Source organism: Mesoplodon bidens (assembly GCF_964165515.1).
Source record: "Mesoplodon bidens genome assembly, chromosome: X".
Classification (NCBI taxonomy): domain Eukaryota; kingdom Metazoa; phylum Chordata; class Mammalia; order Artiodactyla; family Ziphiidae; genus Mesoplodon; species Mesoplodon bidens.
The window spans coordinates 84,269,173-84,341,261 of record NC_138163.1 but is presented as its reverse complement, the minus strand read 5'-3'; the positions used below and the strand labels follow the sequence as shown (position 1 = coordinate 84,341,261).

At 41.0% G+C, this 72,089-nt stretch overlaps 1 protein-coding gene across 1 annotated transcript; it reads left to right on the top strand.

Moving 5' to 3' along the window:
• Positions 1-15,799: 15,799 nt before the first annotated feature.
• Positions 15,800-42,920, top strand: YIPF6 (Yip1 domain family member 6). Its single transcript, XM_081222449.1, has 7 exons — positions 15,800-16,124; positions 28,578-28,706; positions 29,758-29,836; positions 32,587-32,629; positions 35,096-35,221; positions 35,866-36,023; positions 37,772-42,920. Exons 1-7 carry the CDS (start codon positions 16,068-16,070, stop codon positions 37,888-37,890), a joined length of 711 nt encoding a protein of 236 aa, XP_081078575.1. The 5' UTR covers positions 15,800-16,067; the 3' UTR covers positions 37,891-42,920.
• Positions 42,921-72,089: the final 29,169 nt, after the last annotated feature.

Genomic DNA, 72,089 nt, shown 5'->3' with positions numbered 1-72,089 from the left:
TGCATTTAATATTGTCCTAGAGGTCTCTCAGACTGTGCTCAATTCTTTTCATTCCTTTTTCTTTATTCTGCTCTGCAGTAGTTATTTCCACTATTTTATCTTCCAGGTCACTTATCCATTCTTTTGCCTCAGTATTCTGCTATTGATCCCTTCTAGAGAATTTATAATTTCATTTATTGCGTTGTTCATAATTGTTTGTTTGCTCTTTAGTTCTTCTAGGTCCTTGTTAAACGTTTCTTGTATTTTCTCCATTCTATTTCCAAGATTTTGGATCATCTTTACTATCATTATTCTGAATTCTTTTTCAGGTAGACTGCCTATTTCCTCTTCATTTTTTTGGTCTTCTAGGTTTTTTCCTTGCTCCTTCATCTTCTGTGTACTTTTTTATTTCTCATTTTGCTTAAATTACTGTGTTTGGTGGTCTCCTTTTCGCAGGCTGCAGGTTCGTAGTTCCTGCTATTTTTGGTGTGTACCCGAATTGGCTTTGGTTGGTTCAGTGAGTTCCGTAGGCTTCCTGGTGGAGGGGACTTGTGCCTGTGTTCTGATGGATGCGGCTGAATCTTTTTCTGTTGGGCATGTCCACGTCTCATAATGTGTTTTTGGCGTCTGTTGCCTTATTATGATTTTAGGCAGCCTCTGTGCTAATGGGTGGCGTTGCATTCCTGTCTTGCTCATTGTTTGGCATAGGGTGTGCATCAGTGTACATTGGTGGTTGTTGAGTGGACCTGGGTCTTGGGGTTGAGATGGAGATCTCTGGGAGATTTTTGCTGTTTGATATTATGTAGAGCTGGGAGATCTCTGGTGGACCAATGTCCTGAACTTGGCTTTCCCACCACAGAGGCACAGCCCTGACCCCTGGGTGGAGCATGAAGAGCCTGTTATCCACACGGCTCCGAATAAAAGGGAGAAAAAATAAAGAACGAAAGAAAAAGATAAAAAAATAAAATTTAATAAAATTAAATAAGGTTATTAAAGTAAAAATAATTATTTAAAAAATTAAAAAGTAATAAAAAAGAAAGAAGAGAGCAACCAAATCAAAAAAGAAATCCACCAATGATAACAAGCACTAAAAACTGTACTACAAAAAAAAAAAAAAGGAAAGACAGAAACCTAGGACAAATGGTAAAAGCAAAGCTATATAGACAAAATCACACACAGAAGCATACACATACACACTCACAAAAAGGGAAAAAGGGAAAAAAAATATATATATATATCATTGCTCCCAAAGTCCACCTCCCCAATTTGTGATGATTTATTGTCTATTCAGGTATTCCAGAGATGCAGGGTACATCAAGTTGATTGTGGAGATTTCATCTGCTGCTCCTGAGGCTCCTGGGAGAGATTTCCCTTTCTCTACCTTGTTTGCCCAGCTCCTGTGGTTCAGCTTTGGATTTGGCCCCACCTCTGCATGTAGGTCACCTGAGGGTGTCTGTTCTTCGCTCAGGCAGGACAGGGTTAAAGGAGCAGCTCATTCAAGGGCTCTGGCTCACTCAAGCCGGGGGGAGGGAGGGGTACAGAGTGCTGGGAGAGCCTGCAGAGGCAGAGGCCAGCGTGTCATTTCACTAGCCTGAGGAGCGCCATGTTTTCTCCTTGGGAAGTTGTCCCTGGATCATGGGACCCTGGCAGCAGCGGGCCACACAGGCTCCTGGGAGGGGAGGTGTGGATAGTGACCTGTGCTTGCTCACCGGCTTCTTGGTGGCTGCAGCAGCAGCCTTAGTGTCTCACGTCCGTCTCTGGGGTCCTCGCTGATAGCCGTGACTCACACCCATCTCTGAAGCTCCTTTAAGTGGCGCTGTTAATCCCCTCTCCTTGAGTACCATGAAATGAGTAGGCAAGAAAAAGTCTCTTGCCTCTTTGACAGGTCCAGACATTTTCCTGGACTCCCTCCTGGTTACCTGTGGTGCACTAGGCCCCTTCAGGCTGTGTTCACTCAGACAACCCCAGTCCTTTCCCTGGGATCTGACCTCTGAAGCCTGAGCCTCAGCTCCCAGCTGCCACCCGTCCTGGTGGGTGAGCAGACAAGCCTCTCAGGCTGGTGAGTGCTGGTCAGCTCTGATCCTCTGTGCGGGAATCTCTCTGCTTTGCCCTCTGCACCCCTGCTGCTGCACTCTGCTCCGTGGCTATGAAGCTTCCCCTCTCTGCCACTCACAGTCTCTTCCTGCAAAGGACATCCTAGTGTGTGAAAACTTTTCCTCCTTCACAGCTCCCTCCCAGAGGTGCAGGTCCTGTCCCTATTCTTTTGTCTCTGTTTTTTCTTTTTTCTTTTGCCCTACCGAGGTACATGGGGAGTTTCTTGTCTTTTGTGAGGTCTGAAGTCTTCTGCCAGCATTCAGTAGGTGTTCTGTAGGGGTTGTTCCACATGTAGATGTATTTCTGATGTATTTGTGGGGAGGAAGGTGATGTCCACGTCTTACTCTTCCAACATCTTGAAGCTTCCCACTCTGCTGGAAAATTTTTAATCACAGTTTCAATTTCATTACTTGTGATGGGCCTGTTCATATTTTCTATTTCTTCCCGGTTCAGCCTTGGAAGGTTATAACTTTCTAGGAATTTGTGCATATCTTCCTGGTTGTCCAATTTATTGGCATAGAGTTGCCTCTAGTAGTCTCTTAGGATGCTTTGTATTTCTGCAGTGTCTGTTGTAACTTCTCCTTTTTCATTTCTAATTTTATTGATTTGAGTCCTCTCCTTCGTTTTCTTGATGAGTCTGGCTAATGGTCTATCAACTTTGTTTATCTTCTCTAAGAACCAGATTTTAGTTTTACTGATCTTTGCTATCGTTTCCTTCATTTCTTTTTCATTTATTTCTGATCTGATCTTTATGATTTCTTTCCTTCTGCTAACTTTGGGGTTTTTTTGTTCTTTCTCTAATTGCTTTAGGTGTAAGGTTAGGTTCTTTATTTGAGATGTTTCTTGTTTCTTAAGGTAGGATTGTGTTGCTCTAAACTTCCCTCTTAGAACTGGCTTTGCTGCATCCCATAGGTTTTGGGTCATTGTGTTTTCATTGTCATTTATTTCTAGGCAGTTTTTTATTTCCTCTTTGAGTTCTTCAGTGATCTCTTGGTTATTTAGTAATGTATTGTTGAGCCTCCATGTGTTTGTGTTTTTTATGTTTTTTCCCTCTAATTGATTTCTAATCTCATACCATTGTGGTCAGATAAGATGCTTGATATGATTTCAATTTTCTTAAATTTACTGTGGCTTGATTTGTGACCCAAGATATCATCTATCCTGGAGAATGTTCCATGTGCACTTGAGAAGAAAATGTAATCTGCTGTTTTTGGATGGAATGTCCTATAAATATCAATTAAATCTATCTGGTCCATTGTGTCATTTAAAGCTTGTGTTTCCTTATTAACTTTCTATATGGATGATCTGTCCATTGGTGTAAGTGAGGTGTTACAGTCCCCTGCTTATATTGTGTTACTGTTGGTTTTCTCTTTTATAGCTGTTAGCAGTTGCCTTATAGATTGAGGCGCTCGTATGTTAGGTGCTTATATATTTCTAATTGTTGTATCTTCTTCTTGGATTGATCCCTTGATATTTATGTAGTTCCGTCCTTGTCTCTTATAACATTCTTTATTTTAAAGTCTATGTTATCTGATATGAGAATTTGCTACTCCAGCTTTCTTTTGATTTCTGTTTGCATGGAATATCTTTTTCCATCCCCTCACTTTCAGTCTGTATTTGTCCATAGGTCTGAAGTCAGTCTCTTGTAGACAGCATATATGTGGGTCTTGTTTTTGTATCCATTCAGTGAGCCTGAGTCTTTCATTGTAGCATTTAATCCATTCACGTTTAAGGTAGTTATCAATATGTATGTTCCTATTACCATTTTCTTAATTGTTATGTGTTTGTTTTTGTAGGCCCTTTTCTCCTCTTGTGTTTTCCACTTAGAGAAGTTCCTTTAGCATTTGTTGTAGAGCTCATTTGGTGTTGTTGAATTCTCTTAGCTTTTGCTTGTCTGTAAAGCTTTTGATTTCTCCCTCGAATCCGAATGATATCCTTGACAGGTACAGTAATCTTGGCTGTAGGTTCTTCCCTTGCATCACTTTAAATATATCATGCCACTCCCTTCTGGCCTGTAGAATTTCTGCTGAGAAATCTGCTGTTAGCCTTATAGGAGTTCCCTTGTATGTTATTTGTTGTTTTTCCCTTGTTGCTTTTAATAATTTTTCTTTGTCTTCAATTTTTGTCAGTTTGATTACTATGTGTCTCAGTGTGTTTCTCCTTGGTTTTATCTTGCCTGGGACTCTCTGTGCTTCCTGGACTTGGGTGGTTAGTTCCTTTCCCATGTTAGGGATTTTTTCAACTATAATCTCTTCAAATATTTTCTCGGTTGCTTTCTCTCTCTCTTCTCCTTCTGGGACCTCATAATGCAAATATTGTTGCATTTGATGTTGTCCCAGAGGTCTCTTAGGCTGTCTTCATTTCTTTTCATTCTTTTTTCTTTATTCTGTTCCATGGCAGTGAATTCCACCAGTCTGTCTTCCAGGTCACTTATCTGTCCTTCTTCCTCCGTTATACTGATATTGATTCCATCTAGTGTGTTTTTAATTTCAGTAATTTTATTGTTCATCTGTGTTTGTTTGTTCTTTAATTCTTCTAGGTGTTTGTTCTTTAATTCTTCTAGGTCTTTGTTAAACATTTCTTACATCTTCCGGATCTTTGCCTACATTCTTTTTCTGAGGTCCTGGATCATCTTCACTATCATTATTCTGAATTCTTTTTTTGGAGGGTTTCCTATCTCCACTTCATTTAGTTGTTTTTCTGGGGTTTTATCTTGTTCCTTCATCTAGTACATAGCCCTCTGCCTTTTCATGTTGTCTATCTTTCTGTGAATGTGGTTTTTGTTCCACAGGCTGCAGGATTGTAGTTCTTCTTGTTTCTCAAATTGTTGAAGTTTTAAGGAGAAAGAAAGTATGATCTAGGCGAGTGGGTTGGTGAATGGACATAAGAAATATTTGTGATCACCAGGTAGCATTAAGGGTCCCTGAAGCTTTGTAGCCATTTAAAGTGAGACCAGGCCACATAGTTACGCTTGTGTCAGTCACATTTAGCTGACTGTGCAGGCGTTGGGTTTAACCAGGATTGGACTTTTGCCAAGTAAGTGTCATAAAGCAGAAGTGAGGCAAAGGACTTGAGAGTGTTGCGAAGGAGTGACTGTAGCAATTATCAATGGAGCTTAAACTGAATAAGGAGGGAAGAGAGGACATCAGTTGGATGAAGGACAGTAAAATATTGGTATATCAATGATTTGTAGTTCCCAACACGGTCAAAGGATAGGAGAAATGAGCTGGTCTTGTTTCTCCCTTAGCTTTAATTTCTTGCTCATTTCATATACATTGGGGAAGTGACCTTTTATAATAATTCACACACAAACAGAGGTAGGAAATAATTTGGAGGGCAGAAGTGAAGAATTAACTATATTTTAAATTTACATACAATAGGTCAGATATTAGTGAATCATGTATTCATCTTAAGGGACAACAAAGTCTAGGAAAAACAGTGGCCACTGTCCCCCTTTGTTATGTGCACTCACACCACTCTCTTTTCCCAACCTTGTTATAGAGGAAACCTACTTTAAAATGATTCCTATATGGTGTTTTTCATATTGTAGTTTACTTAAAGTAAGAGAAGAGGTTCTGCTTCATACTCCTCAGTGTATCCTTTTCTTTTCTTCCTCCTTCTTTCCTTATTCACAATCTTCCTTTCTGAGAAAGAGATGTTGGGGAAAGGTGGGAAGAAATGCATAGTCCTACATGCATATTTCTTTTTGTTCTGTTGTAATTTAATGGGCAATCTAATTGCTTAGGTTTTGTTTTCTTTTCAAAAGTGGATTTTTCAGATGAACTTATTCAGAGCAAACATTGACTAGACATCCTACTTTTTTTAGTTCTTTTTGTCAACTGAGCCAAAAATTCTTCCACAGTAGCCCTACGTTCTCTATTGTCCTAGTTACAAAAGAGGAGGTATTGCTGCTAAGAAGCAAGATAGTGAAGCACCAGAAAAAGAGGCAGAAGTAATAACAGAAGGAGGTAAGGTAAGGAACATCTCCCCTTGGGTAGCTAGATACTAACATTCACCACTTGATTTGTCTGAGTTCCATTTCACTCCTCAGCTTCCCTTAACCTCTTGACCTTACTTTGCTGACAGAATAGCTTTATGTCCCCTTCCAACTGTGTGAGCCCAAAGCTTCCCATCTCAATATCCCTTTCATGGGTCTTTCTCTCCAACCCCTCACTGGCAGTGTGGGTTTATTTTCTTTTATTTGAAAACAAAAGCATTCTAACAGATAAAGGACAGAACTTTGTATTCTATATATCTATATATTCTGATTCTTTATAACAAAACTGTATTTCTATTATAAATATTAGTAGCTAACATTTAACTTGTTTAGTCCTCACAACTCTATAAGGTAACTAGCGTTATTGTGTCCACTTTACAGATGATGAAACAGAGGCACAGAGAAGTTTTGTAACTTGATAAAAGTCAAGTGAAAAGTAAATGTTGGAGTTGAATTTCATACCCAGGTATGCTGTTTCCAGAGTTTGTGTGCCTATTTACTTCACAAAGTTGCCTCTCTTTGTATAAATGAAAATATTAAAACTAAAGAAAAATGAAAGCAAAATTTCTTCCTTGGCACTGTTACTGCCACCACTATTTTCCAGATATCTATCATCTTGTGTGTGAACTGGGCATCAAACACCTTTCATGCCCCACCTCACATCCTCTCAACCCTAACATTCTTCAAGCAGGTTGAACCTGGCATCACTTGTCTACACTGTGATATATCTCACTTTCTGTCATAGGCTTGTAGGAATCTGTTCTGCCATTTTGAAGCATGCATAAATTTGGAAGTGCAAGGGGTTGAGCACTCCATGTAGTGACCCTTGACCAATGGGATATGGGAGTGGTAGAGAAACTTTCCACTCTCATGTCCCTCCAAAGGACGATTCTGCATGTACATTCTATGTGGCTCCTCGGTGGGATCTACCCCCAGTTTTGCAGCTTGAAAACATACCCTTCTAATAACTTTCCTTCCATTTCTGCTTCATTCTTCCCAGTATCCTACTCCTGTTGCCTGGGATCACTTCCCAACATCAACATGTATATGAAAGTCCTTGTCTCAGGCTCTGCTTTCTCAGGATAAGACAGACTACTAATCCAATAAGATGTATTTAACTTTATTTTTCACACTTTGCTACTTTCTCACACACTTCCTCATTTAAGCCTCCAAAATTTGCTTTGAATTAAGTAAGTGCTGATATTGTATCCCCATTTTAAAGAAGATATTCTTGTTCATATATTACAATAAAACATGTGAATGATTGCTTTAAAAATATTACAAAGAATATGAGAAGACCATCCTTAGTTCATGGGCTTTTGTCCTCATCTTTCTCTTCTCATGGTTGCAAGATGTTTGTTGCACCTCCACATATGATGTCTACATTCAAGGCAAGAAGATTGGTGGGAAGGGGCAAGCCATGCAAGCTGAATTTGTCTCTTTTATCTAATCAAGCAAACACTTTCCAAGAAGCATCCCTGGATGACTTCGTTTTTGTTCTCATTAGCCATATGGCCATCCCTGTAAGGAAAGAAGCTGGAAAATTAGAAAATAAGATTGCCGTGATTGACTTGAATCAGTTATAATGCAATACTTGGGCCTGGGCACATTGCCACACTGAACAAAATTGGGGTCCTGATAAGAAGGAATAAGGTGTAAATGTATATTGTTTAGGCAATTAAATTCTTATGTCTACATAATACTTACATTTAACATAAATGGTGTTTTTTATAATCTGCTTTTTTTCATTTACTGTAACATGGACATCTTTATATGTCAGTACAGAAATATCTATCTTATCCTTTCAAAACTGCAAGCTGAAATGTTTAGGCCTGACGTATACTAATATCTGAGACTTACTTTGAAACATATAAAAAACAAAACAAATGATGCATGAATGGACATATGGATAGAGATGTGATAAAGCAGAAACAGCAAAATGTGAATTGTAGAATCCAGGTTGTGTGTATATGGTTGCTCACTGCCCTATTTTCTCACACTTTAGTCTACTATGCTTTGAACATTTTTATATATTTGAACATATTCATAGTAAAATGCTGGCGAAAGTATTAGTCAAATTGAATAATATGTACAAATGTGCAAGTATGAAAAAATAAATTGAAAATAACATCTTTTGCTATAAAATTACAATTAGGACACATACTAAGTGTCTGAATATAATTTTATGGATTAAAGAAGCAAATATCAACTGCTCTACTGAAAATATCATGGTTTCAAACAGAATAATTAATGTAGGTACACATGTTTATAAATGTTGCTGGATATACTTCTAACTGAAGAAAGATATCATGGCAATTACTATTCTGTAAGTTTGCTCATGTCTTCACATTTTTTATCTTAAGAGTAAGTTTGGAGTTTTTAAGGATCACCTATCCCCAAATACAAAGCACTCTAGTTTGTCTTATACCAATCTTCTACCCTGTTTGTTAAACAGGGAACAGGTGTGTGTAGCCTGAAAGGGCCTCCAGGTAAGCTGAATACTGACTGAATCTACAATTGCATTATAACCTGACCTCTCCCTAGCCCATTGTCAGAAGCTCTGAGAAAGACCAGAGATAAAGTACATGGTGGAGGAGTTAGAGAGATAACTTATTTTGGAGACTGGTGTAGTGATAAAAGTTATAAAAACCTCAGGGAAGTGGGAGAGGATTAGAGAATGGAATAAGGGAAGGGCTGGGCCAGGACAACAACAGGTAAAGAGGTAGAGGTAAATAGAGAGGTTAAGGAGGGGTTTATCACTAATTCTTTACAACATGAGAAGAGAGAAACTATGTTTACATCAGGAAGGATGGAATGTTTATACAGAGAAGTGCTATACTTTGGGAGAGGCAAGTGCCAAGAAAGGGAAATATTGAAAGTGGGAAACATGCCTGAATTTTATACAGCTGGAAGGTTGCTTGTATATTAGAGAGAGAGGGTTAAGATGGGGTTAATGGGTGAGGATATCCAGGGGGACCAATGGCCTCAGAGAGAATGAGCAAGGCTGGCCTTAGCCCCAAAGGGAGGAAATGCTTAACTGCATTGTCTAGCACTTCCAAAAGAATGTCAAATAATGGTGATAATAAGCATTCTTCTCCTGTTCTTGGGTTTAATGGGAATGCCAGGTATAGCGTGAGGTTGGCTTCTGGTTTGATACAGATTTCTTTATCATGTTAAGTAAGTACACTTATATTCACACTTTATTAATATACTTATTTTGTAAACAAAAAAATATTGCCCACCATTCGAGTTCTACAAGGATTGAGTCATTAGCTGTTGCAGTGGCTGACCTACAGCACACACTGAAAGGAATTAAGGATGAAGCATTCCTTGTTTTGAATGGGCCCCTAGACAGTTAAATGCATATCTAAGGAAGAATTTCAATGACCCCAGATTCTTGCATCTTCCCATAGTTAGAGAAGCACTAAAATCATTAACTGAGATGTCTGATGCTCCTGACTAGCAGTAACACTTTACCAAGATGTATGCTTGACTACATGTATTTCTCAGTGCCCCCCCCCATCATATACATATTGGTTCCTCCCCTACCTCTTTGGAGCAGTTCCTTACAGCTATCTGGAAGGCTGTCTCCCAAGCTATAGTCCTCAGTAAGTCCCAAAATAAAACTGAAACTTACAGTTCTCACATTGTTCAGGGGGTTTTTGTTGTTGACAGTTTTGGCAAACATGAAGGGACCCAGAGCAGATTTCTCTCCTTCACCTGAACTCTATGAGGACTTGGAGCCTTGGTCCTGTGTCCATCTTCCTCATTAGCAAGTCCAGATGAATTTGAGTAAGTGTCTCTTGGTCTCAGATCTTCCAATTATTGGTTGACAATCCTGAGTTTTATTTGGCTGTGGATAAAAAGGTACCTGACTCCTCAGTTGAGAGACACTGAGGAGGATTTTCCCAGTTGAGAGACACTGGGAAGATTTGCTCAGTTGAAAGACACTGAGTGGTTTGGACTGTGTGATTAGGTAGGAGACTGGCCTGATGTCTTTTCTCAATTTGGCTACCTTAACAGAATTTGTCAGAATAACAGTGAAGATACCATATGAGAGTTCTCTGCTCCAAAGAAAAAGGACACAACTTCTCCTGGCCAGTTATGGCTTTCTCAGACAACTGAGAAATTTATGGGAGTGGTGAAGGCAAGTCCTCATACCATGCAGTGGTCCAATAGGGACATCCACTCATTAATTAAAAACTTGCTCGCCCAGGGACACACAATACAAGTGTTGGCCAAGCAGTACTCTGAGCACCCATGTGAGTTTAGATTGACAGAGGGAGAAGCTGAGACACATAAAAGAGCTGAAATGACTCTAGGGTGACACCTAGAGGACTTAAACTCACAAACAGCACATGGGTCCACCACATAATTTCACTAGCAATTTCATTCCAACAAACCAACTTTAAACTGGGGAAGAGTTTCCCAAACAGAGAAATGAGGGGAGTCAGAAAACTTCTGACTTAGCACCCCAGCTGAGTTTATGTATATTTGGAACTTATACTTGCAAGTCTTTTTAAATTGTGAATTAAAGGAACTCTTGCCCTGAAATGGCCAAGATGGGCCTCTTTTGACACTCCAAAAGTGGTTTCTGTGCATGCAGTTGGAGAAACTTCTCAGAAGGTAAGAATTCTTACCATGTCAGTCAGTTTCCTTGATCTCTGCCTGCAGGGTCTGCTGGAAATTAGAGTGGTAAGAGTTTTTCTCTTTTCTAAAATTAGATTAGTGGGAATAAATTTCTGTAGGGCTAGCTCCTTGGACTCAGTGACTTTTGGTTTGAAATTTGGAAGAGTATTCTAGATTTGTTAATCCTTTTCCACCCAGAAATGGTCACTGATTTTTGTTGTTGTTGTTTCTGTTTTTTGTGTCTTTGGTCATAAGGAGGAAAACCAGTCCTCCTTGGTCTGGTTAGGTTTTCCTTTAGTCTTGTTAGGTATCCTGAGAACTTGACTTGTTGATCAATGGGAATATTCTTTCTGGTCTCCACCATACAGAAGGTGCATATACTGGTGTACATTTGGCAGTCAGTCAGATAAACTGAGTGTTCTTTGTCTGAGAGTGTCAGCTCTCAGGGGAGTTTGTCATAAGGGATATCAGTCCATAAGGGGCCTTGGTCATCTCAACCTTTGTTGTTTCCATGTGTACAATGAAGGTCTCTACTTCTTTAGAATGTCCTTGGGAGTGAAATTTCTGCATCTTGTGAGGGCTGCACCCTTTGCATTCTCTTGAAGGATGCCTCTTACATACTTGGTTTAACCATAAAAAGGTTTATTGGTTTGAGTCCTACTCATCAATAGACAAATGATGAGCCCTCTGAATTGGAAAGACTTCAAAATTGTTAAAATTTTAGAAAGCGTTCATCTTAAACACTTGTACCTATTTTAATTGGTATGCAAAACAACCAAAGGCTTCTAATTTCCAAAATAGCTTAATTGACGGATTTGTTGTAGAAGGCTAATGAAAGATTAAAGATATAAAAGGTACCTAAAACAAAAGACTACAAGATTGACATAGATCCTACTGCTCCCCTCTATCCTGCTTTATTTGAGTACTCATTCTTGTAATCCTTTGTATGAATTGCTTTTCCACTCTGAAGAGACTATTAAACAGTTACCTTTAGAAATGGGACCACTTGAGGCTGTAGGCAATCCTCTTCAGGTCAAAGGCTGAACTGAGGGCCATAGTTAAAGAATTTCTTGAACCCAGAGAGGATCCTCAAAAGTTTTTGTAAATGGATTACCAAGATGGGAGGCCATTGGTCTGACTAAACAAGTGACCATAACTGATATTCAGAACCTGGTAGGAATTTTTTTGGCTTTCTCCCCCAATCTAAATATACCCAGAGGGAAGAAAAACATTCCAACATAGGTGGATCAGTATGTCCATCCTTTGATATCATTTATGTGGCTACCCAATTCCTTGAGGAATTAAAAACAGCAGTCTACTCTTTCCAGGACCAGAGATGTAGCTCCAGAAACAATTCAAAGCCCATCAATCTTTTTTTCCACTCCCCGAAACCTCCCCCTATTTATCTTAAGAGGCTTGTAAGTATTGAAAAAAAATTCTGGCCTTATGGGAACAAAAGTCCTCCTAGGAGGCAGTTGCATTTCTCTCCCTGAGCCTTTGACATGTAAATGTTCTACCTAGTCTTCTTGAGGAACTCTTATCTAGGCCATCTTTTTAAAATGCAAATTTCAGGAAGAAGAAGGCTTTTAAGAGTTGGCTTTGAAGGCTTTTAAGAGTTGAGAACTAATTAAAATATGTAATTAAAACCACTAAAAATTAATAAGGAAAACATCTTTGTATGCAAGGAGAAAGAAGGTATAAGGAATGGAAATGCACACTTAGTTCAGGGAAGAGAAAGTAATTTTTTCCTAAAGATAGCTTTAAAAGAGAGAGAGAATGATGGCTTCTGCAACACATATACTAAAATTGGAACGACACAGAGAAGATTAGCATGACTCCTGTGCAAGAATGACACACAAATTTGTGAAGTGTTCTATATTTTTATTAGCAGATGCAAACTATTATATATAGAATGGATAAACAACAAGGTCCTACTATCTAGTGCAGGGAACTATATGCAATATCCTCTGATAAACCATAATGGAAAAGAATATGAAAAAGACTATACATAAAGCTGAATCACTCTGCTGTTTAGCAGAAATTAACACAACACTGTAAATCAACTATACTTGAATACAATAAATTTTTTAAAATAAAAAAATTAAAGTAAAATGAAATCTTATAAAAAAGAGAGAGAGAAAAAAAGAAAACATAGGACAAAAATCTAAAGGTTAAAAAAAAGTAAGTTATAGAAGTTTTGTGGAAGAGAAACCTTGAGAATAGAGTTTTGTATGTGATCAAGACTGGCTAAGATTAGAATAAATTGTAAGATGGTGCAAAACCTGAATTTGGTTTTCTCTCTGTTAAGAGCATGAAGTTTTAATGGGATATTGATATGCTCTTGATAACAGATAGTAAAGATTTTTTACCTTTTAAGTAAACTGTTGTAACTTTCTGTATTTTGCCTTTGAAATCTTTTGTCACTTTGCTTGGGTGGATAACTAAGTACTCTTACATATAGTGACCTATGATCCTATTTGACCAAGTGTTTCAAACCCTTTTTAATATATTTGACAGACTTCCCCAAAATCAAATTCTAAATGAAATTCTTTTGACCTGTAGATAACATTGAGGTTTTCCAGAATGCCTCCGGAGCACCTCAAGATTTGTTTTCTCTCCTTATCAAAGAAAGACATTAAACTAATTAGGCTTATTTGGTATGTTAAATTACATGGGAAGCATTGTTAAATGAGTGGTGATAAACCTTCTTAGGTTGTATAGTATAGATAAATGTCATTAATAGAAATGTTCTAGAAATTACGTGAAATTTCTAAAATTTAAATGTGTCCTCGTGTAATATCATCAGTCATAATTCTAATTATTGTTTTAATATTGTATGCCACTAAAACAACAAATTTCTTTGACAATCGCTTTGTAAACAGGTCTTTAACCTTGCTTTTTAAGTCTTTTGTCTTTTATAGACAGTTATTTTTGTACTCTGGTGCTTCTGTAAAAATGCTTCATCTTCCAGAAGATTCATAGAAAGGACCTTTTGACACATACAGGTTTCTGATAACTTTCAGCTCATACCAGTGAACTGGTTAAGAAATTAAAGAATTCTCCAGCATTTATTGTTTGTAGATTTTTTGATGATGGCCATTCTGACTGGTGTGAGGTGATACCTCATTGTAGTTTTGATTTGCACTTCTCTAATAATTAGTGATGTTGAGCATCTTTTACATAGATGGTAGCATACGATATAAACTGCTCTGCACCTTGCTTTTTATATATTGTTTTCTTCCAAAATTTTGTCCTAACGAAATACCCTGCTTCTTTTTGAGTTAATTTTGACCATTTCTCCAGGAAACTGCCTGTTTCCTCAATATTTTCCAGTTGTTTTCAGAGTTGTACGTTATATTGTCTTGTAATTGAGAACAACTAACAAAGTTCTTCATACCTATTGGTCTAAATGTTAATCCCTCTTCTAACACTTACAAACTTTCTAAGCAATTTTGGGCAAGTCCCGTGAGTCATGCCGTGTGGTAAATGTTCATAGTCTAACAGAGGGTAATGATTGTAGTGTATTAAAGAATGACGAGTGAGTTTGGCAATTTTCTGAGATATACTTGCAACTAAAAACATAAAATAATTACTATCTTAGGAGCTTAGCCCTATGCCATCCCTTCCTCTATAACCTTCCTTCCTGAGTTTCTCTTCATAACATATTAACTCACATTCAACCTGTACCCTATTAGTTAAATAAGGAAAACTGGCATTTTTAGACTGAAATAATGCCTAGGGAGGCCAAATACTGCCTGCCTCAACAATTGTTTTATGGCCTGTCCTCCTCTGAAGCCAGCATCAAGGCCATCTTGAAATGAGTGGTAAAGAGGCCAAGAGATGACGCTGGGTGGTATAAGTTGTGGTTTTCAGTTGGGGAGAGATAACTAATTTTGGAGGTTGACAAGGAAATAGAAGAGGTTATTAATGGCCTCAGGGAAGCTGGAACGGATTTGGTAATCTGATAATGAGTGCTGAGGTCAGGACAGGGGTAGGGGTGGCACTGAGGGTGGGAATGGTAGTGGGAGAGGTGGAGCAGGTGTGGGAAGCTGAGGCTGGGCCTGGGGAATTGTATTCAATACATAATAATCTCTTGTAACATTAAAAAATGTTTCATATCTACTGGCCTAAATGTTAATATTATTCCCACCAGTATTTGCACAAGTACTGAAACTGTGCTTGCTCTGAGAAGGAGAATTATAAGAATATTTAAACAAAACAGAACAACAAACACACACACACACGCATCTCATTAGTTTGGGAATTTCTTCACACTACAGCCACATTCTTTCTTCTTAAGTTTACTACTTGTGTGCTTTCCTAGATTGCCCATCCAAAAAAATAAGGCTAGTTCACATCATCCCCTACCCTGTTTGTTAAAAGTGGAAAACTGGTAATTACTTGCCCCAGTGGGCACTCAGTACCCTGCATATTGCTTGCATGAATAATGGATGTATTGCCTGAGCTCATTTTAGCCTGAGGTGAGGTGAACTGGAGTCTGAAACACAGAGAAAGTCCCGAGATAGGACAGGAAAACGAGATAGGGACATGCAGGAGTTTTCTTTAAAAAGTTATTCTTACAATAATCTCCTTCTTTCAGCCTTGAACATCTTCAGTACTTGCCCTAAATCGCTTAGCAACTTTGTAAACTGTGGTAAATTGTGGTGGGATTAAAATGTTGGCCAACGTATACAGAGAAGTTCCCCCCCACCCCGACCCCAAGGGGGTGAGGGAGAAAAGCAATTTTGGAGGTCGGTGTGGAGACAGTATGAAAGCTTGTAACAGTCCAGTAAGTGGGAAGCTGCTAAGTAGTGGAATGAGAAGCGCAGGTAATCATCCAGGCGACAGCGACAGTGGAGGGAACAGTTGTTAAGGTGGGCTTCATCCCTTTATTCAGCAACTGGGAAAGAAAGTCTCTCGGCCGCTGGGGGAGGGGCAGGCTTTTTCCCTAAGGTGCAGTGCTGGTGTGGGAGGCGGCACACCGACCCTCCTCCAGAGAGCCGGAAGCAGACGCGGGCGGGGGCGGGGGCGGGGGCGGGGGGGCGCGAAGAGGTGGGAGGGGGAGAGAAGGAAGCGGCGGCCCCGCGGCGGACGGGAGTGCGCTGAGAACCGGGGTGGAGTGTTAAAAAGGGAGCGTGTCTAGCGAGACCCGTGGCCCGGAAGAAGGGAAGCGAGGCGACGCTAACCCCTGCCCACCACCCAGAGGACGAGGGAGGAGGGCCGAGGGCCGAGGGCCGGGGCCGCTAGCAGCTGCTAGGCGCTTTTCGCTGACGCGGCCGCCACGCGCACACGCGCTGACGGGCCGCGGCCTCCACGTCTCAGGTTCCGCAAAGGACTGTGGGAGCGACCCGGGAGAAGGAGGGCCAGGATGGCGGAAGCGGCGGAGTCTCCCGGAGACCCAGGGACAGCAACGCCCAGGCCCCTGGTGAGCTTGGGTTCTGTGACAGAAGGGACCGAGGGTGAGGCAGATGCCCCTTAAGGAAGTCGGGCGACGGGCTCGTGGCGTGAAAGAGCCGGAATCCCTTCCTCACGGCAGGTCCTTTCTGTACCCGATGCCGGAACAGGTCCCAACACTGCACCTGTTCTTTGGGCTAACCGCTTCCCCCCACCCGCGTTGTTCCCACGCCTTCTTGTGAAACTTTCATTCACTTTCCTTTTCATCCTCGTCCCCTGCATTTTGTTAAATGCTGAGCTTTAGGCGATTTAAGTATCTTTGCATCTGCTGTCCCCTCATTTTATGGAGACTTGTCGCTAGCCCTTGTTGGAGTAGCAGCATTCTGGCATTTAATGAGAGATTACTTCCCATGGGACGTTAGAACTTGACTGTTGATTTGCTCAGTGACCCCCAGTAGTCTTGGTTTTATCCCTGCCCTCCCTGTCGCAGCTCCTTGCAGTCCTCTTCATGATGCTCTCTTGCTCCTGTCTCTGCAGAGGATAGGATTTCTACTGCAAATACTACAATTCCAAAGCCTGGACAAGTATTTAAGAACACAGGCTTTGGAGTTAAAGTTAACTTGGAGGTAAAGTTATCACTCACTCTGCCGCTTGTGTGAATTTGGGCAAGTCATTTCATGGAGAGTGTTTTGTCATCTGTAAAATGGAGATAAAAATACCTGCCTCAAAGAGTTTTTACAAAGTTGAAATGACAAATTATGTTAAGTGTCTAATACAATGTGAAGTGTCTAATACAGTCAGTGCCATAACTGAGTGTAGTCAGCTCAACATTCTGCCCCCCAATCCCTCCTCCCAAACAACGTTTAGTTATATGCCAAATAGTGTTTAGTTATATAGTAGTTGCTCAATAAATGGTACATCCCTTTTCTCTGTTTTAAATTGGCAACTTAACATAGTAGAGGGCTGACCTGGGAGTCAGGTGAAATTGATTCTAGTTTTGGTTCTGCTTACTAGCTCTGTTTGTTCATCACTTCCTTCATTTGACAGATATTTATTGAGTATCCACTGTGTTCCAGGCACTCTTTTAGGCACTGAAGATACAACGGTGAAAGAGAGTGAGTAGGTCCAAGTTCTCATGGAAGACTTCTGACCTTGAGGAAGTCACTCTGAACCCCAGTTTCCTCATTTGGAAAATGAGGATAGTAAGTCACCACAGAATTAGAGTACTAAATGAACTAATATATTCATAGTGCCTGGTATGACGTAGTTACAGGTGCTTAGGTGTTTTTAGTTCCTGTCTTTCATCTAAACTGACCCACTCCTCTTTTATGAAGCTTTCCTCCAATTAATTTTAGTGGTTCTGGTTACTCATTACTCAGTATCCAGTCCACTTCTATTCAACAATGTTTATTGAACTCCCACAGTGTGTAATACACTATGCTAGTTGCTTTAGGAAATACAAATGGCCTGTCCTTATGGTGCTTACAGTCTAATTTGTAGGGATGAGACAAATGTATAACGCTAAAATAAGACACCATATAAGAAAGTTACACATAAAATATTAACAAAACTTAAGAGAAGATGCTATCATGTTTAGTTGGGGTGATGAAGCAAGCTACATGGTAGAAGTTATATTTGAGGGGGCCTCAGAGGATGGGTAGGATTTGAATTGCAGGTGAGCGTAAGAGCTATCAGTGACTGACCACCTGCTATGTGCCAGGATTATACTAAACATCGTCTGCATATTTTCTAAACTTCACAGCAACTATTTCAGTTAGGTGGTTTTTGAACTGTGTTTTACTTGCAGGTGAGGAGATGAGACTCAGAGAGATTTGATGATTTCCCTAGGGTGGCTAGGCTGAAAATTGAACTTAGGTCTGCTTCTGAAACCAAGAGTATTTCCAGTAATGCTACACAGCCTCTCATTGGTGAAGGTACAGAGTTTAGGAGGTGCTAATGCATTTGCAGAACAACAGAGAGATTACTTTGGCTGAAGCACAGGGAAGTATTAGGAGGTAAACCTTAAAAGATAAGGCTACTAAATTAGGGAGGCAGTATGGAACAGTGGTTATGGATGTGTGCTTTGGGGTCAAGTTGTCTAGGTTTGGTTCTATGCTCTGTCATTTAACTAACTGCGGGGTATTGGGGAAATTACCAAACGCCTCCATGCCTCAGCTTCCCTGTCTGTAAAATGGAGATAAAGTAATACTTACAGGGTTGTTTGGTGGATTAAATGAGTTAAAACACATAAAACACTTGGTAGAGTGCCTGGCACATAATTATCATGTAGTGTTATTTCTTCTTATTGACTACTATGCCGGGAGGTTTAATAGGCAACAAGGAGCCACTGGAAATTTTTGAGGAGGGAAGGGTTTTAAATCATGAATTTGACAACATAACAGAGGAGTTACCATGGGGAGTATCTGGAATCTAGGATACCAGTGCAACTGTTGCGGTAGTTCCAGGAAGAATTGATGACTGTCTGGACTACAGCAGTGGCAGATGTGAAGATTTGAGTAAGGCGGAGTCCTCGAGGGTTTGCAGTGCTAGGGAGAATGTGTCTTCCATAGTGCTTTTCAAACTTTAACGTGCATAGCAGTCATCTGGGGTATTTTGTTAAATTGCAGATTCTGATTTAGTAGGTCTGGGATGAGGCCTAAGATTCTGCATTTCTAATAAGCTGTCAGGTGGCGCTGCTGCTGCTGCTCCTCCCAGTATCACATTTTGAAAAGCAAGGCTATAGACAAATGGGAGGAAGTGATACCCTGAACAGAAATACAGAAGAGGAGAATGAGGGCCCTAAAAGTTGATTAATTCACTTTTAGAAATGTTTAGTTTGAGATATTGGCAGGCCATCCAGTAGATATCCAACAGGTAGTTGGACACTGAAATATGGACTTCAGGGCTCACAAGAGGTCAGGACTAGAAAGGTTGATTTAGGAGTCATCTGCATAGAGTTGAAAATACAGAATCTTGGGTAATGCCTGTCTATTGCCTGTCTGTTTAAGGAGCAGGAAAAAGAGCCATAATAATCACTGTAGCCTGAGGTCTGGAAGGAAGCTGGTCCCAGAGGAAGGTGCTGGCTAGAGACCATGCCACTAAGCCCCCACCCCCACATCTTGGACTGAACTGTTTCCTGCTTGATCCACCCCATCCCTCCCTCCACCTTGTTGACTCCTTTCTCTCTTTAGGATTTTGGTCAATAGTATGAGCCATCTGCTCCCAGCCACTTTCTTAAGGCTGCAGTCCCTGCTTTTACTGTGTGTTTTTGGCCCTGCCTCTATCTCCTCCCTTCATTGGCCCAAGCCAGGCAGCAAAGTGTGCACATGTGTTTATGTGCACACATGTGTATGTATGTGCACAAGGCTGCCTGCACAGAGGAAGGGGCGGGACATGGGGTCCAAGTCACCTTTCATCCCCACTGAGGGGATAGTCAGAGAGCAGGATCCACTAGCTGAGGTCCTGGTGGTATTGTCTCATATTTGGGGCTAGAGAGCCACAGATCCTGGCTCAGTTCGCTGAGCAATGTCACTAATTCTCTGGAGAAGAGATACTGAGGAAGGGTTGGGATGGGGGATGAGTGGGAATCACATGGCACTTTAGTGACTGCAGTGACTTCTGAAACCAAGTAGCTGGAGTTAGGCCAGACTTCCCCTGTTAAGGGCACAGTCTTCCATAAGAATGTCCGCACTTCAGATACCAGCTGCAGGACCAGGACCACCCTCACTTCTGACCTACTGGCTATAAATTCAGGAGTTCCCGTGATCCCCTCAGGCTCTGTAATTCCCTAGAATGACTCACAGAACTCAGGACAATGCTGTCCTTAAAATTACACTTTTATTATAGCAAAAGGATACAACAGAAACCAGCAAAAGGGGGAGATGCGTAGGTTGAGGTCTGAGATGGTCCCTAACACAAAGCGTCCTTGTCTTCTCTCTGTGGAGTCAGGACAGGACCCTGTTACCCTCCTGATACATTGATGTTGACAATATGCAGAATATTGCCAACCAGGGAAGCTCACCCACATATTTAGAGTTTTTACTGAGGTTTCATTATGTAGGTGTGGTTGACTGGATCATTGCCTCCTCTGCTTCCTGTTTATATCACAGGACTCAAACCGCCCAATCCTCTAATCTTGTGTTTGGTATTTTAGCAGTGGTCAGCCACCATGCTGTAATCTCATTAACATAAACTAGCTGTCTACCAGGGCTCACCGGTTAGCTAAGCTATTAGGGCCCACTACGAATAACAAAAATATTACTATCATTTAGGAAATCCCAGGAGTTTAGAGGCTACCTCCCAGGAACAAATGACAAAGGCTAGCTAAATACTTTTTACTTTCTACAGCAGTGACAGAACCTGAATTGACTCCCTGAGAATCTTGAACCTGAACTCTTGACATGTATCTTTCCCCTTCTGTGAGCCTGCTACTAAGTGATTTACTTGTATTAATATATTTCTTCCTCAGGACAACCCTGTGATGATAGTACCATTATCTCAGTTTTACAGATGAGGAAACTGGGGCACAGAGAGGAAAAGGAACCTGCTCATTGTCACACAGGTAGTAAATGATGGAGCTAGGATTTGAACTCAGGCTGCCTGCCTCCAGGAGCTTGCACTCTTAACCAAGGCTCTCCAGATACCACATGTTGAGCATTGACTATGTGCTAGGTGACATGCAGGTGTTATCTAATTCTTGTAGCAGCGTTGTTTCCAAGGGAGGGCAAAGGCCTGTTTGGCTTCAAAGCCCATTCCTTCTGCACTGCCCTGTCTACCCTAGCAGTAGCAGGCAGCAAGAAAGCTCAAAACAAGCAATCCTGGAGCTTGAAAGGGCAGTGTTGTAGTAGTAAAGGGAGAATAATGACTTCAAAACAGGTTGGTTTACGCATTAAGTGCTGAAGAATATTCAAAGCGTGAAACTGAGGAAGGATTCTTGTATTTCTTTTGTTTTTCTTTTGTTTGCTTGCAGGTTTTCTTTCATTTATTTAATTTTTAGTTTTTTGGCCATGCCCCGTGGCATGTGGGATCTTAGTTCCCCCACCAGGGATCGAACCTGCACCCCCTGCATTGGAAGCACGGAGTCTTAACCACTGGACTGCCAGGGAAGTCCCCGGATTCTTGTAATTCTTGATTATGAGGTCACTATTAGCACTGTCAGTAAAGTTGTGGGAAGACTAGTGTAGACTACAAAGGATTAAGAGAGTGGGAGTGTGAAGAGCAGTTTGATCAGAGAAAAGGAGAGGAAGGAGAGTAGTTTGAGGGAATGGCAGAAACAAGGAAGTGATATATTTTACCATTTTACTACGGAAGCTTTCAAATATGTAAATAAAATAAAGAGTAGTATAACAAATCCCATATACCTATCAACATTCTGCTATTCTTATTTCATTTATTTCCCCACCATATTTTTTTCTGGAGTATTATTTTAACCTTTTTATTTTGAACTAATTTTAGACATACAGAAAAGTTGCAAAAATGGTACAGAGAGTTCCTGTAAACCCCTCACCCAGCTTCCTCTAGTGTTAACATTGTATGTAACCATAGTACAGTGATCAGAACCAGGAAGTTAACGTTGGTACAACACTATTAAACTATAGATCTTATTTGAATTTTATCAGGATTTCCACGAATGTCCTTTTTTGTTCCAGGATCTTATCCAGGATCTCACATTGCATATAGCTGTTATTTTTCCGTAGTTTCCTTCAGTTTGTAATCGTTCTTCAGTCTTTCCTTGTCTTTCATGATCTTTTGTGAGTGTTTTAAAGCCAATCTCAGACGTATCACTTTACCCATAATACTTCAGTATGTTTCCCTAATAGGTAAGGACTTTTTTTGTCGTTATCACACATAACATAATAATAATCACTCCTTAATATCATCTAATCTCTGTTCACCTCCCAATTTTCTAAAAGAAAAATGTGTTTTTACAATTTGTCCAAATCAGGATCCAAACAAGGTCAACAAATTGCATTTGGTTAGTAAGTCTCTCTTTTTTGTAAAGGAACATTTCTTTTCCTTTGTTTGTTTGTTTTAATTTATTTTATTTTTGGCTGTGTTGGGTTTTTGTTGCTGCGTGCAGGCTTTAGTTGCGGCGAGCAGGGGCTACTCTTTGTTGCAGTACACAGGCTTCTTATTGTGGTGGCTTCTTTTGTTGTGGAGCATGGGCTCTAGGCACGTGGGCTTCAGGAGTTGTGGTGCATGGGCTTAGTTGATCTGTGGCATGTGGGATCTTCCCAGACCAGGGCTCAAACCCGTGTCCCTTGTGTTGGCAGGCAGATTCTTAACCACTGAGCCCCCAGGAAAGTCCCAATAAGTCTCTTTTAATATATGTGTTCTCCTCTTTTTAATGTAATTTATTTGTTTAAATTCAGTCATTTCTCTTGTAGAATTCTCCACTTTCTGTATTTGGCTGATTGTATCCTTGTGGTATTTTTAGTATGTGCCTCTGTCCACATATTTCCTGTAAACTTTAAGATCTAGAGGCTTGATTATATTTAGATTCATTTTGGCTTGGGGAGGGGAGGCAAAAAGGGAAAAGAACTTAGATGGTCCCTAAAATTAGGAATTTTTTGTTCATTTTTTAACTTTTTATTAAGAAAAATTTCAAAGACACAAAAGTAGAATGGTAAAGTGGACCCTCAGGTACCCAACCTTCAATAATAATTACCAGTTTATGGCCAATCTTCTTTCTTCTATAGCCCTACCCACTTTCCTCTATACTATTTTTTTTTTTTTTTTTTGCGGTACGCGGGCCTCTCACTGTTGTGGCCTCTCCCGTTGCGGGGCACAGGCTCCGGACGCGCAGGCTCAGCGGCCATGGCTCACGGGCCCAGCCGCTCCGCGGCATGTGGGGTCTTCCCGGACCGGGGCACGAACCCATGTCCCCTGCATCGGCAGGCGGACGGACTCTCAACCACTGCGCCACTTGGGAAGCCCCCTCTATACTATTTTGAAGCAAATCCCCAGCATCATTACATTAGTAAATATTTGATATGTATCTCTAAAAGATAAGGATTCTGTTTTTAAAGAACATAACCACAATATCATTAGTACATCTAAAAAATCAATAATTCCCTAATATCAAATATCTTATCAGTGTTCAAATTTCCAGTTATCTCCTAAATGTTATATATTTATAATTTAAAGTCTGGCCCACTACCTATTTTTGAAAATAAGGTTTCATTGGAACACTGCCAAACATAATTTTTTTTTGTGGTACGCGGGCCTCCCACTGCCGCGGCCCCTCCCCCCGCGGAGCACAGGCTCCGGACGCGCAGGCCCAGCCACTCCGCGGCACGTGGGATCCTCCCGGACTGGGGCACGAACCTGTGCCCCCCGCATCGGCAGGCGGACCCCAACCACTGCGCCACCAGGGAAGCCCCCCAAACATATTTTTTATGTATTGTCTTTGATTGTTTTCATGCTAGAGTGGCAGAGTTGAGCAATTGCAACAGAAACCATTTGTCTCTCAAAACCTAAAATATTTACTATTTGGGTCCTTCACAGAAGAAGTTTGGTGACCTCTGCTTTAGGCAATCACCTTTTAGAATAATTAAAAATAAAAATTTTTTATATTTACCTTCATTTAAACCACTTCTGGTTATCTTCATTTCCTTGTGTAAATCCAAATCTCCTTTTGATATCATATTCCTTTCTGAAGATCATCCTTTAACATTTCTTGTAGTGCATGTTTCAGCTTTTGCTCATCTGAAAAAAGTCATTGTTTTGCCTTCATTTTTAATAGCTATTTTTGCTGGGTTTAGAATTCTGGGTTGACAGTTTTGTTTGTTCAGCACTCTAAAGGTGTGTCCATTTTCTTCTGCCTTGTGTAGTTTTGGGTGAGATGTCTGTTACCTGTTTCCTCTGATTGCAATGTCTTTTTTCTCTGGCTGCCTTTAAGGTTTTCCTCTTTATCTTTGGTTTTCAGTAGTGTGAATGTGTCTAGGTTTGTGGATTTTTGCTTTTGTCTTTAGGTATTTATCTCTTTTTAAAAATTTTTTATTTATTCTTAAAATTTTTATTTATTTATTTATTTGGCTGTGTTGGGTCTTCGTTTCTGTGCGAGGGCTTTCTCTAGTTGTGGCGAGCGGGGGCCACTCTTCATCATGGTGCGCGGGCCTCTCACTGTCGTGGCCTCTCTTGTTGTGGGGCACAGGCTCCAGATGCGCAGGCTCAGTAGTTGTGACTCACGGGCCCAGTTGCTCTGCAGCATGTGGGATCTTCCCAGACCAGGGCCCGAACCCGTGTCCCCTGCATCGGCAGGCGGACTCTCAACCACTGCGCCACCAGGGAAGCCCCAATACAATGATTTGATGTGTGTAATTTTTTTTCTTTTCTAACTCTTCTTTTTTTGTTTTTGTTTAGATAATTTTCACTGACCTATCACTGATTTCTTTATTTGGCTCTGTTGAGTCTGCTGATAAGGCTGTCAAAGGCATTCTTCATCTGTTACTGTATTCACTTACTTCTAGCATTACCATTTGATTCTTACAGTTTCCATCTCTTGGCAGAAATTCACCATCATTCATGCATATATCTTTTCTACTAGAGCCTTTTTAGCGTATTAATTGTATTCATGGTAAATTTTTCTTCTGAAATTCTAACATCTCGGTCACCTCAGAGTCTGGTTTAATTGCTTTGTCTTCTCACAGAAGGTTGTTTCCCCGTGTATGTGTGTGTGTGTGTGTGTGCATGTGTGTGTTTATGGGGAAGGGGTAAATTTTTATTGATCGCTGGCCATCATATATAACAGTAGAGACTGCCTGGAAATGGCACATCTTTTCTGCTAAGTTGTTACTATGGAGGTTAAGTCAATATAGTAAGGAGTTGAACTGTATTTGGGTTTTGTACTTGATATGGGAACCTTCAATGCATCATCAGCTTCAAATTCCTCTCCTATTACCTTGTGCTTAGGGTGGGCACTAGGTTTTCCCAGTGTTTTTCTTAATGTTCCTCCTCTATGCTTAGTTTTCTGCATTCCCTTTGCCCCTGCATAAAATAGTGAGTTTCTCTCCAAGCTCTAGTCCCTTCCTTAGCACTAGACTGCTATTGCTTGTTACTGCATACTTGCTAGCCTTGTGGTGGGTACCTGGGAGGTGGAGATTCTTTGTTGTTTTGGTCCAGCCTCTGCCTTAGGTAGGTCATGTGTCCCTGAGTCTTCCTGGGTGAGACTTTCTCAGTGATCCTGTCTTCCCCAGCTGAAGGGAGACTCTAATAGTCTGGCCTCAGGATGATTTCCCACCCCTCCTCCAGGAGTAGTGAGGTTTGTCTTTGCCCTTTCCCCAGCCACAGTAGGTTTTCTCCTGTGCTCTGGAGACAACAGAGTTTGCTGATCTTCCCCCAGCAGCTTTAAGGCTCTTTTTTCTGTAGGGGAGAAGGGTCTGAGCCAGTCTCTGTGCTTTTCTCAGAAGAGGCAGCTACTCCCCTCACACCTGGACCAATGGAAGTCTGTGGAGAAGAGCCTGAAAGTGGGTGTGAATGCCTCCTGTGTCTAATGCTTCCAGGGACGCTGTACTCTCACACCAGTCAACACTTGGTCTTTAGCAATTCATTTTAAATTTTAGCTGAATTCTTAACCATCTGTGTGATGCCCAGTGTTGTTGTCTTCTCTTGCTTCGCTACAGATGAGCCAGTGCTCATGTCCCATCTCTTCTTGGAAGTAAGTGCCTGTCTTTCCTTAGATTTCATTCATGCTACTTGGTTGCCCCACAACCTCAGCTCTCTGATGGGTTCAAGGAAAGTTATGATTTTGTAGTTAATCTAGCTTTTTCTCATTGTTCTAGTGGATGGGATGCTCATTCCAGCTCTCTACATCCTAATTGGAAGTCAAATTACAGTGTTGTAAAGTCACTTGAAATAGTTGCTCTCTGTGTGGTTGTGTATTTAATTCAGTAGGTTCATTTGTTTCATTTTTCTTTCAGTTTTTGGGACTGCTTTTAAATTTTAATTTTGTCTCATAATTCTGTGAAGTATTTATATGATTTCAAGTTATATATACAGAACAATGTGTGTTCCAAGAAGACTAACTTCTCTACTTGTTTCCTCCACCTTATTCCCTCCTTTCCTAATTAGGAAGCCTCTTTTAAAAAAAATCTATGACATTTCTTACATTACATGTGACAGGTCACATTACATGACTTATTTCTTATATTTAAAAGATATTCAGATATGTATATATATTTGTATCCCCTCTTTTCTCAGATAAATAGTAGCATGTATACACACTTTCCTCCACATTATTTTTTAATTTAACACTCCATAATAGTTCTTTAGAGATATCCCCATTCCTTCTTACAGCTGCATAGCACTCCATTATGTGGACATACCATGCTTTATTCAACTGGTTCTCTGTTGATGGGCATTTGGGCTACTCTCAGGTTTTTTGCTTTTACAGGTAGTGTTGTAATGAAGAGCCTTGTGTGTGTGTGTATGTATATGTCTTTTTGTATTTTTACCAGTTTAGACTCCTAAAAGTGGTGAGCAATCCATATATAAATTTACTAGATATTGCCAGATTCATCTTCAATAGGGCCTAGTACCATTTTGTCTCCCCAGCAGCAGTGTGTGAGTGCTTTTACCCCTCAGCTTCACTTGCCGAATGTGTTGTCAAACTTGGATTTTTGCCGGTCTAACAGGTGAAGAATTTTCAAGTAGCTTTAATTTGAATTTCCTTATTAAGAGTGTGATTGACAAGCTGCTTTTCATAAGTTCTTTGAACAACCTTATTCTTCCTAAAATTTTTGTATACTGTCTTGTATTTCATTTACCTGTAACTATTGCCCACTAAACATTGGGCCAAAAACCATATGAGAAGGGATTGCTTCTGTTTTCTTAGGAACTTGAAGATTCTAGAGTTTCAGTCACAGTAATCAAATTTGGCATATGAACGTAAGAGTTTAAAAGTTTGCAATCTTGCAGTTCACTTTGGAAATGTTATTTGATCTGTGGTTGCCAGTAATCTGGTAAAAAGATTATAAATAATGATGTGTTTTGCTATTTCCATGTTCTTCCCAGTTTCCCTTTAGATTTCACATAATGCTCCTTTTTAGCCAGCAGAGGCCACTGGAGCCCACTAAGGAGCAGAAGTGCAACAGAATTGTGGCTGTGCTAAGATGTGATCACTGAAAGGTCACTAAAAGTTCTGCAATCTTACTAGCTTATATCCTGTTAAGATTTCATGCTTGACAGCTCATGCAGCTCAATATCAAAAAAAAACAAATAACCCAATCCAAAAATGGGCAGAAGACCTAAATAGACATTTTTCCAAAGAAGACATGTAGATTGCCAACAAACACATGAAAAGATGCTCAACATCATTAATCATTAGAGAAATGCAAATCAAAACTACAATGAGGTATCATCTCACACCGGTCAGAATGGCCATCATCAACAAATCTAGAAACAATAAATGCTGGAGAGGGTGTGCAGAAAAGGGAACCCTCCTGCACTGTTGGTGGGAATGTAAACTGATACAGCCACTGTGGAAAACAGTATGGAGGTTCCTTAAAAAACTAAAAATAGAACTACCATATGACCCAGCAATCCCACTACTGGGCATATACCCTGAGAAAACCATAATTCAAAAAGAGACATGCACCCCAATGTTCATTGCAACACTATTTACAGTAGCCAGGACATGGAAGGAACCAAAATGTACATCGACAGATGAATGGATAAGGAAGATGTGGCACATATATACAACGGAATATTACTCAGCCATAAAAAGGAGTGAAATTGAGTTATTTGTAATGAGGTGGATGGACCTAGAGTTTGTCATACAGAGTGAAGTAAGAAAGAGAAAAACAAATACCATATGCTAACACATATATGGAATCTAAAAAAACGGTACTGATGAACCTAGTGGCAGGGTGGGAATAAAGACACAGACATAGAGAATGGACTTGAGGACACGGGTGTGGGGGATGGGGAAGCTGGGACAAAGTGAAAGAGTAGTATCGACGTATATACACTACCAAATATAAAATAGATAGCTAGTGGGATGCTGCTGTATAGCACAGGGAGATCAGCTTGATGCTTTGTGATGACCTAGAGGGGTGGGATAGGAGGGTGGGAGAGAGGCTTAAGAGGGAGGGGATATGAGGATATATGTATACATATAGCTGATTCACTTTGTTGTACAGCAGAAACTAACACAACATTGTAAAGCAGTTATACTCCGATAAGGATATAAAAAAAGATTTCATGCTTGAAAGAAACCAAATATTTGAGGGCAAGAAAGTCTCTGCCATTTACTTTATAAGTTTTTCCATTGGTTGCCATCTCCTTCTTTAAGTTAAAAGAAATAAGCATTTGAGAATTTTGGCTAACTGCATTGTTCAATGTCTGGTGAGCTAACACCTTATTTTAAAAACTGTATAAAACCCTACAAAAAGACATGGTCCTGCTCTCTGGGAAATGATGATGTCTTTGGGGGAATCCTACAGTTTATTACAGGCTTTAAATTTTTGTCCCTAACTCTTCTCAGTTTGCAGGCCTTTCAGATATATCTATCTCACAAGACATCCCTGTGGAAGGAGAAATCACCATTCCCATGAGATCTCGCATTCGGGAATTTGACAGCTCCACATTGAATGAATCTGTTCAGAATACCATTGTAAGTTAGACAAGTTGAGAGAACTTCTGTTCAGTGTCATGGGGCTAAGTAGCTAATAGCGCTTTGTAATATTTTTGTTTGGTTCACTGGTTTTCAGTGTATTTTATTTATTGAAATTTAAGGTTCTCCCCTAGAGAATAATTTGGTACAGCCTTTTTGGAAAGCAGTTTGGCTGTAATGGATATTAAGGAACTTAAAATGTCCAATCTTTTTGAGGTGATAATTCCGCTTCTCTAGGTATAGTATAAGGAAAAAAAATTTTTTTAATACAAAAGTATTTTTAAAAATACAGAAAAATGTTTATACAAAGATGTTTGTTACAGCAATATTTATAATGGGGGAAAGTTGCAAAGAAGAGTAATCGGTTAAGTAAATTATGTTACATCTTTGTGGTAGAATGGTAAACAACCATTAAAAGTCATGTTTACAAAGAACTATTAATGACATGAAGAAATTTCTAGGTTGAAAAAATTAGGACAGAATTACCTCAACTATATTTTGAGAGGTTATGTTTATATGACTGTACCCTTCTTTAAATGTCTTGATTTTTAAAAATCTGGCTTCTAGGATTCATTTGCCAGAATGTATGGGAATGTTGAAAATTAATTGACTTTACATATTGTGAAGAATGTGTTAGCTTGGGAGCAAGCTGATTACCCCTTGTGACCTCATCAAGTAAGAACTGAAAGTTAGGTACTGTGTTTTGCAGAGCAGATTTTACTAGTGCTATTATTTTCATTTCTTTAAGTAACAGGAGGGCTGTGTTTCTCTTTTGTGGAGTTTAAAAAATCAAAACAGAACTGATGAATGTGGTAAAGAGTTAGATGTTGGCTTAAGGAGTTAATAGGAAAAGTTAATAGAAAAAGGAGTTAATAGAAAAACCCCACCTCTCTGGTTTGTTTGTATAGTGAAGGAATTAAAGTGGAGTTATAGCTCCAAAAATCAGTGAAGGGCCCCCAGGAGAATGAAATAGAAGAAATTTTAGCAAATTTAGTGAGGGGGCTGCTTGGCAACCTTGGTCATCACAGTACAAGTTGTTTATGTCTTTCAGATGCGTGATCTAAAAGCTGTTGGGAAGAAATTCATGCATGTTTTGTACCCAAGGAAAAGCAATACTCTTTTGAGAGATTGTAAGTATATAAGGATTTTGAGGCTTTGCTGTTTCTCATCATACCTTATCATAAGTATTTTATAAGGCAAAGGCTCTGTGGTAATAAAACTGATGTCATTTTGCAGGATGAAAAAATACATAAATGAAGTTTTCAAAAAAAGTTAAAAATTTAGGATGGAATTTCAGAGATTGGAAGATTTTGCTGAATATATTGTCCTCATCAATAAATATAGACTGTATATTCTCACCTGCTATAATAGACACTGCAAAGAATATTTCTGGAAGTGGCAAAGACATAGGGACTTTGTTCAACCAAAGAGCTAATGATTTCCAAGGGAAAGGCAAAATGTGTAAATGTTAAATTAGAATAATAGCTAATACCCATTAAAGGTTTAACAAATTAATAGTACTTTATTGACATTTCTGTTTTCAGAATGATCATTTAGTCTGTTGACTGCTTTCTTTAGGAGTTCCAAAACAGTGTTTGCAGAAAATTATGCTGTTATTTAGAATTTATTCTTAAAATTGTTAGACCTTTTCTTTTCAAGCATTCTTGGTTTTTCTTAGTACCCTTTGTCAGAAAAAAATTGAATCTGTTGTTTGAGAGTAGTAACAATGATGTTGTACATGAGTGTACCTTCTATTTTGGCAGCATTTCAGCTGTAATATAAGGATGTCAAATATGTGGCAAATGTGCCATCACTGTGTGGCAATTGGATGCAGTGTCAGAATCTTTTTCAACATAGTACATTGTGGGTTGAAGCTGACACATGGTTGCTACAGCTCGTATATAGTGGAAAGAGCATGGGCAAATCAGTGTTTGAATAGCGTGTGATCTTGGATAAGACAGTTAACTTTTCTGAGGTTGAGGTTTCTTCCTCAGAAAAGCTGTCTTATCCAATGAGATACCAATTTAGATCCATTAGGATAGCTATTGTCAAAGAAACAGAAAATAACAAGTGTTGGTGAGGATGCGGAGAAATTGGAACCCTCGTGCATTGCTGGGGGGAATGTAAAATGGTGCAGCCACTGTGGAAAACAACATGGTGGTTCCTCAAAAAATTACCACATAATTTTATAGTATATAAAATTTATAGTGTAGAACTACCACATGATTCAGCACATCTCCTTCTGGGTATATACCCAAAAGAATTGAAAGCACGGACTCAAACAGGTATTTGCACACCCGTGTTCATAGCAGCAGGTGAAAACAACTCTTACCTCTATCAGTGGATGGATGGGTAAACGAAGTGTGTTATATACACCATGGTATATGCCATATATGAATGGGTTATTATTCATCCTTAAAAAGGAATGAAATTCCTGATACATGCTACAACATGGATGAACCTTGAAGACATTATGCTAAGTAAAATAAGCCAGACATAAAAGGACATATATGATTCCACTTATGTTAGGTACCTAGAGTAGTCAGATTTATAGAGACAGAAAGTTAAATGATGGTTGTCAGGGACTGAGGGAGTATTGAGGAGTTATTGTTTAATAGGTTGGAGTTTCAGTTTGGGAGATGAAAAAGTTCTGGAGATGGATGGTGTGGTGCTTGCACAACAATGAATATACTCCGTGCCTGTACAGTTAAAAGTGACTAAAATGGTAAATTTTGTGTTTTATGTATTTCACAAGAATAAGAATAGTTACAAAATACTGTTATGAATCTTTTACAAATTAAAAACAGTCGTCACTGCATTAAAAAAAGCGCATTAATGTCAATTGTACTTGAATTCAGCTTTTCAGTTGATAAATTTTAACAATTTATTGCGTATTTAATAAACAATAGTTTATTAGAGTGTTAGGATTATGGTTTTTCTTTTTTTACATCTTTAACAAACTTTCCACAGTGGTGTCAAAATTACTTATTTAAAGAAAAAGATGTAAGTATGTCCATATGCACACTTCTTTCAAGTAAAGTTATGTACAAGTGAGGTTAAAGTTAGAAGTGGTATATGTACCTTTTTTCATATTACTTGAGGAAGATAAGCTTTAAGCTGTATGTTACTGAACTGTTGGTTTATTAATCACCCAACAGCTATTGATTGAGAGCCACAGTTATTAGACCTAATGTTGACAGAGCCTTTATAGTTTTCAAAAAGTTTTCATGTTGTTTGTTAACATTTAACCCGATGAAATTACCAGTGTTGGGCTGTTTTTTCACCTATAAGAACAGAAATTCTGTGCTAGTTCAATGTAGTAATTATGAAAGGGAAACAGTATTGCAGAGTGGAAAGGGCTTTGTAGTAGGAATCAGAAGATTCTGGTTTTGGTTCTAGGTTCTGGTCCCACCCCCACACTTAATTATTTTCGGAAACTTGGGAACATCACTTCTTCCCAGCTTTGTTTTGCATATTTGTGAGGTGAACCTGATTATACTTTCCTTGTCTAATGTAGTCTCAGATAGGTAAAGTGACTTGGCTTTAGTCTTCTGTTTGATGGTGCAGGGTAGGGCACTTAAGTCTTTTGACTCCTTGCTCGTTGGTCTTTAACTGTAGCATGCTGGAATGTGGCTTAGTAGGTGGGGAGAGGGTTGATTTGTGGGATGTGAAGTGAACAAAATTTAAAGGATATATGAAGAAAGGCATTCAGAATTGGGGAGCAGGGAGGGTCAGCAGAGGGATAGCAGAGGTGGGAAGGCTTGGGCAGACAGGGAGAGCCTTGATGTCTGAATTCTAAGAGGGGGAGAGGTACATATTGGAATAAAGACAGAAAACACTACATGGTTGTGTCTTAACAGTCTTCTGTCTTTTCTTATAGGGGATTTATGGGGCCCTTTGATCCTTTGTGTGACACTTGCATTGTAAGTACTTATATTTCCTTTCTTTGTCATTTGAGATAGATTAGATTTTTTTCATGGAGTTTCAAAATTGAAGGGGATTTTTTTTTTTTTTTTTTCTTTTTTTTCTTTTTGCGGTATGTGGGCCTCTCACTGTTGTGGCCTCTCCCGTTGCGGAGCACAGGCTCCGGATGCGCAGGCCCAGCGGCCATGGCTCACGGGCCCAGCCGCTCCGCGGCATATGGGATCCTCCCAGACCGGGGCACGAACCCGTATCCCCTGCATCGGCAGGCGGACTCTCAACCACTGCGCCACCAGGGAGGCCCCTGAAGGGGATTTTGACTGAATATTTCATTTAGGACTTCTGTGACATATTGTACTCCTTATGTATTTAAATCTAAAAAGTCAAGTACTTTTCTAGATCAATTCAAAGAGTGATGGACTTTAAAGATGTGAAAATTATGCCCACCTCCATTTACCAATGACTTCTTATCCTGTTTTAGCCACTTCTGTTCAACATTTATTCACACTCATGTACCTCATTAAGCTAAGTGAATTAAGTATCTGTAGGTTTAAGCACTGTTTATTTGCAAACATAATTCTTTTAAAATTTACTAAAAGCATAAGTGAGAATACATTAGAGTAGAAGTGGTAGAGTTCAAAGCAAGATCATGTTTCAAAGTGTTACGTTTTCCATATGCATTGTATGTAAAGGGAAAGGACAGAAAGAAAGCAAAGTTCTGCTGGAGAGGGGAATATAACCACAGGTGGAGTGGAAAAAATACTGCACTAGGATTCAGTTCTGAGTTCTCATCCTAACTTTGCTATCAGCAGAGTGACTTTCGGCCACTAATAACCAAAATTTGTATAATGATTTTTCTCAGCTTACAGAAAACTTTTAAATACCTTCTCTTATCCTCATAACAAGAAGTGAATATTTTTCCTCTCTTGACAAACAAGCTCACGTTCAGAGATTGAGGACTGAACCAAGGTCACATATTCAGTGGTAGACCTGGAATTCAACCTCAGGTTTCCTTGACTGCCCATTCTCTACCTCTGCAATTATTACACATCTCTTCCCACCTAGCCTCTCTGGGTCTCCTTTTCCATATCTACAAAAGGAGATGGTTGAGGGTCCTTTCCAGGCCGAACCTTTTATGATTTTAAATTCAAGTTTCTTACTGGCTTCTTTACCCATTTTTAAATGTAAGTCAAGCACATGGTAATTTAGGTAAAAACGTGGAGTGCTCTATCTTATGCCTTTAATAACCATATCAAGGGAAACAATTCAGTGCCTTGATGAAAGGGTTTATGTTAGAAGCTCTGAGCATATACCTTTTTAGTTTTGAAAGATTAACCTTAGAGATTATAGAGTTTAATCCCACTTATTTCAGAGAAGAAAATTGGAGTCCCAGGACATCAAGTGATCTGCTCCAGTTTCCATATCTAGTGACAGAATTAGGATCAATATCTGAGTCTCCTGCCTTCCAGGCCAGTTAATGTTCTTTCCGTCATACCATGCTGAAGCAATAGGAGTTCCAGACAACAAGGGATGAGGGCCAGCATTCTTTGCACTGGATTGTCAGGACTTGGAATGGAGTATGCAGAACCATAGAATACAAAAGCCTGTACTGGCACATAGCATAGCAGGACAGGACTTACTGTGTGACTTCTCTATACTTTGTAATAAGAAGAGGTTGTGAGTTTGATGTTACTTATTCTGTTACTGGAAAAAATGGCACAGAGTACAAGTGTTCTGAGTCCAAAATTCAAAACAGTTTACATCTGTAAAATTTTCAGAGAGGATATAAGTGACTGTTCAGTTACTCAGTTTCGAAGCAAAGCCTTTTCATGATAATCTGTATGTTTTGATTTTAAAAAAATCAACAACTAAATAGGTTTATAGACTGTTTCCATTTTTAAATGCCAGAACTAGAACCTTAACCCAAGGATTACAAATTCAAATGTGTACATGCATGCATTGCGAATTGATTACCAGAAGCCCTTGTGAAGGGATCTGCTGCTGTGTGAACTGCACCTGATTGTTGCCATGTACGAATGCAGGTCCAGTGTTACAAACTCTTATGATTTTTCAAGAAAATCCAGAAATACCTCCCAATTTTAAAATAACATCAACTTGAATTTAAGACCACTTTAAGTATTGTATGGACCAACAACCTCATGTCTGTGAGCCACATTTAGCCCTTCAGTTTATACCCTCTGCTTAACCAAAAAAGGTCTTCGGTAATCCATTTAAGCATTCCCATGAGGTCAAATGGAGAACGTCTTGTAGTCCTGAGGCATTTGGAATTTGAAATAAGGGAGCCTTGCCATATACTTCAGGCATTTTCCTTTTGTACAGCCTATATAGTATAGATCTTCAGGTGAGGTTTAGGGCAGCTCCCTGATTCAAAGTTTGAGAACCCATGCCGTAACTTTGTTGCTCTAAATAAAAGATTAAGCAATTCTCATGCCATTTCTTTGTCACAGAATGCTTCAGAGAGGCTCTGTAGATAGCGAAAAAGATGGAGGGCCCCAGTTTGCAGAAGTGTTTGTCATTGTCTGGTTTGGTGCAGTTACCATCACCCTCAACTCAAAACTTCTTGGAGGAAACATGTGAGTATTATTAAAATGCATCCTTTTTCCCTTGCCAGGTTATGTATGTATCTTAGATTTTTAAGGAAGTCTGGCTAGTTATATATTTTTCAAAAAGAAAAATCAAAATAAATGAGAGCCAAAAAGAAAGTTCTCTTAAAACCACTGAACAGAGATAACCTAGTTGAATTAAATTACCTTAAATTATCTGGGGTCCTTTGATAAGCTTCAGTGCTCTCTCTCCAGCCCCTGAAATCATAGGCAGAATTTTTTGTGTTAGAAGATTATGTCTGTCTTTGGGAACAGATGGCCCATAGTTTTCAACAAATTCTGAAATAGGTCTGTAAACCAGAAAAGATTAAGAAACACCATTCTTAGAGGTTCAGTGGGAGAAGGAGGTCTCTAGGAATTAGAGCAGATCATCTAGATCCTAGATGGCTGACTCTTAAGGAGTTTAAGCAGAGAGGAGGAGAGTATGGGTAGAGCAAAACTAAAGCACATGTTTAATACAGAGGCCTATCCTCATAAAATCAACATTAGGGTATAGGTATTATGTATCTGAAGGAAGGTAACGATCCATGATACATAGAAATCTGTGTAATAAGCTGTATCATGATACAGATCAGCTATATTTATGATCTTTATGGATGTATGTTGTTTTTTAGATCTTTTTTTCAGAGCCTCTGTGTGCTGGGTTACTGTATACTTCCCCTGACGGTGGCAATGCTGGTTTGCCGGCTGGTACTTTTGGCTGAGCCAGGACCAATAAACTTCATGGTCCGGCTTTTTGTGGTGATCGTGATGTTTGCCTGGTCTATAGTAGGTAAGAACGTACTTATCTCTACAGTAACAGAGCAGACCAAAGCATGAGTTAGAGATGAAGATCAGATGAGGAGCAGTGTAACTTATAAGTTACATATGAGTGATATGGTTGCCAGTGTCATCCATAGAACCGTCTTCTCTCAGTAGGGTTAATGTTCATCTTATCTGAGTTGGCTATCTGGACTTCTGAGATGTGGAGAGTCACGTCTTTTTTTTTTTTTTTTTCAATCCTTAAATAATGGATAGGGTTGAAAAAGGAGATTACACTAGACCTAGCTTAGTCCTGGCATATAGGAGGCATAGGTGACTTGAGAAATGACTTGAGCCTTTTCCTGACAAATGAATCATAATAATAGCCAGCATTTACCAATTGCTTACTGTAGGCCAGGCACTGGCCTAAGTACTTCACATATATTATCTCATTTAACCCTCACAACAACCCTAGTAAATAAAAACAGTTATTATCGGTGGCATTTTTATAGATGAGGAACAGACCCAGAGAGGTTAAGCAACTTGCCCTGGGACACATAACTAGTGAATAGGGGAATCAAGTTTCAAACCCAACCAGATCACATACCTGTTTAGAAATGTACTATACTACCTCCCAGTATAGGTTGTTAAGTATCATAGTACTTGTCTGCTTCAGCAGAAAATTCTGCTAAAGATTAGTGAGAGCCTGTAGCAGTGGCAATGAATGCTATTTGCTCATTGTTTTTACTTTCCTAAAATTCTCTTAAAATTCCACCTTAAACTGGAAGTGTTCACTAGCTTCTTTTTAATGGGATAGACAGACTGCCTAATATTTTTATGTGCAATAACATCTCTTTGCTCTGGAACATGGTTAAAAGCCAAGAAGTAGTCCAAAAGTAAGGTCTGAGAATGCCAGAATTGATATTCCAAGGATTGTATTAAGCTTGGGTGCTTTAACTACCCATGGAAGAGCCCCTCATTCCCTCACTTAGAGTCTGATAATTTACCGTACATGTAGTTCTGAATAGCTTAGTCATCAAGTGTCCAGGCCAACAGTGGTTCAGCAAGTAGAATCTTAGATGAGAGAGAAGTTCCTGTAATGCAGCAAATAGGTATTAAGCACAGACTGTGTGTCAGGCATTGTGCTAGGCATGGTCTCTATCCTCTGAGTTCACAACCTAGGCATGTAAACACTTAAGGGCAATAAAATTTTCCAGGTGGGCAATGGAAGTCTATGCAGGGTATAGTGGGGACACAGAAGAGGTAAGTGGGCAGTTCTACCTGGGGTGGCAGGATACCAGATGGTTGTTCAGGAAAGATTTCCTTGAAGGGTGATTATTGATGAGTAAAAAGATGAGTATATGTTTCCTGGATGGACAAGAGGATTGGCATCTAAAAGAGCTGATAACTTATTAAGAACAAGTACTCAAAAAGCACAGCAGTGTGAGGCCATTTGCCATAGGAGTTTTGTAAGCCTATTTAGCACAGTTCAGTAACTTCTCAGAAAAGGGTAAGAAACCCCTTTTAGAAAGGTTTCCATCTTAAATGGTTGAAACCTTTCAAAGCTTTCATACTTGAAACAGGTAGCCCTCAGCTGTCTGGAAAACTATGCTGCCAAATGCCTTTTTCTCTGAGGATCACAAATGTAACTGAACTTATAGTGTATAATTCTGTGTCCCAGACTATGCCAGGCCCCTTCAAGTTTAGTAAATGTTAGTAGTTGTGACAGTCTTATTGTATTAAATACTCCTTTTTGTTGTCTTGTTTTGCTTTGTTTAGCCTCTACAGCTTTCCTTGCTGATAGCCAGCCTCCAAACCGCAAAGCCCTTGCTGTTTATCCTGTTTTCTTGTTTTACTTTGTCATCAGTTGGATGATTCTCACCTTCACTCCTCAGTAAATCAGGAAATGGAAATTGAAAACCAGGGAATTCAAAGCTCATTTCAAAGATGCAATTCACCGTGGAGTTTTGCCTTTGGCCCTCTTTTGTCTAATATTGGAGGTATTTGGTAACTGGGTATATGAGGAGATTAAAAGGGAACCATAAAGCACCGTCACCATTTATGTAAGGAACGGATGTTTGAAAGGCCGTCCTTTCCTTCTTAATGTTATTTCTTTAAAATATGTGTGCATAGTACACACAGTATAATGCCTCCTTAAGGCATGATGGGGTCACTGTGGTCCATTTGGGTGACAACCAATGACTCGGGAAGCACATGGATACATCCTGCAAGTTGAATAGAGTTGGCAACCATATTTTCAGTTTTGAGAATACCAGTTCAGGTGCAGCTCTTAAACATATTGCCTTATGACTATTAGAATATGCCTCTCTTTTCATAAATAATAAGGGATAGTCTATTTTACTTCTCTTAAGCTTAAAAAGACAATGACAGTGGTTGGGAAAGGGGTACATAGATGTGGGAGGAGAAAACATCTAAGCAAAATTCAGATTTTGATTAGAGAAAATTCTGCACTTGTTGCTTAAAAAAAAGCAAAGGACATCTAAAACAGGCTTTTTTAGTCTTTCTGTATAGTCACCTTTCTGCCATGCTTAATAGCAGCTCCGTGAGACTCTTAATTTTTTTTAACATCTTTATTGGAGTATAATTGCTTTACAGTGGTGTGTTAGTTTCTGCTTTATGACAAAGTGAATCAGTTATACATATACATATGTTCCCATATCTCTTCCCTCTTGCGTCTCCCTCCCTCCCACCCTCCCTATCCCACCCCTCTAGGTGGTCACAGAGCACCGAGCTGATCTCCCTGTGCTATGCGCCTGCTTCCCACTAGCTATCTATTTTACATTTGGTAGTGTATATATGTCCATGCCACTCTCTCACTTTGTCACAGCTTACCCTTCCCCCTCCCCATATCCTCAAGTCCATTCTCTAGTAGATCTGTGTCTTTATTCCCGTCTTACCCCTAGTTTCTTCGTGACCTTTTTTTTTTCTTGGATTCCATATGTATTTGTTAGCATACAGTATTTGTTTTTCTCTTTCTGACTTACTTCACTCTGTATGACAGACTCTAGGTCCATCCACCTCACTACAAATAACTCAATTTCGTTTCTTTTTATGGCTGGACACTCTTAATTTTTAATCTTACTCCCCAGTTATGCATATGCAAGCTAAGGTGTTAGCAGTCAACTTGTAATCTTCCTTTGACTGAAGCTCTCAGTGGACCAATGCTTGAACTTACCCAAGTAGAAGACCTCAGAAATTTAGATTGGTAGGTGCCTAATGCATATTATCATGTGGGCACCTTCTCTTAAGGGTAGAATGAGGCAGTTTGGATACAGCATAGCTGTAAGGAATTTCTTGCTATTCTGTGTAGTCTGGCCTCTAACTAAAAAGTAAAGCTAAATCAAAGGCTGCATTTAACCATGTAAACATGGAGGGATTTAGTGTTCTAATGGCTGATTTCACAGAACAACTAGATGCTTAAGAGCATGAGGTAGGATGAGTTGAGTTTACAGCTGCTGCCTTTTCATAGTGGGCTCAGCAGTTTTTTCATTAGGTGTGTTTTTCGGGTTGGGGATAGCAATTTATTTTCTTGGTTTTAGACTTTATTTGTAAAGCCAATTAGCTCTCCTTTAGAGAAGTACTTTTTTGCACATGTGCACCTACTTGTATTCTCATCTATTTATGCACACAAGTATGAAGGATTTTCAGGGAGCAGAGTGTCTGGGACAGGCTGATTCTGAGCTAATCAGGGTTCTTTTAAGGTAATATGAACTGCTGCCTTCTATAAGTTGCACAGTGAAAAACTCTTAATAGACAAAGATTAGGAGTCAGGCAGAAAACATTCATTGTAAATATAGTTACTTATAAAGATAGGAATTTCTTATTCCACATTTTTTCTTTATCATGGAGTTTAAATATTTATTCCCTGGTATTTAAAGATGACCTACACATAGATATATAATTTTTAAAATATACTTTCTCTATCCCCAGATTAACCAAATGAACAATACTAGGACAAATGAGTACTTGGAATGATATTCAATTACAGAGCATTACAAAATTGGTCCCCTCTGTCCCAGCATTATCTAGATATTTTGGTTATGTATTTGTATTTGTTTCAATTTCCCTTTTAAATTTCAAAATAAGCCCTGTTAGGACAAAGCCAGTGTTTCAGTCTTTTTTTTTTTTTTTGCTTTATAACAAATTTAATCAGTTATACATATACATATGTTCCCATATCCCCTCCCTTTTGCGTCTCCCTCCCGCCCTCCCTATGCCACCCCTCCAGGCGGTCACAAAGCAAGTGTTTCAGTCTTGATAAAGAAAATACTTTGAAACTGGTTTTGACTTTAAAATTGGTCCTAAATGATCATCCATTTACATTGTCTGAAATTTTCTAACTTCCCACTAAAAACATCTCTCTTCCAAAGTTGTTTTGTAAGCTATCCCAATGATTATAATGTAAAATTAAAGAAATATTCATGCTTCTCAAAAGGGAATTAAATCTTCACTGAATTTTACTCAGGCTAAATATTTGGTCAGAAATTCCTAAGGCCACAACTTTGGTGGGGTTTATGTGTGTGTGGGGGGGGTATTATACATATTGGGTGTTAAGGCAACTTGTTCTGTGTTTTAGTCTGTTGCTTTTGGGTTACTTAGGGAATGGTTTTATTTTATTTAAATGAAGGCGGGTAAAATGGAGATTTAATTATCTTTCTGAAAATGAGTGGTCAATTTGAGGGTATAAATAAATATTTTCTTAATATATGCAAAAAAGTACATTGCTTTCTGTCACAGAAGACCTGAGTATCTGGAAGTTGTAACCCTCTACACAGCTTTCCCTGATTTGCTGCAGAGGCACGTGGCTAATTATAGAAAGGAAGACTAGAAGGGAAGGGGACTCCAACAAAGGAAACCCTGTTCCGGGAATTGGAAGGTTTCACGCTTTAGATGAAATTCAAGCATGTGATGTGCATTACTGCCATCGTGGCTTATCACTTGCTGCTCCTGCTTCTGAGATTGAGACTCCGTTGTCATATTCTTTAGCAATAGGAAAGGTGAAGACTGGATTTAATTGTTCAGATTATAAATACTCAATTGATGTGGACATCTTTTTGCAGTGTAGTCTTAAAAGTCAGTCATTAATCGTCAAGTCTTTTGCCTCTTAAGTGGTTTATTACATGAGTTGAGTTGTATCTTTTCATTGTGGGGATTTTCTTTTGGGCAAGGTGGGGGGGTGGGTCACAGGGCATGGGGGTAGTAAGCATTTTACTGTTTACTGTATTTGTCTTTTTATAAAGTGTCCCCTAAAATGTGATTAGAAGGCTAACAAGCCTATATTTGAAGGTTTAATTGTGTACGTTATATAATCTAAGTACTTACTGTATTTGAACGTCCTGTTTATTCCTGGAGATGAAAATGAAAATCTCCCATCATTTCCAATTCTTGTATAACATCAAGTCATTGGAATTTATCTATAGCCTATCATGATATGATCAGACATCCATTGCATGCAGTTGTTTTATTCCAGAGTAAAATACTGAAATTGTGCTTCTTAATTGAACTGTTCATTTCTGAGGCAATTTGGATAGAAATAAATGTGTGAATGTTAATGCATATATGTAAATTAGAAATACTTTTTTAGATTCCGTGGGCTTTTATTAAAGAATTTCTAGGGATTTACTTAGGTCATAAGATGGCTAAATAATAATGTGACAATAATATTACTACAAATAATAGCTAACACTTATTGGGCACTTACTGTGTGCCAGACACTACTCTATTTTTTTAAGAATTTTTTGTAACAGCTTTATTGGGATACACTTTACCATAAAATTCACCCTTTTAAAGTAATATACAATTCAGTGATTTTTCAGTATATTCACATAATTGTGCAACTATCACCACTGTCTCATTTTAGAACATTCCCATCGCTCCACAAAGAAACCCCAAAGCCATTAGCAGTCATCCCCCTTTTCCCTTTTCCCTTTTCCCCAGCCCCTGGCAACCATCAGTCTGCTTTCTGTCTCTATGGATTTGGCCAGGCACTATTCTTAAGTGCTTTTCATGCATCTCCTCCAATCTTCAACATAAAGTGGTACAATCCTCATTTTACTGGTAGAAAATTGAGGCTCAGGAAGGTTAAGTAAATTGTCCAAGGTTACACAGTGAATTGATTTAAAATAGGAAAACACATTAGCTGAGATCATAGTAGGACACAGTTTTGAATTGCATTGTTATATGCATGAAATGAATACACCTCCTCCCCAGGGTATGTTCCCTGTTACTAGCCATTACAACGTACAGCTCACTGGAGGTCAATAACTCGTTTTTTTCTGAGTACTAGAATACTATATTAGTAGCATCTGAGAAAGACACAGAGCGGTTATACATTGGGAAGAGTTAGGTTTGCTGCCCTCACTCCTCCTTGAGCCCCTTTTCTTTCCCCTCCTCCCACTACCAGACACATACACCCCTCCCCTTTTTCTCAAAGTCTTAAGAATCAAGCAGCTTCTGCCTCTTTCATTTTAATTCTCCCAGAGGGATGGTTAACACATCAAAATTTAACGCGCCTATTCAGGTGTTTATAGTCAAGGGATGCCTCTGGTCACATGTAGTACCAGCTATATTCCTAAGACCTCAGAGAGCAGTAGTGTGAAAATAGAATGCCTTTCTATTTGGGTTAAACTAGGTGGGGTGAAGAAATAACACAGTAACTAAAGGCTTTGCCTTAATGAAGTCAGTGTTCCAGCCTGGTAGGAAGTGGCTACACGCTGCTCTTGTTCACTCTGTTCTCTTTTAGAGCCTTTGTATTCTGCACCATCTCTGCTGGTAATTTCTTGGTCCTCTTCGATGCTCTGTTTTAATCCTGATCTTTCCTATAAATAAAGAACCTGTGAAAAGAATAAATCTGTAAAATGATTTGTGAATATTAAATGTGCAAATAAAAAACACTGGAAAAGGAGAATTTGCATGTGCCTGTTCTTGTGCTGAAAGGCATGGGGATATTTCCTGCATACTGTTTTCAGATATATTGTCATCAGAAAATATTGAATGCTGTGTAGGATTGCACAGGTAGCAAGTTAGGAAGTCACATTTACTGAGCAAATAATATTTACCAGATGCTATAATAGCCGTTTTATAAACTATACTGTTCCCTGTGAATTTAAGGTTCTCGCCTTCTCGCGAAAGAATTCGGAGACAAGCAGGGAGTTAAGAAAGTAGAGTGAGTATTTATTTAAGCAAGAATATGCTCTCAGAGGGAGAGCAGACAGACAGGTGAGGAGCTGCTGCCCTGGGTTTCTCTGGTGAGCCGGTTATGAGGGGCATACAAATGAAGGGGCAGAATATTCACGGGGGAAGGAGGGGTTTGGGGGTCGTATTCCCTGATTTTCATCCCAGCTCCATCTTCCCGAGGGTAGGAGGGATTTCTGTTCTTATTTGGCTTAGATCAGAAGTATCATGTTGTCAGTGCATGATGGGTACTTCTCATCTGTCAGGCTAATTTTATTGTAATGAGAGCATAATGAGCAACAGGTCACATTCGGACATAGGAGGTTCCTGTCTTTCCCCAACTTTCTTTGTCTGCTTCCAGGACACTTATCACCCAAAACGTGTGGTTTCCTGTCAGTCTGGAGGTTCCTGCTTTTTTTTTTTTAACATCTTTATTGGAGTATAATCGCTCCACATTGGTGTGTTTCTGCTGTACAACAAAGTCAATCAGCTATACGTATACATATATCCCCATATCTCCTCCCTCTTGCATCTCCCTCCCATTCTCCCTCTCCCACCCCTCTAGGTGGTCACAAAGCACCGAGCTGATCTCCCTCTGCTATGCGGCTGCTTCCCACTAGCTATCTACCTTACATTTGGTAGTGTATATATGTCCATGCCACTCTCTCACTTCGTCCCAGCTTACCCTTCCCCCTCCCCGTGTCCTCAAGTCCGTTCTCTACGTCTGTATCTTTATTCCTGTACTGCCCCTAGATTCTTTGGAACTATTTTTTTTTATTCCACATATATGTGTTAGCATACGGTATTTGTTTTTCTCTTTCTGACGTACTTCACTCTATGACAGACTCTAGGTCCATCCACCTCACTACAAATATCTCAATTTCGTTTCTTTTTATGGCTGAGTAATATTCCATTGTATATATGTGCCACATCTTCTTTATCCATTCATCTGTTGATGAACACTTAGGTTGCTTCCATGTCCTGGCTATTGTGAATAGAGCTGCAATGAACATTGTGGTACATGACTCTTTGAATTATGGTTTTCTCAGGGTATATGCCCAGGAGTGGGATTGCTGGGTCGTATGGTAGTTCTAGTTCTATTTGTAGTGTTTTAAGGAACCTCCATACTGTTCTCCATAGTGGCTGTATCAATTTACATTCCCACCAACAGTGCAAGAGGGTTCCCTTTTCTCCACACCCCCTCCAGCATTTGTTGGTAGATTTTTTGATGGTAGCCATTCTGAGTGGTGTGAGGTGATACCTCATTGTAGTTTTGATTTGCACTTATCTAATGATTAGTGATGTTGAGCATTCTTTCATGTGTTAGTTGGCAATCTATATCTTCTTTGGAGAAATGTCTATGTAGGTCTTTGCCCATTTTTGGATTGGGTTGTTTGTTTTCTTCATATTGAGCTGCATGAGCTGCTTGTAGATGTTGGAGTTTAATCCTTTGTCCGTTGCTTCATTTGCAAATATTTTCTCCCATTCTGAGGGTTGTCTTTTCGTCTTGTTTATGGTTTTCTTTGCTGTGCAAAAGTTTCATTAGGTCCCATTTGCTTAATTTTATTTTTATTTCCATTTCTCTAGGAGATGGGTCAAAAAGGATCTTGCTGTGATTTATGTCATAGAGTGTTCTGCCTATGTTTTCCTCTAAGAGTTTGATAGTGTCTGGCCTTACATTTAGGTCTTTAATCCATTTTGAGTTTATTTTTGTGTATGATGTTAGGGAGTATTCTAATTTCATTCTTTTCCATGTAGCTGTCCAGTTTTCCCAGCACCAGTTATTGAAGAGGCTGTCTTTTTGCCATTGTATATTCTTGTGATGTCTGCCCATGGACCCTCACTGTTTACAAGATGTGTGATTTCCTGCCATTAGGCCCCTGCCTCCATTTCTCTGCTCATATCTAGCTACTGCCTGCTGTAACATTCCCCTCTCAAGGAGTCTGGGACCCTAAAAATCTTTTAAGAGGCAGAGGAACCAACGGTCCATCTTATGTAACTGCTTCAAGCTGAGCTTGGGTGTTGTCCCTACCTGTGGGTCCAGATCTCCTTACTATCTGTCAGACATAAGGGTCTTGGGATTGTTGACAGAGGTGGAGAGTGGGGGGTAGAAGGAAGCAACAACCTTGTCCAGCAGGTGTTGATGGTCCCCTTTGTCAGGTGGGATGGGTTGAAATCCCTGGCGTAGCATCATTTGAAGCTGGAGTTGTTGCATTCTTGGATCTGTGATGTTTCTTTGTCCTTTTTGAATAAGAGCTTCAGGTCCTAAAGAGGCTTGATCATCCATCTGGACTTGTTGCAGGAAGGGGGACCCCTTCCAGGGCCTGAGAGTGGGCTCGTCTAACACTCGGAAGTGAATTGTCCAAGGAGACACTGTGCTGAAAAAGCAGGAGACTTTATTGGGAAAGGGCACTTGGGTGGAGACCAGGAAGTCAAGGGAACCCAGGAGGACTGCTCTTCCATGTGGTTCACAGTCTCAGGTTTTATGATGGTGGGGTTAGTTTTCAGGTTGTCTCTGGCCAATCATTCTGACTCAGGGTCCTTCCTGGTGGCACACGCATCAGTCAGCCAAGCTGAATTCCAGTGAGGAGGATTCTGGGAGGTTGGTAGGACATATGGACTGGTGTCTCCTTTTGACGTTTCCCGAATTCTTCCTATTGGTGGTGGCTTGTTAGTTCCATGTTCCTTACCAGGACCTCCTGTCATAAAATAACTCATGCAAATGGTTATTGTAGTGCTGGTCAGGGTGGGCAGTTTCAGTCAGTGTTTCCTCTAACAATTCCCTCCTGAGACTTCATACTCAAGATACTTCTTGGGAATCGGGGTGGAGGTCTGTTTCTTCTGTAACTACTTCCTGCTGAGAGTGGGCATAGTCCTGCCTAGTAGAGTAGAAGTCTCTCTCCACCTGATCTAAATCGAGGTATTCTGTGCCCCAAACCAGGGAAACTGGCATTCACCCTTGTAGTAACAATTTAGCTTGAAACTGTTGGACCCTGTTGGAGATGAACCTTGTAAGCAGTTGAAAGAGACAGGGGCCAAACAAGAGGCCTAACAGGATGGTCATCACCAGGCCCAGAAACGGAAGGCAAAATTTGGGATGTGGACTGCAGGGTGTGTGACTTTCTTCTGATTGGTTTGTGTCATGGTAACAGGGTGGTGCTCCAGGAATCTTGTGCTCAGCCTGAAGTTACCATCCTCCACCTGAGTGGGGGCCCCAGTTCTGCAGAAGAACTCAAAGATATTGTTATGCATATTCCTTGAGGAGGAACCAGGACCCTGCCCCAAGGCTGCACCACCATTTGACTGATCCTCCCGTTTCTGCATCCCTTCCCTTCCCTGATTAGAAACTGTTTGAATCTGCCTTTTGGAACTCAGGGAAGGTCTAGGAGGCTGAATGAAGTCTATATCCTACAAACAGGAAACAGGGGACACAGAAAGGGTTTGTACTCTGGAGCCCCACAAAGTCCTGCTCAGTTTTAATTCAGGGAACTGGGCAACGACGGCTCTGGCATCTTCCTGTTAAAATGGGGCATAGTGCTGCCTCAGTTTGGAGAATAGACACTGAATTGGAAATATTTCTGAGTTCCAAGTCCTGCATCTTAGTCTCGTATGATTAAAATCTCGGTTGCTTGGTCTGCCATTTTGGTGTAACAGACCAAATTAAAAGTAGTTGGAGGAGTGACAACTGGAATTTTAATAGACAAAATAAATCTCACTTCTTTTCAGGAGAATAAGCCTGAAACCCAGTCTGGACCTGGTGCTTTGGGGAGCCTTGTAGCCAGGTGACCAGTTGTCTAGTTTTATCTAAGTAGGTTTTTTTTTTTTTTTTTTAATTAGTTTCTGCTTTATAACAAAGTGAATCAGTCATACATATACATCTGTTCCCACATCCCTTCCCTCATGCATCTCCCTCCCTCCCACCCTCCCCATCCCACCCCTCCAGGCGGTCACAAAGCACCGAGCTGATCTCCCTGTGCTCTGCGGCTGCTTCCCACTATCTATCTACCTTACGTTTGGTAGTGTATATATGTCCATGCCTCTCTTTCGCTTTGTCACAGCTTACCCTTCCCCCTCCCCATATCCTCAAGTCCATTCTCAAGTAGGTCTGTGTCTTTATTCTCGTTTTACCCCTAGGTTCTTCATGACATTTTTTTTTTAATTCCGTATATATGTGTTAGCATACGGTATTTGTCTTTCTCTTTCTGACTAACTTCACTCTGTATGACAGACTCTAGGTCTATCCACCTCATTACAAATAGCTCAGTTTCGTTTCTTTTTATGGCTGAGTAATATTCCATTGTATATATGTGCCACATCTTCTTTATCCATTCATCCGATGATGGACACTTAGGTTGTTTCCAGCTCCGGGCTATTGTGAATAGAGCTGCAATGAACATTTTGGTACATGTCTCTTTAGAACACTCTATGACATAAATCACAGCAAGATCCTTTTGGACCCACCTCCTAGAGAAATGGAAATAAAAACAAAGATAAACAAATGGGACCTAATGAAACTTCAAAGCTTTTGCACAGCAAAGGAAACCATAAAGAAGACCAAAAGACAACCCTCAGAATGGGAGAAAATATTTGCAAATGAAGCAACTGACAAAGGATTAATCTCCAAAATTTATAAACAGCTCATGCAGCTCAATAGCAAAAAAACAGACAACCCAATCCAAAAATGGGCAGAAGACTTAAATAGGCATTTCTCCAAAGAAGATATACAGACTGCCAACAAACACATGAAAGAATGCTCAACATCATTAATCATTAGAGAAATGCAAATCAAAACTACAATGAGATATCATCTCACACCAGTCAGAATGGCCATCATCAAGGAATCTAGAAACAATAAATGCTGGAGAGGGTGTGGAGAAAAGGGAACACTCTTGCACTGCTGGTGGGAATGTGAATTGGTACAGCCACTATGGAGAACGGTATGGAGGTTCCTTAAAAAACTACAAATAGAACTACCATATGACCCAGCAATCCCACTACTGGGCATATACCCTGAGAAAACCATAATTCCAAAAGAGACATGTACCAAAATGTTCATTGCAGCTCTAAGTAGGTTTTAACTTTTAATGTGGTATTTACACATAGATAACAGGTGCTATTGGTCATCATACATGTTTCTTCTTTTTGTTAATGTATGATCTAAAGCAATTTCATTGTCTAAAAATGTAATAGTTACAAGAGGACACCTTTAAAGTAAGGTTGCAGTTACCAACTGCCAGCAGACATTGTTTTGAGATTGGCTGGTGGCATCCAAGTCTGACACAGCTCAGAAAACTCAAGTTCTTAGCAATACAAGGACTTGACTTGTCTGAAATCACACCCATAGTGTCACCTAGTTATTTCCTTGGATGTCTGAGCCACAGCTACTCCATTTTGACTTTCAGTTGCATTTCTCTCCTTAATGGCCAAAGCAGATGTCACCGTTAATGATTTTAGTGCTTTTTTAGATATGAGAAGATGCAATAACTTGGGGTCATAAAAGCTTCTCCTGAAAATTATCTAACTATCTGAAGACCTGTTCTGCCAGTTTTTCCCAGAGCACAGAGTGCCTCATTCCTGATCTCCACCCTGAGCTCCTTTCAGGGGGTGTTGAAGGTCAGTGGCTGCTGTGCCCATTGACCTAATCCTTGCAGAAGCAGATGGCAAGTGTCAATTTTCAGTTGGCAGAGCCCCTTCAGGGTCATAAATATGACCATGGTTTGGGGGGCATTTCATGACCATTTCATCCCATGGTGCCAGGAATGCTCATTCCCAGGTCTGGCGAAGACTTCACTGCTGGGTCACTCAGTGCACTATTACTAGACTAAGCCTTATTCACAGTAGCCAAAAGTCTCTGGACCACCTATCTTACTAGTCTCTTATGGTCCAGGAAAATATTCGCTGTTGTTGCTTCTTCCCATATCTAGATTTACATCATTACCATCATTGATCTTACATGAAACTATATATCATCATTTTATCAGAGGCTCAGTCACACATTTGGTAATGTAACAAACAACAATTTTGTAAAACAGGCAATATAAAACACAATATAGCTAGCAGATTGGTAAGGTCATAAGTAACAATATAAGTCGAGAACTTACATTAGGTGCAACCCAGTATATCCCAGGTCGTCTGACTTACTCTGTTCTGTACCGATCCTTATCTTTAAGGGAAATTATGTATTGGCATTGTCCATAAGGCACCCAGCCCAGTTTCCTAGTGTTACTAGGCTGGTTATCCCTAGTATGGATTTAATTGTCCCCAATATAGAGGAGCCTTTAAACTTAAATTACCATAGCCTGTTGTTAACTACATAAATCCATGCTATAATTGTGGGAGGTATTATTCCTTGGCTGAAATTTTGGTTGTTGCTCTGATTGAGCCTGAGTAATGAGGAAAATTCATATTTATGGCCAGAGTCGGAGCAGGTATTATTAATTGGCTAGGTGAGGGGATCCCACCTAGTAATATCACTAGTGGCCTAAACAGGACTATAATTTCTTTCTTCTAGAATAAATTTTCTAAGAGCCAACCAATTAGAGCCTTCAAGTGGAGAAATCCACCAAGGTAACACAGGAGTACTAGGCACAGGTAATTGGCCACAAACCCAACAATTGGATTGATTTTTTTAAAGCAAGCAAAGGATCCTGCCCATGATGGGAAAACATTTGATTCATATGCAAGGGTCCAAGAAGTCAAGAAAACATTATAAATGATCATATGAGTCAGGTCCAAGATCTTGGGCAACCTGTCTACTTCTGCTGTTGTCTTCTTCTCATCCTGGTATGAGTGTAGTTTCTCCTTTGTTTGAGCATTGTTTTAAGGTGATTTTGAGGTCAGCCGCACTCTCCGTAGGCTAGTCCAGTGCAGGGGCCCTTTGTGAGTGGAAATTAATGCAAGAGTCAATTCCCTTCAGTTTCACTGTGCATGAGCTAGTTAAGAGTACCTGATAAGGGTCCTTCCGTCCAGGTTGGAGATAGTCCTTTAACTTATGTCTTTTCCAGTATGCACATTCTCCTGGTTGCAGGTCATGGGACATTTGATTTTTATTGAAAGATAGGTTACTGAGATAAGCTTCAGAAATAAACTTAGAGTGTCCTTTTAATAGTTCAATTAAACTTTACAAACAGTATAATATAACAGCAAGGAACTATCTGAGAAGTGAATCTTAGTGAATACAGACAAAATTAGATTTTGATGTCCACTGAAACATCTCTTTCTTTCTAAAATTACCCTCATTGACACAAATGTAGAGAACAAATGTATGGACACCAAGGGGGGAAAGCCACGGGGGGGTGGGGATGGTGGTGTGCTGAACTGGGCGATTGGGATTGACATGTATACACTGATGTGTATAAAATTGATGACTAATAAGAATCTGCTGTATAAAAAATAAATAAAATTAAATTTAAAAAATAAAAAATAAAATAAAATTACCCTCATTATATTAAATATAGTCAAATCAAGATTAATTTGTCTGCAAAGTAAGTCTGATTAATTCATAAAAGGCTTCCCTGGACCAGGAAAGCCATGCCAAGGGCTCATCACAGATTTTGCCTTACAGATTTAAGTGATTTCCTCCCTTTTTTGAGGTCCACAAAATACCTTCAGATTCCTGCACCTGTTAGGAGGGGGCCTTCCTAATTTATCTGGTAAAGCAGCTGGGAATCTAAGAGTTTCCAATCTCTGGAGGGGTCAGGTAGAGAGAAAAGAGAAATATTTCAATTCTGCTTATAAAGGTGTAATTTACCAAATTGCTGTAAGTCATAACTAGTTTGAGGGGAAGGGATTCTTTATATCTGGAAAACACTGGTTATAAAGCTAGTAATGTTTCAGATAGAAACCATAAAAGTTATAACCATATTCACCAGTTCACTCAGTAACTAATCCTCTTGTTAACTTTTTATGAAGCCATCAGGTTTTTCATTAAGATTCTTTAATTTCTTACCCAATTCAGCATTATGGTCTGAAAGTCAGAAACTTGTATTTATCCAAAAGTCCTTTCTATAAATCTTCTTGAAGAGGAAGCATTTTTACAAAGGCATCAGAATGAAACCATAACTGTCTACAATGACAAAACACTTAAGAAGGCACGTTTAAATCTGATTACAATGCAATTGACAAAGTAACTTGGTTACTGCTGTGACATACAACACTTTCAGATAATAACTAGAATTATGACTAATAACATTTTACCAGGACATATCAGATTTTTAGGAACTCCGTATAATTCCTAGACTATATTAATAACATTTACCATATAATATTTTTAGAAGGTTTATTATCACTCATGTAATAATGCTCTGCATGTAATTTAACATACTAATTAAATATTTCTCTCTGAGATGCCTCATGGGCCTTCTAAAGCATCTCAAAGTTAGCTGGAGGTCAAAGGAACTGTAATTAAAATTTGATATTTGGGAAATTTGTCAGAAAAATATCAAAAGGGTTTAGAACACTCAGTCTGATAGGATCATAGGTCACTGTGAAACAATATTTATTCTACTTAGCCAAAGTAACAATAAGAGATTTCAAAGGCAAATGCAGAACAGATTACTTTAAAGAAACTTAAAATCTGTTATCAAAGGCAGTTCAACATTTTAAGAAAACTTGTCCTCTTAATAGAAAGAAAAGTCAAATTCAAGTTTTTTTTTCTTTTTAAGCAGAGGTCTTTTTAGAAGCCCATGTGATTTAAATTTATTTATTTATTTATTTATGGCTGTGTTGGGTCTTCGTTTCTGTGGGAGGGCTTTCTCTAGTTGTGGCAAGCGGGGGCCACTCTTCATCGTGGTGCGTGGGCCTCTCACTATCACGGCCTCTCTAGTTGCCGAGCACAGGCTCCAGACACGCAGGCTCAGTAATTGTGGCTCACGGGCCCAGCTGCTCCGTGGCATGTGGGATCTTCCCAGACCAGGGCTCGAACCCGTGTCCCCTGCATTGGCAGGCAGATTCTCAGATTCTCAACCACTGCGCCACCAGGGAAGCCCCAAATTCAAGTTTTGTACCAGTTTACTTTTAAAATTCATTTACTCAATTAAATTTATTCTAAACTTATCCAGTTCTGACCATGCACAAAACTCTTTTCTTGGGGTCCACTTTCCACAAACCTTCCATCACTTAACTTCTTTTAGCACAATTCTAACTTTCAAATTGTCAAATATCTGGAGAGGTTATTTTTAGATAGACAATTCCTAAAACATAATTATTCCTAAAAAGTTCACCCAAAGCTCTTCTCTCATTTGCATTTTCTTTCCTTAGAAGTTTCTTCACATTGAGTTACTTTCCTTGCTGACAAATTTATAACAGATATAACAAGATTTTATTTAGCTTATATTAAACCTAGGCACAATAAAGGTATTACAGTTAATGTTGATGACTCTATAAAGACATGTCTATATTAATTAGATCAACAAACTTAAACATTAATACCAGGTATTAATTTATTGCTGAATATTTTCCAGTTCACGTGAACCTGAAATTAATTCTGGCCAGTTACATTCTATATTTTTCAGAATTTATATAAGCACTTAACTTCCTCTAAGCCAATTAAGTAGAGCTCACTGACAAATTTTTTTTTTTTTTTTTGCGGTACGCGGGCCTCTCACTGTTGTGGCCTCTCCCGTTGCGGAGCACAGGCTCCGGATGCGCAGGCTCAGCGGCCATGGCTCATGGGCCCAGCCGCTCCACGGCATATGGGACCCTCCCGGACCGGGGCACGAACCCGTATCCCCCACATCGGCAGGCGGACTCTCAACCACTGCGCCACCAGGGAGGCCCTCACTGACAAATTTTGATAATACCATCCTAAAGGTATTATCAAAGGTATTTGATAATACCTTTGATAAAGGTATTTGATAATACCTTACCATAAGGTAAGGACATATATATAATGCACACAGACGTACAAACACAACCAGAGATCTCATAGCTTAACAGAACCAGAATTTCCCATTTCACAAGGCAGAATGGCCATCACAAATCACAACACAGAACACAAAGTATAAAACACACACAGCCCTGGCTGTCCTAATCAGGCACTCCCTTAAATACCAGATTGCAGTTTCTCAGAAAACCTCCTACAGAGACACAAAACTTCAGATCTGAGTACTAACAGAGTAAACAGAAATATCTCAGGTCTTCAAAGCTTTCAAAGGGAGGAAACGAGGCCAGGTTGAAAGAAGAGGGGAAGGAGGAGAGGAACAAAAGGGGTGGCCTTATGGAGGTCTCCTGCCACCTGCAGATGCCCAGGCACTACGGGGACATTTCCCTGGGCTTCCAGGAAGGGAGGATGGGAACTCGGCCCTACCAGAAACCAGAAACCAGATACCAGATACCAGAGCAGAATTAGAATTCTCTGCTCACTGGAGGTGATCAGGCTCTGACCCTCAGATCAGGCTGAGGCCCTTCAACCAGACTCCTGTGTCCAGGACTAGGACAGAAGAAAAAAGGGTAAGACAGGAGGGGTTGAAAAGAGGAAAGAGAGAGGGAATGGGAAAGAGGTCAATAAAGTCTCTTGTTCCTTACCCAGTCGGGGCACTCTGGCCAGTCGTCCGCATCAGGAGGAGACCAGGGACAAAATGGTCTTGGTTGCGGCCCCTGAGGTCTGGTCTACTGGCAGGTGAGCTGGTCCCCAAGTACCCGGAGTGGTAAGACTCTTCTGGCTGTCCAAGGTCCTCTGTGCCCTGTGAAGACTCAGGGGGATGGGGTAGGTTTAATTCTAGAAAGGTTTACCCAACTAGTGATCCCCTGTAGTTTTACTGAAGTAGTAGTGCTGAGAAGGACCTGGTAAGGCCCCTTCCACTTAGGCAGTAATTGATCAGAGGGGGACCCTTCCCTCCATGTTTTCAGAGGACACATCTCCTGGCCGAACCTGAATGGGGCCCGTTTTCTGGCTGGAGCCCAGCAAAACCTGATTTCCATATTCTGCAATTGCCTTTTGGACTAGTCCCAGATTAATTAGGTACTTAATAAGCTCACTGTTTTCGGTGTCCACCAGAATATCAAAGGATAAAAAGGGCCTGCCATAAGTCATTTCAAAGGGGCTGAGCTTTATTCCTGTTTTAGGTGCCACCCTGATTCTCAGGAGGGCTATGGGTAAAAGCTTTGTCCAAGGTTCTGATGTCTCTTGACAAAGCTTAGCCAGAATTCTTTTTAAAGTTTGGTTTGCCCTTTCTACTTTTCCTGATGATTGAGGCCTCCAGGCAGCGTGGAGATGGTAGCAAATGCCTAGGGCAGTAGAGATTTGTTGTGTTATCTTAGCCAAAATAGGGGCCATTATCACTTTGTAAGACCATGGAAGCCCAAACTGAGGGTTTATTTCTTTTAATAAAGGCTTTATTACTTCCTGAGCTCTCTCAGTCCTTGTTGGAAAGGTTTCTCCCCACCTGGTGAAAGTGTCTATAAAAACCAGGAGGTATTTATGTCCCTGGGAGGATGGTATCTGGGTAAAGCCTTTTTGCCAGTCTTCTCCCAGATAAGTTCCTCTTTTTTGGATGGGCTGAAGGAGGGGTGGGGGCCTAAGTTTTTTCCCTGGGTTGTTATGGTAGCATATATTACAGGCATTCGTGACTTCTAAGATAGTTTGAGAAAGGCCTACGCCAGAAAAAACTTTTTCCACCAGGCTAGTCAAAGCATCTCTCCCCAGATGAGAAGAGTCATGGAGTGATTTTAAACTTTTCCATTGTAATGCTCTGGGCAGTGTTACTGTTTGTTCTTTAATCCACCATCCAGTGGGGCCCTTTTGGTATCCCTTAGTTTTAGCCCACTTTACTTCTTTGTCTGTATACTGGGGTGGCGAAAGCAGGCTGGGGGTTGGTACCTGGGGAAGAAAGGCAGCCTGAGTTGAAGGGGTTTTAAGAGCTGCACTCTTTGCTGTTTTGTTGGCCGGTTATTTCCTTTTACTATGTCCACATTCCCCTTCTGATGTTCCTTACAGTGGATAACTGCCACGTCCTTAGGGTCTTGTACTGTCTCTAGGAGTTCTAAGATCTCCTGGCAGTGCTGGATTGGGGAGCCCTGTGCTGTCGTGAGTCCCTTATGTTTCCAAATGGCAGCATGTGCATGTAACACCAAACATGCATACTTAGAATACATATAGATATTGATCCTCTTGTCTTTTCCTAGCCTTAAAACTCGAGCTAGGGCTATAAGCTCAGCTTTTAGTGCCAAGGTCTGGGGAGGCAGGGCACCAGCCTCTATGATCCCATGTAAATCTACTATGGCATACCCTGCTTTCCGGTTGCCGTCATGTATGTAACTACTTCTGTCTGTAAACCGGACAGCATCAGGTTCCTCGAGGGGCTGGTCCCTAAGGTCAGGTCTGCTAGAGTATACCTGTTCGATAGTCTCAGTACAAGAATGAGCTAATACCTCTGGGTTTTCTATTGGCATAAGGGTGGCTGGATTTAAGGTTTGACATACTTTAACAGTTACTTCGGGAGAGTTGAGAAGGAGGGCCTGATATTTTGTGAGGTGGCCTCCAGTCAGCCATTGATGTCCCTTAATTTCTAATAACACCTGTACCTGGTGTGGGGTTAATAATTCCAGGCATTGACCCATGATGAGTTTTGTGGCCTCTTCAACTAGCAGGGCTGTGGCTGCCACAGCTCTCAGACAGTCTGGCCATCCTGAGGCCACTGAGTCCAGTTGCTTTGAGAGACATGCCAGTGGCCATGGAATTGGCCCTACTTTTTGGATGAGAACTCCCAGGGCTATTCCCTGTTTTCCTGAGGTGAATAGAGTAAAGGGCTTGTTAAGATCTGGGATCCCTACACTGGGGTGCTAGTCAGGGCAGTCTTAATCTGATCAAATGCTCTTTGTAAATTTCCTGTCCAACCTAGAGGTTCCATGTCTGGTCCCTTCAGAGCCTCATACAATGGTTTTGCCATGAGACCAAATGCGGTGATCCAAATCCTGCAAAACCCAGCCGTTCCTAAGAAGGTTCTGAGCTGTTTCTTTGTACGTGTTGGTTGTAAATGGAGGATTGCTTGCTTATGCTGGGTTGCAAGGTTGCACTTCCCTGGGCTTAGAACGTGTCCCACATAAGTGACTCACTGGGAGGAAATTTGGGCTTTCCATGGGGATACTTTCTATCCCCTTGAGCCCAGGAAGTTAAGGATCTGTACAGTGTTTTGGTCTGAGGCTTCCTTTGAGGGGCTGCAGATAAGGAAGTCATCTACATATTGTAATAATGCCCCTGTCTCTCATTTTAGTTCCCTTAGTTCCTTAGCTAGGGCATTGCCAAACAGGTGTGGGCTGTCCCGGAATGCCTGAGGAAGGACAGCCCAGGTATATTATTTGGTTTCATTAGTGTCTGGGTCAGTCCATTCAAAAGCAAAAAAGAATTGAGAATCAAAGTGAACACTTATACAGAAGAAATCATCTTTAAGATCAAGGACTGTAAACCAGGCTGTGTCCTCAGGAATCTGAGTAAGGTTTGTGTAAGGATTGTAAGGATTGGGAACAATTGGATGAAGGAGAATTACAGCTTTATTTATGATTTGAAGATCTTGGACCATTCAATATTCCACACTTGGTTTGAGGACAGGTAGGATTGGAGTATTACAGGGAAATTGGCATGGCACCAAAAGTGCTTATTTAAATGAAATTTGAGATTAGGGGTTGGAGACCTCATCGAGCCTCTGGTTTTATGGGATATTGGCACCTGGAAGGGAAGTTATTAGTTTCCTTTAAGGTGATTTTATAAGAGTGACAAACTTTGCCTTCCCTGGGATTTCTTGACCCCAGACCTGAGGATCTATAAGTTTTTCAATTTCTGGGGGAATATTTTGGGTTGGACTGTCCATGTCTTATATAATACATAGTTCAGCCAAAAACACTCCTTGGCTTTGGTCTTCAGGGAGAGTAAGAGTTGCCCCCAAGACTGAGAGAAAATCCCTTTCGAATAATGGGCTGGGGCATTCAGGCATGACAAGAAACTTGTGAGTCATACGAGTCTTTCCCCAGGTGCAAATTAGAGGGGTGGTGAAATGTTTGTGTTTTGGCTTTCCTTTGACCCCGACAATAGAGCAGGTTTCAGGGGCAAGGGGCCCAGCATGAGAAGTCAGGACAGAGTAAGTGGCTCCCGTGTCCACTAGAAATTGGACAAGCTTACCCGCCATGTCAATGGTCACCTGCGGTTCCTCCCGTGTGATGATAACTGTCTTCTCAGGAGCCTTGGGAGGCCCCGGGTCCTTTCAGTCAGCCACTGCCATGACTGGCATAGGGGAATTTCCTTGCTCCCTTCAGAGCTGGGGGCATTATTTCTTCCAGTGGCCCATCTTCTTGCAGAGTGGGCACGGTGTTTTGGGTGTAGGCTGGGACCTGTTTCCTGAGTATTCCTTGCTCCAGTGTTTGGGACTCCCACAGCTGAAACAGGCTCCCTTCCCTGGTGGAGGTGTGGGAGTACTTTTGGAGTGACGAGGAGGTGGGTTAGGTCTTGTCATGACAGCTGCCAAAAGCCTGGCTTACCCTCGTTCCTTCCTTAAGTCATGCTGTTCCTTCTTTTCCTCCTCAGCCTGGTATCTATTGTTAAAAACACTGAAGGCTGTGTCAGTGAGAAGGTTGAGAGGGGTTTGGGGCCCCTTGGCATGCTTTTGAAGCTTCCAATGAATGTCAGGGGCTGATTGGCTAATACAGTGGGTTGCAAATACAATATGTCCCTTGAAAGTATTTGGGTCTATTTTCATATATTTTCTGAGGGCATCTACCAATCAGGCCTGAAATAGGGTTGGATTCTCATCTAGACCTTGGGTGATCTCTTTAACCTTATCATATTTAATAGGTTTAATCATGCATCGTTTTATCCATTCAATGAGGCAAAGGATCATGTGATCCTTACTAGTGATACCAGGCTGGCCTGGTTGATAGTCCTAATTGGGATCCATTAGAGGCACTTCTGTCAGACCCACAAGGTATTAATGTGTTTGGGCAACATGTAATCCATCAGCATATGTTTGAGCCTGTGCTCAAATATGGGGCTTTTCCTCACTGGTGCAGCAGTGAGAAATGACAATATTTACATCCTTCCAGGTAAGGTCAAAGGAAAGAGTCAGTACCTAGAATTCTTTGGTGAACTGGCTAGGGTCCTCCAAGAATCTGCCTAAGCAAGTGCAGCATTGTCAGACAAGGAAAAAGGGGTGTGGACTCTGGTAATTCCCTAAGGCCCACCTACTACTTCCTGAAGGGGGCAAAGAGGCTCTGGCTGCATTTCTGGTAAGGAAGGGTAAAGAGGCTTATAGGGCGGGGGAGAGGCTGAAGATGGTGGAAGAGTGTTGGGGCTTGTGTCTTCTGTCTGGGGCTCCTGTTCTTTCAGGGGTGGCACTAGAGAGGGGCTTTTGTGCAGCCCGTATGGGTCCCAGCCAGCAAGGTTCCCTAACATAGGACTTGCATAGCTCCAAGTTTTCTCTTAGGACCATAAAAGCCTGTACATAAGGAACTTCTGTCCATTTCCCTTGCCTTTTGCAAAAGATGTCTAACTATAGTTGAGGCTCCCATTTTCTGTCCAGGCCTCATTGTCCTCAAGTTTATCCTGGGGCCAGGCTTCGTTACAAAAGAAAATGAGCTTTTTTCGTTTTAAAGAATCTAGAGAAAACTTGTCCCAGTGACTCAAAAGGTACCCAATGGGTGAGTCCTTGGGGATGGAGGAGGTGTTTCCCATCATTCCTTCAGGGAGAGGATGCTCCTGTAACAGAGAGGAGCACTAGCATTAGGAGGTCCTGTGGGGGCTCTCGAAGACAGGACTGGTTCCAGGCGTCCCCGTCCACCTAGCCCTGTCAACTTTATCCAAAATGGGGGTTAGCTACTCCCCCATGTGGCAGTCCTGTTGGCTCCAGCGTTGTGGGGCCTGTGTCCTATCCTGGCATCCGTGGTATCCAGGATGAGTGACCTTCCTGAAGGTTTCTCTATAGATTAACCCCTGTGTTCCTGGATATGTTCCCCTGGAATGGACATCCTCATGGTTCTAGGACCTATCTAAGTCCCAGCCTTTTTCTCTAAAAAGGTGGTAAGTTTCAGAAAACAGGCACTGGCCATTAAGAGAGATGGTTTGTGAAAAAGAAAAAATATAAAATCCTCTCTTTACCCTTCCTTTTTGTGGGTGGCACCCCTGGGGCCTTGGTGCCATTCTCACCCTCACCCCTTCCCACACATGCTCTGGCCAGCGGGCAGTGGGGCTGGGTGCAGGGGTGGATATGGCAGCTGAGGTGGAGGCACCATGACTGTAGTTAGGGGGATGGAGGGCCCCGCGACCCTGGAAGGACACTCCCAATTGCGTGACCCTGGCGGAGGCATGCACAGCAAATGGAGGTCATTGCTCGGGCATGTGTCCCCAGGGCACGGCCACATGCATGACCCACCCAGCTTGAGTTGCCTGCCCTGCCCTAACAGGGCAGGATGGGGGTGGGGTCAGGGCAGACCCTGGAGGGGGCTGGTCAAACACCAGGAGGCGGATGGTGAACAATGGTCCCACCACCATGAGTCCCGACCACATGACACAGGACCATGCCCCTCCTAACACCTGGGGGTATGTGCACAGACCACCTACAATGTGAGGGAGCTCCCAAAGAGAGTGCAGCCACCATAACCATGGTACAAACTCTAAGTAAGGCTGTATTTCATATTTTTACACAATTGGATCTGTTGGCAGTTAATTAAATGGTGGATAAGGCAAACCCAGAGGGCAAAGATCCTATGGTTCAGGTCCCTAGCTGCCTGTGAGGATGGCTGGAAACTTTCCCTGACATGCCCTGCGCATATGTAACAGTAAGAAGTGGAAGACCTAGCAGCAAGTTTGGAAAATGCCTGACAGATTTCTTTTTCCCCATTTCCAGCCGAATAAGGCATGAGATAAGAGTGGAAAGTAAGAGTGAAGTACGGATGCAGAGTTGAGACAAGGATGGATAGGCATAGGTGGACCAAGCCTATGAGGGTAGCAGCGAAGAGGAGGTGGTGTTATGCTTTTAACTGTGTGCCTGAAATCATTGCGTGGAAATTGCCTTGAGGTGCGCAGGCAGACGTAGCATCTCTCTAGTCTGTTCCACGACCCACTTTTCCTCTCACAGGAGATTTCTTTTTCATAGCGAGCACCCTGATGGCTTTTAACTACTCGTCTTGCACCCACATTTTTGCAGCAATAGGTCTGAAAATGAGACAAACTATAAGAAAGAGACGGAGAGAGACAGAGAGGGGAAGAGAGATGGAGATGGCTGGAGGTAAGGCCATGCCTCTCCCTCTTGAGAGTAACAGGGGAAGTAAGGCAGTGTCTTTCAAGCCCAAGGGAGACAAGAGGCTAAGTCTGAAAAGGCAACAGAGAGTAAGAAAGCAAAAGGGAGAGAGGATAAGGGAGCGAGTAGGAGAGAGTGGGACAGTAATGGTGGGAAGTAAGTTAATGCCTCTCAAGCACAAGGGAGGAAAGAGGCTAAGGCTTACCAAATTCTCCTGGCTGGCTCGCTAATATATTCCTGGTGAATTTAAGGTTCTTGCCTCGTTGTGAAAGAATTTGGAGATGAAGCAGGAAGGTTAAGAAAGTAAAGTGAGAATTTATTTAAGCAAGAATATGCTCTCAGAGGGAGAGTGGGCACACAGGTGAGGAGCTGCTGCCCTGGGTTTCTCTGGCGAGCCGGTTATGAGGGGCATACAAATGAAGGGGCAGAATATTCACGGGGGAAGGAGGGGTTTGGGGGTCGTATTCCCTGATTTTCATCCCAGCTCCATCTTCCCGAGGGTAGGAGGGATTTTTGTCCTTATTTAGCTTAGGTCAGAAGTATCATGGTGTCAATGTATGATGGGTACTTCTTACCTGTAAGGCTTATTTTATTGTAATGAGAGCATAAAGAGCAACAGGCCACATTCAGACACAGGAGATTCCTGTCTTTCCCCAACTTTCTTTGTCTGCTTCCAGGACACTTATCACCTAAAAGGTGTGGTTTACTGTCAGTCTGGAGGTTCCTGCTTTTCTTTGTCTGCCCATGGACGCTCGCTGTTTACAAGATGTGTGACTTCCTGCCACCTGGCCCCTGCCCCCATTTCTCTGCTCATATCTAGCTACCTGCCTGCGGTAACAGTATCTCTAATCAGAGCAGCTTTTTGAGGTTGGTGGTATTATCCTTATCTCACAGTCAAGTAACCTGAGACTCAGGGAGGTTAAAAAAATTGCTCAAAGTGACATAGTGGTTCAACCAGGATTGAAACTCAGGTTCTATGACTCCATAGTCTCCTATATCAGTTTTTTTGTCCAATTAAAAATATGTCTACCCACACAGATGGAATTAAGCCAGGTGAATCAGGCAGCTTAAGAGTATGGTGGGAAACAGCGTTTTCAGCTTTGTGCTGGAGACTACCTATTCCCACTCTCAGTTTACAATCTACATGGAGATACCATATTCCCTACTCCCCTGACACACAGAAGAGTTGAAATACATCGTGGTTCTTTTTTTATTTTTTATTAAAAACAATTTTTTACATCTTTATTGCAGTATAATTGCTTTAAAATGGAGTGTTAGTTTCTGCTTTATAACAAAGTGAATCAGGTATACATATACATATGTTCCCATATCTCTTCTCCCTTGCATCTCCCTCCCTCCCACTCTCCCTATCCCACCCCTCTAGGTGGTCACAAAGCACCGTGCTGATCTCCCTGTGCTATGCGGCTGCTTCAACCTAGCTAACTATTTTATGTTTGGTAGTGTATATATACCCATGCCATTCTCTTACTTTGTCACAGCTTACCCTTCCCCCTCCCCATATCCTCAAGTCCATTCTCTAGTAGGTCTACGTCTTTATTCCTATCTTACCCCTAGGATCTCCATGACATTTTTTTTCTTAAATGCCATATATATGTGTGAGCATACGGTATTTGTCCTACTCTTTCTGACTTACTTCACTATGTATGACAGACTCTAGGTCCAACCACCTCATTACAAATAGCTCGATTTCGTTTCTTTCTATGGCTGAGTAATATTCCATTGTATATATGTGCCACATCTTCATTATCCATTCATCCGATGATGGACACTTAGGTTGTTTCCATCTCCTGGCTATTGTAAATAGAGCTGCAATGAACATTTTGGTACATGACTCTTTTTGAATTATAGTTTTATCAGGGTATATGCACAGTAGTGGGATTGCTGGGTCATATGGTAGTTCTATTTGTAGTTTTAAAGGCACCTCCATACTGTTCTCCATAGTGGCTGTACCAATTCACATGCTCACCAGCAGTGCAAGAGTGTTCCCTTTTCTCCACACCCTCTCCAGCATTTATTGTTTCTAGATTTTTTGGTGGTGGCCATTCTGACTGGTGTGAGATGATATCTCATTGTAGTTTTGATTTGCATTTCTCTAATGATGAATGCTGTTGAGCATTCTTTCATGTGTTTGTTGGCAGTCTGTATATCTTCTTTGGAGAAATGTCTATTTAGGTCTTCTGCCCATTTTTGGATTGGGTTGTTTGTTTTATTGTTATTGAGCTGCAGGATATGCTTGTAAATTTTGGAGGTGAATAATTTGTAATTTGCTTCATTTGCAAATATTTTCTCCCATTCTGAGGGTTTTCTTTTGGCCTTGTTTATGGTTTCCTATGCTGTGCAAAAGCTTTGAAATTTCATTAGGTCCCATTTGTTTATTTTTGTTTTTATTTCCATTTCTCTAGGAGGTGGGTCCAAAAGGATCTTGCTGTGATTTATGTCATAGAGTGTTCTGCCTATGTTTTCCTCTAAGAGTTTGATAATTTCTGGCCTTACATTTAGGTCTTTAATCCATTTTGAGCTTATTTTTGTGTATGGTGTTAGGGAGTGATCTAAACTCATACGTTTACATGTATCTGTCCAGTTATTCCAGCACCACTTATTGAAGAGGCTGTCCTTTCTCCACTGTACATTCCTGCCTCCTTTATCAAAGATAAGCCTTTCTCCACTGTACATTCCTGCCTCCTTTATCAAAGATAACGTGACCATATGTTCGTGGGTTTATCTCTGGACTTTCTATCCTGCTCCATTGTTCTATCTTTCTGTTTTTGTGCCAGTACCATACTGTCTTGATTACTGTAGCTTTGTAGTATAGTCTGAAGTCAGGGAGCTTGATTCCTCCAGCTCTGTTTTTCTTTCTCAAGATTGCTTTGGCTATTCGCGGTCTTTTGTGTTTCCATAGAAATTTTGAACTTTTTTGTTCTAGTTCTGTGAAAAATGCCAGTGGTAGTTTGATAGGGATTGCATTGAATCTGTAGATTGCTTTGGGTAGTAGAGTCATTTTCACAATGTTGATTCTTCCAATCCAAGAACATGGTATATCTCTCCATCAATTTTTATCATTTTTAATTTCTTTCATCGGTGTCTTATAATTTTCTGCTTAGAGGTCTTTTGTCTCCTTAGGTAGGTTTATTCCTAGATATATTATTCTTTTTGTTGCAATGGTAAATGGCAGTGTTTTCTTGATTTCACTTTCAGAGTTGTCATCATTAGTGTATAGGAATGCCAGAGATTTCTGTGCATTAATTTTGTATCCTTCTACTTTACCAAATTCATTGATTATCTCTAGTAGTTTTCTGGTAGCATCTTTAGGATTCTCTATGTATAGTATCATGTCATCTGCAAACAGTGACAGCTTTACTTCTTCTTTTCCAATTTGGTTTCATTTTATTTCCTTTTCTTCTCTGATTGCTGTGGCTAAAACTTCCAAAATTATGTTGAATAAGAGTGGTGAGAGTGGGCGAACTTGTCTTGTTTCTGATCTTAGTGGAAATGCTTTCAGTGTTTCACCCTTGAGAACGATGTTGGCTGTGGGTTTGTCATATATGGCCTTTATTATGTTGAGGAAAGTTCCCTCTGTGCCTACTTTCTGGAGGGTTTTTATCATAAATGGGTGTTGAATTTTGTCAAAAGCTTTCTCTGCATCTATTGAGATGACCATATGTTTTTTCTCCTTCAATTTGTTAATATGGTATATCACATTGTTTGATTTGTGTATATTGAAGAATCCTTGCATTCCTGAGGTAAACCCCACTTGATCATGGTGTACAATCCTTTTAATGTGCTGTTGGATTCTGTTTGCTGGTATTTTGCTGAGGATTTTTGCACCTATGTTCATCAGTGATATTGTCCTCTAGTTTTCTTCCTTTGTGACATCCTTGACTGGTTTTGGTATCAGGGTGATGGTGGCCTGGTAGAATGCGTTTGGGAGTGTTCCTCTCTCTGCTATATTTTGGAAGATTTTGAGAAGCATAGGTATTAGCTCTTCTCTAAATGTTTGATAGAATTCGCCTGTGAAGCCATCTGGTCCTGGGCTTTTGTTTGTTGGAAGATTTTTAGTTACAGTTTCAATTTCAGTGCTTGTGATTGTTCTGTCCATATTTTCTATTTCTTCCTCGTTCAATTTTGGCAGATTGTGCAGTTCTAATAGTTTGTCCATTTCTTCCAGGTTGTCCATTTTATTGGCCTAGAGTTGCTTGTAGTAATCTCTCATGATCTTTTGTATTTCTGCAGTGTCAGTTGCTACTTCTCCTTTTTCATTTCTAATTCTATTGATTTGAGTCTTCTCCCTTTTTTTCTTGTTGAGTCTGGCTAATGGTTTATCAATTTTGTTTATCTTCTCAAAGAACCAGGTTTTAGTTTTATTGATCTTTGCTATCGTTTCCTTCATTTCTTTGTCATTTATTTCTGATCTGATCTTTATGAGTTAGTTCCTTCTGCTAATTTTGGGGGGTTTTTTTGTCCTTCTTTCTCTAATTTCCTTAGGTGCAAGTTTAGGTTGTTTATTCGAGATGCTTCCTGTTTCTTAAGGTAGGATTCTATTGCTATAAACTTCCCTCTTAGAACTGCTTTTGCTGCATCTCATAGGTTTTGGGTCGTTGTGTCTCCCTTGTCATTTGTTTCTAGGTAGTTTTTGATTTCCTCTTTGATTTCTTCAGTGATCACTTCGTTATTAAGTAGTGTATAGTTTAGCCTCCATGTGTTTGTATTTTTTACAGATCTTTTCCTGTAATTGATATCTAGTCTCATAGTGTTGTTGTCAGAAAAGATACTTGATATAATTTCAATTCTCTTAAATTTAGCAAGGCTTTATTTGTGACCCAAGATATGATCTGTCATGGAGAATGTTCCATGAGCACTTGAGTAAAATGTGTATTGTTTTTTTTGGTTTGAATGTCCTATAAATATCAATTTAGTCCATCTGGTTTAATGCATCATTTAAAGCTTGTGTTTCCTTATCTATTTTCCTTTTGGATGATCTGTCCATTTGTGAAAGTGGGGTGTTAAAGTCCCCTAGTATGTATGTGTTACTGTCGATTTCCCCTTTTATGGCTGTTAGTATTTGCCTTATGTGTTGAGGTGCTCCTATGTTGGGTGCATAAATATTTACAATTGTTATATCTTCTTGGATCGATCCCTTGATCATTTTGTAGTGTCCTTCTTTGTCTGTTCTAATAGTCTTTATTTTAAAGTCTATTTCTTGTGATATGAGAATTGCTACTCCAGCTTTCTTTTGGTTGCTATTTGCATGGAATATCTTTTTGCATCCCCTCACTTTCAGTCTGTATGTGTCTCTAGGTCTGAAGTGGGTCTCTTGTAGACAGCATATATATGGGTCCTGTTTTTGTATCCATTCAGCCAGTCTGTGTCTTTTGGTGGGAGCATTTATTGCATTACGTTTAAGGTAATTATTGATATGTATGTTCCTCTTCCCTTTTTCTTAATTGTTTTGGGTTTGTTATTATAGGTCTTTTCCTTCTGTTGTGTTTCTTGCCTAGAGAAGTTCCTTTAGCATTTGTTGTAAAGCTGGTTTGGTGGTGCTGAACTCTCTCAGCTTTTGCTTTTCTATAAAGATTTTAATTTCACCATCAAAACTGAATGAGATCCTTGCTGGGTAGAGTAATCTTGGTTGTAGTTTTTCTCCTCATCACTTTAAATATGTCCTGCCAGTCCCTTCTGGCTTACAGAGTTTCTGCTGAAAGATCAGCTATTAAACTAATGAGGATTCCCTTGTGTGTTATTTGTTGTTTTTCCCTTGCTGCTTTTAATATGTTTTCTTTGTATTTAGTTTTTGATAGTTTGATTAATATGTGTTTTTGCATGTTTCTCCTTGGATTTATCCTGTATGGCACTCTGTGTGCTTCCTGGACTTGATTAACTATTTCCATTCCCATATTAAGGAAGTTTTCAACTATAATCTCTTCAAATATTTTCTCAGTCCCTTTGTTTTCCTCTTTTTTCTTCTGGAACCCCTATAATTCGAATGTTGGTGCATTTAATATTGTCCCGGAGGTCTCTGAGACTGTCCTCAGCTCTTTTCATTCTTTTTTCTTTATTCTGCTCTGCTGTAGTTATTTCCACTATTTTATCTTCCAGGTCACTTATCCCTGCTTCTGCCTCAGTTATTCTGCTATTGATCCCTTTTAGAGTATTTTTAATTTCATTTATTGTGTTATTCATCGTTACTTGTTTCATCTTTAGTTCTTCTAGGTCCTTCTTAAATGTTTTTTGCATTTTCTCTGTTCTATTTCCAAGATTTTGGATCATCTTTACTATCATTATTCTGAATTCTTTTTCAGGTAGACTGCCTATTTCCTCTTCATTTGTTAGGTCTGATGGGTTTTTTATCTTGCTCCTTCATCTGCTGTGTGTTTTTCTGTCTTCTCATTTTGCTTATCTTACTGTGTTTGGTGTTTCATTTTTTCAGGCTGCAGGTCTGTAGTTCCCGTTGTTTTTGGTGTCTGTCCCCAGTGGCTAAGGTTGGTTCAGTGGTTTGTGTAGGCTTCCTTGTGGAGGGGACTAGTGCCTGTGTTCTGGTGGATGAGGCTGGATCTTGTCTTTCTGGTTGGCAGGTTCATGTCTGGTGGTGTGTTTTGGGGTGTCTGTGGACTTAATAAGATTTTAGGCAGCCTCTCTCCTAATGGGTGAGGTTGTGTTCCTGTCCTGGTAGTTGTTAAGCATAGGGTGTCCAGCACTGTAGCTTACTGGTCGTTGAGTGAACCTGGGTGTTGGTGTTGAGATGGAGATCTCTGTGAGATTTTCACCATTTGATATTACATGGGGCTGGGAGGTCTCTTGTGGACCAGTGTCCTGAAGTTGGCTCTCCCACCTCAGAGGCACAGCACTGACTCCTGGCTGCAGCAGCAAGAGCCTTTCATCCACGTGGCTCAGAATAAAAGGGAGAAAAAGTAGAAAGAAAGTATTAGTAGAAGTAGAAAGACAGAAAAATAGAAAGAAAGAAAGAAAGGAGGGAGGGAGGGCGGAAGGAACGATGGATGGAAGGAAGGAAGGAAGGAAGGAAAAAAGAAAGAAAGAAGTGAAAGTAAAATAAAATAAAGTAAGATAAAATATAATAAAGTTATTAAGATAAAAAATAATGATAAAAAAAACCAGATGGATAGAACCCTAGGACAAATGGTGGAAGCAAAGCTATACACTGAAAATCTCACACAGAGGCATACACATACACACTCCCAAAAAGAGGAAAAGGGGAAAAAATCCTAAATTTTGCTCTCAAAGTCCACCTCCTCAATTTGGGATGATTTATTGTCTATTCATGTATTCCACAGATGCAGGGTACATCAAGTTGGTTGTGGAGCTTTAATCCACTGCTTCTGAGGCTGCTGGGAGAGACTTCCCTTTCTCTTCTTTGTTCCCACAGCTCCCGGGGCTCAGCTTTGGATTTGGCCCCACCTCTGCGTGTAGATCGCCAGAGGGCATCTGTTTTTCGCTCAGACAGGACGGGGTTAAAGGAGCAGCCGCTTCGGGGAATCTGGCTCACTCAGGCCGGGGGGAGGGAGGTGTACAGAGTGCGGTGCGAGCCTGCGGCGGCAGAGGCCAACCTGACCTTGTAGCAGCCTGAGGTGCACCATGTGTTCTTCCGCAGAAGTTGTCCCTGGATCCCGGGACCCTGGCAGTGGTGGGCTGCACAGGCTCCCCGGAAGGGGGATGTGGATAGTGACCTGTGCTTGCACATAGGCTTCTTGGTAGCGGCAGCAGCAGCCTTAGCATCTCATACCCGTCTCTGGGGTCTGTGCTGTTAGCCATGGCTTGCGCCCGTCTCTGGAGCTCCTTTAAGCTGCTCTCTTAATCCCCTCTCCTCGTGCACCAGGAAACAAAGAGGGAAGAAAAACTCTCTTGCCTCTTCGGCAGGTCCAGACTTTTCCCGGACTCCCTCCCGGCTAGCTGTGACGAACTAACCCCCTTCAGGCTGTGTTCACGCTGCCAACCCCAGCCCTCTCCCTGCGCTCCAGCCAAAGCCCGAGCCTCAGCTCCCAGCCCCGCCCGCCCTGGTGGTTGAGCAGACAAGCCTCTCGCACTGGTGAGTGCTGGTCGGCACCAGTCCTCTGTGCGGGAATATCTCCACTTTGCCCTCTGCACCCCTGTGGCTGTGCTCTCCTCCATGGCTCCAAATCTTTCCCGCTCTGCCACCCGCAGTCTCCGCCCACGAAGGGGCTTCCTAGTACGTGGAAACCTTTCCTCCTTCACAGCTCCCTCCCACTGGTGCAGGTCCCATTCCTATCCTTTTGTCTCTGTTTATTCTTTGTTTTTTTTAAGATGTTGGGGGTAGGAGTTTATTAATTAATTTATTTATTTTTGCTATGTTGGGTCTTCATTTCTGTTTGACGGCTTTCTCTTTTCTCTTTTCTATTCATCGCGGTGCACGGGCCTCTCACTATCGCGGCCTCTGTTGTTGCGGAGCACAGGTTTCAGATGTGCAGGCTCAGTAGTTGTGGCTCACAGGCCTAGTTGCTCCACGGCATTTGGGGTCCTCCCAGACAGGGTTTGAACCCATGTCCCCTTTATTAGCAAGCAGATTCTCAGTCACTGCACCACCAGCGAAGCCCTCTGTTTATTCTTTTTTCTTTTGCCCTACCCAGGTACGTGAGGAATTTCTTGCCTTTTGGGAGGTCTGAGGTCTTCTGCCAGCGTTCAGTAGGTGTTCTGTAGGTGTTGTTACATGTGTAGATGTATTTCTGGTGTATCTGTGGGGAGGAAGGTGATCTCCGCATCTTACTCTTCCGCCATCTTCCCCTGGTCTCTCATTACATCTCTGGAGTTCCTCTTAGTAGAAGGCGGAAACTCTGTTTCTAGGTGGTCCTCATGGTTCATTTTGCCTAATAAAATGTGGCAAAGAGACAGGAGAAGATGGCGGAAGAGTAGGACATGGAGATCACCTTCCTCCCCACAGATACATCAGAAATACATGTATATGTGGAGCTGCTCCTATAGAACACCCACTGAATGCTGGCAGAAGACCTCAGACCTCCCAACAGGCAAGAAACTCCCCATGTACCTGGGTAGGGCAAAAGAAAAAAGAATAAACAGAACCAAAAGAATAGGGACGGGACCTGCACCAGTGGGAGGGAGCTGTGAAGGAGGGAAGGTTTCCACACACTAGAAGCTCCTTTGCAGGTGGAGACTGCAGGTGGCAGAGGGGGGGAGCTTCAGAGCCACAGAGGACAGTGCAGCAACAGGGGTGTGCAGGGCAAAGCGGAGAGATTCCCACACAGAAGATCGGCGCCGACCACCACTCACCAGCCCGAGAGGCTTTTCTGCTCACCCGCAGTGACGGGCGGGGACTGAGAGCTGAGGCTCAGGCTTCGGAGCTTAGATCCCAGGGAGAGGACTGGGGTTGGTGGCGTGATCACAGCCTGAAGGGGTTAGTGCACCATGGCTAGCCGGGAGGGAGTCCCGGAAAAGTCTGCAGCTGCCGAAGAGACAAGAGACTTTTTCTTTCTTTTTTTTTTTTTTTTGTGGTACATGGGCCTCTCACTGTTGTGGCCTCTCCTGTTTGCGGAGCACAGGCTCTGGACATGCAGGCTCAGCAGCCATGGCTCATGGGCCCAGCTGCTCCGCAGCATGTGGAATTCTCCCAGACCGGGGCACGAACCCGTGTCCCCTGCATTGGCAGGTGGACTCTCAACCGCTGTGCACCAGGGAAGCCCAAGAGACTTTTTCTTGCCTCTTTGTTTCCTGGTGCATGAGGAGAGGGGATTAAGAGCGCTGCTTAAAGGAACTCCAGAGGCAGGCGCGAGCCGCGGCTATCGACGCGGATCCCAGAGACGGGCATAAGACCCTAAGGCTGCTGTTGCAGCCACCAAGTAGCCTGTGTGCGAGAACAGGTCACTATTCCCACCTCACCTCCCAGGAGCCTGTGCAGCCTGCCACTGCCAGGGTCACATGATCCAGGGACAACTTCCCCGGGAGAACACATGGCACACATCAGGCTGGTGTGACATCATGCCAGGCTTTGCCACCGTAGGCTCACCCCGCATCCGTACCCCTCCCTCCCCACAGCCTGAGTGAGTCAGAGCCCCCGAATCAGCGGCCCCTTTAACCCCGTCCTGTCTGAGCAAAGAACAGGTGACATACAGGCAGAAGCAGGGCCAAGTACAAATCTGAACCCCAGGAGCAGTGCGAGCAAAGAAGAGAAGGGGAAATTACTCCCAGCAGTCTCAGAAAAAGTGATTAAAGCTCGACAATCAACTTGTTGTACCCTGCATATGTGGAATACCTGTATAGACAACAAATCATACCAAATTGAGGAGGTGGACGTTGGGAGCAAGATAGATTATTTTTTCCTCTTTTTGTGAGTGTGTATGTGTATGCTTTTGTGGGAGATTTTGTCTGTATAGCTTTGCTTTCACCATTTGTCCTAGGGTTCTGTCCACCCGTTTTTTTTTTTACATTAAAAATTGTTTTCTAAATAATTACTTTTCATTTTAATAACTTTATTTTATTTTATCTTACTTTATTTTATGTTATCCTCTTTCTTTCTTTCCTTATTTCTTTTTTTCTATTTTTTCTCCCTTTTATTGTGAGCCATGTGGAGGACAGGCTCTCGGTGCTCCAGCCAGGCTTCAGGTCTGTGCCACTGAGATGGAAGAGCCAACTTCAGGACACTGATCCACAAGAGACCTCTCAGCTCCACATAATATCAAATGGCGAAAACCTCACAGAGATCACCATCTCAACAACAACGCCCAGCTTCACTCAACGACCAGCAAGCTACAGTGCTGGACACCCTATGCCAAACAACTAGCAAGACACAAACACAGCCACATCCATCAGCAGAGAGGCTGCCTAAAATCATAATAAGGCCACAGACACCCCAAACCACATCACAAGAGGTGGACCTGCCCACCAGAAAAACAAGTTCCAACCTCATCCAACAGAACACAGGAACTAGTTCCCTCGACCAGGAAACCTACACAACCCACTGAACCAACCTTAGCCACTGGGGAATGACACCAAAAACAATGGGAACTATGAACCTGCAGCCTGCGAAAAGGAGACCCCAAACAGAGTAAGATAAGCAAAATGAAAAGACAGAAAAACACACAGCAGATGAAGGAGCAAGGTAAAAACCCACCAGACCAAACAAATGAAGAGGAAATAGTCAGTCTACCTGAAAAAGAATTCAGAATAATGATAGTAAAGATGATACAAAATCTTGGAAATAAAATTGAGAAAATGCAAGAAACAGTTAACAAGGACCTAGAAGAACTAAAGAGGAAACAAGCAATGATGAAGAACACAATAAATGAAATTAAAAATACTCTAGAAGGGATCAATAGTGGAATAACTGAGGCAGAAGAACGGATAAGTGACGTGGAAGATAAAATAGTGGAAATAACGACTGCAGAGCAGAATAAAGAAAAAAGAATGAAAAGAGCTGAAGACATTCACAGAGACCTCTGGGACAACAATAAAGGCACCAACATTCGAATTATAGGGGTTCCAGAAGAAAAAGAGAAAAAGAAAGGGACTGAGAAAATATTTGAAGAGATTATAGTTGAAAACTTCCCTAATATGGGAAATGAAATAGTTAATCAAATACAGGAAGCACAGAGAGTCCCAAACAGGATAAGTCCATGGATAAACACACCAAGATGGATATTAATCAAACTATCAAAAATTAAATACAAAGAAAACATATT

Bases quoted from the DNA above. Each gene is read 5' to 3' on its own strand.
- YIPF6 (XM_081222449.1), top strand. From the start codon at position 16,068: ATGGCGGAAGCGGCGGAGTCTCCCGGAGACCCAGGGACAGCAACGCCC. The intron at 32,630-35,095 runs GTAAGTACTTAT...TCTTTGTCACAG, and splicing joins CTTTGTGTGACACTTGCATT to AATGCTTCAGAGAGGCTCTG. The intron at 36,024-37,771 runs GTAAGAACGTAC...TGCTTTGTTTAG, and splicing joins GTTTGCCTGGTCTATAGTAG to CCTCTACAGCTTTCCTTGCT.